Genomic DNA, 72,089 nt, shown 5'->3' with positions numbered 1-72,089 from the left:
ATAAACAGGATTTCTGGGCATAAAAATATTCTCTTTAAAAAGTACAAAATACAGTAGGCTGAATTATTCTGAATTATTCTCAAGAGTTGCATATATCTTATAAACACAGTTTCTTTAGTTTTGAATTTCTGTGGTCTCAGATATTGAAATTTCAGAGTAAAATGTATAGAAAGACTAAAGTGGTGACTACAGGTTGTTTATTAATTGCACTGAACAATTGTGACAACCAAATGCAATGGGCAGCTACTTCTAGACCAAGTTTCAATGAGTTTTAAATAATAGTCTAATGCAGAAGTCTTTCTCATTGTATCTCTTCTTGCCAAAAGAATCAACCTAAAACTAATTGCTCACTTTAGCACTGGCCTGGGATAAGCAGTTTTCTGCTATTTTCATTTGTACAGACGGCAATTCAATACAGTCATTTAAAAATGAATACTTAAGTCCATTCTCTACGTCTGTGTCCTTTTTTGTTTTTTGAAAAATTTTACTGGGATATAATTGCTTTACAATGGTGTGTTAGTTTCTGCTTTCTAACAAAGTGAATCAGCTATGCATATACATATGTACCCATAGCTCCTCCCTCTTGCGTCTCCCTCCCATACTCCCTCTCCCACCCTTCTAGGTGGTCACAAAGCACCGGGGAGCGGGAAGGGTAAGCTGGGACGAAGTGAGAGAGTACCATTGACACATATACACTACCAAATGTAAAATAGATAGTGGGAAGCAGCTGCATCACACGGGGAGATCAGCTGGGTGCTTTGTGACCACCTAGAGGAGTGGGATAGGGAGGGTGGGAGGGAGGCTCAAGAGGGAGGGGATATGGGGATATATGTATACATATAGCTGATTCACTATGTTATACAGCAGAAACTAACACAACGTTGTAAAGCAATTATACTCCAATAAAGATGTTAATAAAGAAAATAAATAAATAAATAAATAAATAAATAAATTTTTAAGTTAAAAAATGCATACTTATATATACTTAAGTGTATATATACTAATACATGCATACATACAAGTGTATTACATATGTACAGTTGACTCTTGAACAACATGGGTTTTGAACTTTACTACTCTACTTATACACAGATATTTTTCAATAGTAAATACTATAGTACTATACGGTCTGTGGTAGGTTGAATCTGCAGATGCAGAGGAACCACAGATAGAGAGGACCAGCTATAAATTATACGTGGATTAACCCCGATTTTATTCAAGGTTCAACTATATTATATATGTATTTAATTGGAAATATACATCTATATATCAATATATAGATATAAATATATAGGTAGATAGACATATAGATATATTTGGATATATATATCTGCATATATATATATATATATATATATATATATATATATATATATATCCCCCCAGTCAATAAGCTGTTGGGAAAGAAAACCAAGAAAGAAGATTTTGCATAGAAGAAAAGAATCAATAATTTGATTGCAGTGTTTATTAAATCTCATTTTAATACCTATAGTATTTACATTGAGGAAAACAAGCAATGTCATTAACAATAAATCTTGTTTTTCTTAAGATTTATCTAGATAAGTGAATGTAGGAGTCACAATGCACTTTGATTCTTATCTCCCTAACAACATTAATCTCCATACTTAAATGCCATTTTCTTTTTGGTAGCCCAATGATTACTAAGAATAAAAATGGTAAAAAAAAAAAAAAATGGTGCTGTGTTAGAGATGTGCTTGACAATAAGAAGTAAAATATAAAGAGCAACTCACTGCAGGGAGATCAGATCAAGATGGCGGAAGAGTAGGCTATGGAGCTCACCTTCTTCTCACAAATACATAAAAAATACATCCACATGTGGAATGACTCTCACAGAACATCTACTGAACACCGGCAGAAGACCTCAGACTTCCAAAAGGGCAAGAAAATTTCCACATAACTGGGTAGGGCAAAAGAAAAAAAAAAAAAAAAAAAGAGAGAGAGAGAGAGAAATGAATCTGTAAGGGACCTGTGCCCCTGGGAAGGATCTGTGAAGGAGGAAAAATTTCAGCATACTGAAAAGTCCCCTCACTGGTGGGGACAGAAAGGGAGCTTCAGAGCCTCAGAAGAGTGTGCAGCAACAGGTGTGCAGAGGGCAAAGCAGAGAGAGACCTGCACAGAGGGTCATAGCATACCAGCATTCCTCAGACTGAGACTTAGCAGAGACTAACACAGCATTGTAAAGCAATTATACTCCAATAAAAATTAATTAAAAAAATAGAATATTGGTGTCTGCAGCATGGATTTCATATACAGAAGGGCAAATGGAAGACAACGGATGACTTCTCTGAGGACAAGGTCTTCCAAAATTTATTCTGTGTTATGTGGGATATTTATAAGCTTTTAGTGAATTTACCAAAGACTATCTCAATATCTTTAATATGTTTATCCTTCTCATATCTCAAATTGGGGATACTAAAATACATTGGCCCAGGGTCACTTATTTTCCCCCAAGCAACTTGGGTCCATACATAAAGAAAATTATATTGTAATGATGATAATAACAGTACAATTTATTAGACATCTACTCTCTTACTAACTTTCTGCTAGGGAATTATGTAATTTCATTGAATGTAACCCTTAAAATAGTTCCATATAGTAGGCATGTAATATCTCTATTTAACAGTGAGAAACTGAAGCTTAAATAAAATTAAATGCACACAGTTAATGGCAAAAAAATAAAAAGAAACTCAATGAAGACATTCTCAACAAGCATGAGTTTCCTTATAGTTTTGTTCTGCAAAATTTATCACCTTTATTTTATCTGCTAATTCTTAAAAACCTATCCTTCACAAGGCATTGCACAAAATGACACATACGTAAAGATCATAAATTAAGAGCAAAATTAATTAGAACTAGCAATACACATTGAACAGATGGTCTCTGAAGCATATGTGAAAATGATGGTTTTCAAATGAAAATGAAAATTTTCAAAACAAATTTGTAACTCCTGAAATTATTTTCATGGGTCAGTTTTAAAATAATTCTCATATAAATAGTATTAATAATGGAAAAAGGTGAAAAAAGAAGTATGACTTAACAGTTCCTAACAGAAGTAAAACTGAAAATACTGTAAAAATATATAAGGCTTAGAATGATATAAGCCTTATATAATTTTTCAAAGCTATGTGTCTCACTCTGCTCAGGAACTCAAGAGAAGAATCCAGACTCTCATATATGTCTAATTAATCTATTAGACAAGCATTTAGAGTGTGGATACTATATGCCACACATGAAGAATACCTGCTGCAGCCCACTTTTTCTGGATAAGGTAGAGGGCAACATGCACAGTGGTTAAAAGTGTAAGCCTGGAGTCAAACACCCCCAGGTTTGATTTTCATTTCACCACTTGCTAGCTGTGTGATCCTGGGCACATTACTGTGCTTAACATTCCATTCCTTGGTTTAAATTCTGTGAAGCAGGTAATAATAGTGTCTACTGAGTCACATAGGAGGATCTCAATAAACATTTTCTGTTATTTTAAGTATTAAATATAATAATGACTGTACATTTATTATCCAATAGAGAGAGAACAGTAAATACAAGCTATAGGGACAGCCCTGTTCTTCCTGGTTTCAATTTTGTAAAGTAGAAAAATCTAGAGTAAGTTTGGCACAAAACTATAAAAAAACATAATTTGGACTTCTGAGAAGAAAAACGAAGAGTAAGAAGAGAAGCAGAGAGAGGGCAAAGTTGTCAAGAGAATATGGAATGACTTTCATTTAATTTAAGAGATTTGCAGAGTGAAAAAAGGTCACATGTTCTATAAATTCTTTCAGAAGAGATAGAAGGAGATTGGACATAGGGTGATTGTAAATATCTGTAGAAAATTTAAATATGCATACATACTGTTGATACTTATAGTACATTTGAACAGGAAGTTTCATGTGTATAACCAAAGTCATTTCAAGAGTACTTCCCGTCTTTACCAACATCAAATCAACTTAATCCAATATCCTGTACAAAATTTTAATCTGTCCCTTTCTCATCATTCTTTCTTCAGACAGCATTAATTCTCATCTGAACCATAGAATTATTATCTTTAATGATCTCTGGCCTACAATCCTACCCAACTCCAAGCCACCCTCCACAAATAAATCCTTATCACCTATAGAATAAGACTCCGAAGGAAAGAGAAGTGGTTCATCTTTTAGCCACTTATGACACACGGTCCATAATTGCATTACAACATGGCACAGCAGAGAAAATACCAAAACTATTACTATACCAAATCAAGTTTGCCATTTACCAAAGTGTACCAAGCTTGCCATTTACCAAGCTTGCCATATACCAAAATCAACTGGGTGATTTTGGAGAAAGGACTCTGCCACTGTGAGGCTCTTTCTACTCAACAAAATCTGAATAAGTCTGCCTTTGAAAGATTAATGTAATGATTTAAACAACCTATATAAATTACCCAGCATAATACATCTTTTTATTAAAGTCTCAATCAACTATGAGCATGAAGTTTATCCCCTGAAACTTCAACCCCATCCTTTCCTAAGCTAATCCTGACAATGACTGGAAGCATATTAGAAACTCTTAACTAAAGCATTGGTTCTGGATTGGGTTGGCATTCCAAACACTAGTATTATAGTAGTGTCCCTGAACACCCACATGCTCATAAGCTTTCACCTCCTTCATAAACAAAAAGGTACTTGTCAAGTCCATAGTCCTTGTCTTATAAACCACTTGTTTGGCTAAGAACTTTATAAGTTAGTCATTGCCAGCCCCTACCTCTCACAACCTTACCACATTCCCCAGTTAAGAACTTGGACCTTAAGCTCAGTTCCTAATATGTTGGAGGTGATCTGTTTTATACAGGACAAAGTCTCTGAACTGAGGTAGTAGAGTGCTATACTGGCAAATGTTTAAGAATTGGCTCTTTGGGGAGGAGACTGGCAGGCAGGGAGACAGAGAAAGATTTGTAGTGGTTGACAATTTCCATACTGTAAATACTCCCACTATGGTTAAAAGCTAAAAATATAACCTCAGTGAACATGGAGTTAAGAAGAGATGTTCATAATGAGCTTTTGCAAGTCAGCTCTGTCATTGGGCTTAACTACATTTGGCATAGCAAGCATGGAAACTCCTACCAGGAAACACCATCACAACCAGAGCTGCAGTCTAGTATCAAGTCCAGATTACACCTGAGCTATCTATCTCCCTTTAAGTGATTTCTTGGATTTGTAGTCTTCTGTTTAATTATTAACTCTCTTTTCTTAACGACTTTTCTTCATCTCTACTACTTCCCATCCTGCTGAATGAAGAGGTATAGCAGGCACTATGGCCATATCTTCACGGATTATAGCGGTAAGAGAATGGAAGACATGTAGTAATTCTCATTCCAGCAGAGATTTAAATTCTTAAGGCATAATCAACATTGTAGAAATTTATTTTGGCTAATTAAATGGCCTTTTTAACAGAAGAGTAAACCAATGTAAAATTAACCTTACTAATTAATTATTCTCCCCATATTGCATACATTATACAGAATTAGGTTATTAGATTGTGTTTATCTATTTTCTTTTTCTTTTTTTAAAATCATTATTGGAGTATAATTGCTTTACAATGTTGTATTAGTTTCTACTGTACAACAAACTGAATCAGTTGTGTGTATACATATATCCCCATATCCTCTCCCTCTTGAGCCTCCCTAACACACTCCATATCCCAACCCTCTAGGTGGTCACAAAGCACCAAGCTGATCTCCCTGTGCTATGCAGCTGCTTCCCATAAACTATCTATTTTACATTTGGTAGTATATATATGTCAATGCTACTCTCTCACTTCGTCCCAACTTACCCTTCCATCTCTCCGTGTCCTCAAGTCTATTCTCTGCATCTGCGTCTTTATTCCTGTCCTGCCCCTAGGTTCATCAGAACAATTTAAAAATATTTTTTATATTCCATATATATGTGTTAGCACATGGTATTTGTGTTTCTCTTTCTGACTTACTTCACTCAGTATGACAGAATCTAGGTCCATCCACCTCACTACAAACAGTTCAATTTTGTTTCTTTTTATGTCTGAGTAATATTCCATTGTATGTATGTGCCACATTTTCTTTATCCATTCACCTGTCAGTGGACACTTAGGTTGCTTCCATGTCCTGGTTATTGTAAATAGTGTTGCATTGAATATTGTGGTACCTGAGTCCTTTTGAATTATGGTTTTCTCAGGTTATATGCCCAGTAGTGGGATTGCTGGGTCATATGGTAGTTCTACTTTTAGTTTTGTAAGGAACCTCCATACTGTTCTCCATAGCGGCTGTATCAATTTACATCCCACCAACAGTGCAAGATGGTTCCTTTTTCTCCACACTCTCTCCAGCATTTATTGTTTGTAGATTTTTTGATGATGGTCATTCTGACCGGTGTGAGGTGATACCTCATTGTACTTTTAATTTGCATTTTTCTAATGATTAGTGATGTCAAACATCCTTTCATGTGTTTGTTGGCAATCTGTAAATCTTCTTTGGAGAAATGTCTATTTAGGTCTTCTGCCCATTTTTGGATTGGGTTATTTGCTTATTTGATATTGAGCTGCATGTGCTGCTTATATATTTGGGAGATTAAACCTTTCTCAGTTGCTTCATTTACAAATATTTTCTCTCATTCTGAGGGTTTTCTTTCTTCTTGTTTATGGTTTCCTTTACTGGGCAAAAGCTTTTAAGTTTCATTAGGTCCCATTTGTTTATATTTGATTTATTTCCATTTCTCTAGGAGGTGGGTCAAAAAGGATCTTGCTGTGAATTATGGCAGAGTGTTCTGCCTATGTTATCTCCTAAGAGTTTTATAATGTCAAGCCATACATTTAGATCTTTAATCCATTTGGAGTTTATTTTTGTATACGGTATTAGGGAGTCTTCTAATTTCATTCTTTTACATGTAGCTGTCCAGTTTTCCCAGCACAATTTATTGAAGAAGCTATCTTTTTTCTGTTGTATATTCTTGCCTCCTTTATCAAAAATAAGGTGACCATATGTGCATGGGTTTATCTCTGGGCTTTCTATCCTGTTCCATTGATCTATATTTCTATTTATGTGCCAGTATCATGTCTTGATTACTGTAGCTTTGTAGTGTAGTCTGAAGTCTGGGAGCCTGATTCCTCCAGCTCCGCTTTTCTTTCTCAAGATTTCTTTGGTTATTCAGGGTCTTTTGTATTCACATTAAAAAATTGTGAAATTTTTTGTTCTAGCTCTGTGAAAAATGTCATTGGTAGTGTGATAGGGATAGCATTGAATATGTTGATTGCTGTGGGTAGTAGAGTCATTTTCACAATGTTGATTCTTCCAATCCAAGAACATGGTATATCTCGCCATCTGTTTGTATCATCTTTAATTTCTTTCATCAGTGTCATATTATTTTCTGCATATAGGTCTTTGGCTCCTTAGGTAGGTTTATTCCTAGGTAGTTTATTCTTTTTGTTGCAATGGTAAATGGGAGTGTTTCCTTAATTTCTCTTTCAGATTGTTCACCATTAGTGTATAGGAATGCAAGAGATTTCTGTGCATTAATTTTGTATCCTGCTACTTTACCAAATTCATTGATTAGTGCTGGTAGTTTTCTGGTACCATCATTAGGATTCTCAGTGTATAGTATCATGTCATCTGCAAACACTGACAGCTTTACTTCTTTTCCAATTTGGATTCATTTTATTTCTTTTTCTTCTCTGATTGCTGTGGCTAAAACTTCCAAAACAATAGTGAATAATAGTGGTGAGAGTGGGCAACCTTGTCTTGTTCATGATCTTAGATGAAATGGTTTCAGTTTTTCACCATTGAGAACAATGTTGGCTGTGGGTTTGTCATATATGGCCTTTATTATGTTGAGGAAGATTGCTCTATGCCTACTTTCTGGAGAGTTTTTGTAATAAATCGGTGTTAAATTTTGTTAAAATCTTTTTCTGCATCTATTGAGTTTATCATATGGTTTTTATCCTTCAATTTGTTAATATGGTGCATCATGTTGATTGATTTACATATATTGAAGAATCCTTACTTTCCTGGAATAAACCCCACTTGATCATGGTGTATGATCCTTTTAATGTGTCATTGGATTCTGTTTGCTAGTATTTTGTTGAGGATTTTTGCATCTATGTTCATCAGTGATATTGACCTGTAGTTTTTTTGTTTTTGTTTTTGTTTTTTTTTTTTTGTGACATCTCTGTCTGGTTTTGGTGTCAGGATGAAGGTGGTCTTGCAGAATGAGTTTGAGAGTGTTCCTCCCTCTGCTATATTTTGGGAGAGTTTGAGAAGGATAAGTATTAGCTGTTCTCTAAATGTTTGATAGAATTTCCCTGTGAAGCCATCTGGTCCTGGGTTTTTGTTTGTCAGAAGATTTTCAATCACATTTTCAATTTCAGTGCTTGTGATTGGTCTGTTCATATTTTCTATTTCTTCATGGTTCAGTCTCAGAACGTTGTGCTTTTCTAAGAATTTGCCCATTTCTTCCAGGTTGTCCATTTTATTGGCATATAGTTTCTTGTAGTAATCTCTCATGATCTTTTGTATTTCTGCAGTCAGTTGTTACTTCTCCTTTTTCATTTCTAATTCTATTAATTTTGAGTCTTTTTCCTTTTATTCTTGATGAGTCTGGCTAATGGTTTATCAAGTTTGTTTATCTTCTCAAAGAACCAGCTTTTAGTTTTATTGATCTTTGCTATTGCTTCCTTCGTTTCTTCTCCATTTATTTCTGATCTGATCTTTATGATTTTTTTCCTTCTGCTAACTTTGGGGGGATTTTGCTCTTCTTTTTCTAATTGCTATTGGTGTAGGGTTAGGTTGTTTATTTGAGATTTTTCTTGTTTCTTGAGGTAGGATTGTGTTGCTATAAATTTCCCTCTTAGAACTGATTTTGCTGAATCCCATAGGTTTTAGGTCATCCTGTTTTCATTGTCATTTGTTTCTCGGTATTTTTTTATTTCTCTTTGATTTCTTTTGTGATCTCTTGGTTATACAGTAGCATATTGCTTAGCCTCCATGTGTTTCTATTTTTTACAGTTTTTTTTTCCCTGTAATTCATATCTAGTCTCATAGCATTGAGATCAGAAAAGATACTTGATATGATTTCAATTTTCTTAAATGTACCAAGGCTTGATTTCTGACCCAAAATATGATCTATCCTGGAGAATGTTCCATGAGCACTTGATAAGAAAGTGTATTCTGTTGTTTTTTGGTAGAATGCCCGGTCAATATCAATTAAGTCCATCTTGTTTAATGTGTCATTTAAATCTTGTGTTTTCATTTTTATTTTCATTTTGGATGATCTTTCCATTGGTGAATGTGGGGTGTTAAGTCCTTTACTATTATTGTGTTACTGTCGATTTACCCTTTTATGGCTCTTAGCATTTGCCTTATGTATTGAGGTGCTTCTATGTTGGGTGCATAAATATTTACAATTGTTATATCTTCTTCTCAATTTGATCCCTTGATCATTATGCAGTGTCCTTCTTCATCTCTTTGTCTCTTTATTTTAAAGGCAATTTTGTCTGATATGTGTAATGCTACTCCAACTTTCTTTTGATTTTCATTTGCATGAAATATCCTTTTTCCATCCCTTCACTTTCAGTCTGTGTGTGTCCCTAGGTATGAAGTGAGTCTCTTCAGGCAGTGTATATAGATGTTGTGTTTTTGCTTCCATTCAACCAATCTGTATCTTTTGGTTGGAGCATTTACTCCAATTACATTTAAGTTAATTATAAATATGTATGTTTCTATTTCCATTTTGTAATTGTTTTAGGTTTGTTTTTGTAGGTCTTTCTCTTCTCTTGTGTTTCCCACCTAGAGATGTTCCTTCAGTTTTGTTGTGAAACTCATTGGGTGGTGTTGAATTCTCTTAACTTTTGCTTGTATATAAAGCTTCTGATTTATCTATCAAATCTGAATTAGATCCTTGCTGGGTAGATTAATCTTGGTGGTGTTTTTTTTTTTTTTCCATTTCATCACTTTAAATATATCCTGCCTCTCCCTTCTGGCCTGCAGAGTTTCTGCTGAGAAACCAGCTGATAACCTTACTCAGATCCCCTTATATGTTATTTGTTGGTTTTCCTTGCTGCTTTTAATATTTTTATTTGTATTTAATTTTTGTTAGTTTGATTAATATGTGTCTTGGTGTGTCTCTTTTGGTTTATCCTGTATGGGACTCTCTGAGCTTCCTTGACTAGGGCGACTATTTTCTTTTCCATATTAGGGAAGTTTTTGACTATAATGTCTTCAAATATTTTCTCAGACACTTTCTCTTTCTCTTCTTCATCTGGGAACCCTATAATTCAAATGTTGGTGCATTTAATGTTACCCCAGATTTCTGTAAGACTGTCCTCATTTCTTTTCATTCTTTTTTCTTTATTCAGCTCCTGAGCAATTATTTCCACCTTTCTATCTTCAAGCTCACTTATGCATTTTTCTGCCTCACTTATTCTGCTATTGATTCCTTCTAGTGTATTTTTCATTTTCAGTTATTGTGTTGTTCATCACTGATTGTTTGTTCTTTAGTTCTTCTAGGTCCTTGTTAAACATTTATTGTATCTTCTCGATCTGTGCCTCTATTGCATTCCTGAGATCTTAGATCATTTTTCCTATTATTATTCTGAATTCTTTTTCAGGTATATTGTCTGTCTCCTCTTCATTTAGTTGTCCTTGTACTTACAGGCTAAAGATGCTGGAACCTAGATAGGCAGCAGAGACCTTGGCTTGAGGGATGGGCAATCCTGCTCAGATGGGTGCTCCTCCCAGTGCCCACAAAGGCTGAAGCTGGTGGGTGGGAATGGGGAATACAATGGCAGCCCCACCCCTTTTTCATCACTCAGAAATGACACTTTGTCTCTATGGTGTCCCACGCTTTTTCAGCAAACTTTCCTGGTTGTGGACCTCCATACTTCTGTCACTTCATCCTGTCTTTTTACAGCCAACAGCTGTCCCCTCCCTTGTTCCACACTCCAAACCCCACTTTCCAACACTCAGCCCCCCTCCCCAACAGGTGACACATGACTAAGCCCAGGGCACACAGGGTTTCAGCAAAAACCCTGTGTGCAGTACTTTGTCCTTCCTTCCAAAGACCATCTTCTGGGTGATCCTTTGATCCCCTGAAGGTGTCTTTCTGTCCCAGATGATTTCCCTGCTGTGTAGTTGGGGTGGTTTCTAAGTGCAGGAACCTCTCCTTACCTTCAACATCCAGCCAGGGTTGCTGGTCCCTTTTTTGATTCCTTTTTTCTTGTTTCCTCTCTTTATCCTAACAGTTTGTAAGGGGATTTTTCTTGTCCTTTTAGGTGTCCAAAGTCTTCCACTAATGTTCAGCAGGTGCTCTGTGAGAATTGTTCCACTTGTAGATGTATTCTTGAATTACTTGTGAGGAGGGACAAATTCTGCATCTTCCTATTCCACCATCTTGACTCCTCCTTCTCTTTGGGAAGAGGTTGTTGATGAATTTATCTTTGTTACCCCAGTTGAAATCATGTCAATAGAGAAAAACTACATTTTAAGAACCCTCAGTATGTTGGGGAGCTCAAGATGACATAGCAGAAAGACGTGTGCTCATCCCTTCTTACAAGAACCCCAAAATCACAGCCAACTGCTGAACAATCACTGACAATGAAAATGCTGTAACATACCAAAAATGATACCCTACATCCAAAGACAAAAAAAAGCCACAATGACATGGTAGGAGGGGTGCAATAGCAATAAAACCAAATCTCATGCCCAACAGGTGGGTGACCCACAAATTGGAAAACAATTATGCTACAGAAGTTTTCCCACTGGAGTGAAATTTCTGAGCCTCACTTCAAGCTTCCCAGCCTGGGGGTCTGGCAACAAGAGGATGAGACTCCAGAGAATCTGGCTTTGAAGACCAGTGGGGTTTGATAGAAGAAATTACACAGGACTGGGGGAAAGAGAAACTCCACCCTTGGAGAGCATGCACAAGGACACATGTACACCAGGACCAAAGGGAAAATAGCAGTGACATCAAAAGAGACTGGGCCAGACATAACTGCTGGTATTGGAGTGTCTCCTGCAAAGGTGAAGGGTGACTGTGGCTCACTGTGGGGACAAAGACACTAGCAGCAGCAGTTCTGGGAGTACTCATTGGCATGAACCCTCCTTGTGGCTGCCATTAGCACCTCTCAACATGCTGACTGCTCAATTGCTAGGAAGCCTCAAGCCAAACAACCAACAGGGCAGGAACAGAGCCCCACTCATAGGCAGAGAAGTGGCTTAAAGTCTTAAAGAGCATGACTCTGCCCACCAGATGGAAAAGAGCGATCTCCACCCACCATCAGCCCCTCCCATCAGGAAGCCTGCACAAACCTCTTAGATAGCTTCATCCACCAGAGGGCAGACAGCAGAAGCAAGAAGAACTACAATCTGGCAGCCTGTGGAACAGACCACAATCACAGAATGCTAGACAAAATGAAAGGGCAGAGGAATATGTCCCAGATAAAGGAATAAGAAAAAACCACAGAAGAACAACTAAGTGAACTGGAGATAGGCAGCCTTCCAGAAAAAGAATTTAGAATAATGATAGTGAAGATGATCAAGGATCTTAGAAAAAGAATGAAGGCAAGGATCAAGAAGATGCAAGAAATGTTTTTAAAAGACCTAGAAAAACTAAAGAACAAACAGAGACGAACAATACCATGTCTGAAATGAAAAATGCACCAGAAGGCACCAATAGTAGAATAACTGAGGCAGAACAGATAAGTTACCTGTAAGACAGAATGGTGGAAATCACTGCTGTGAAACAGAATACAGAAAAAAAGAATAAAAACAAAGGAAGACAGTCTAAGAGACTTCTGAGACAACATTAAACACACCAGCATTCATATTATAGAGGTCCAAGAAGGAGAAGAGAGAGAGAAAGGACCTAAGAAAATCTTTGAAGAGATAATAGCTGAAAATTTCCCTAACGTGGGAAAGGAAACAGTCTCTTAAGTCCAGGAAGCACAGAGAGTCCCAGATAGGATAAAACCAAGGAGGAAACCACATAGTAATCAAATAGACAAAAATTAAAGACAAAGAAAAAATATTAAAAGAAACAAGGGAAAAGCAACAAATAATATACAAGGTAACTCCCATAAGGTTATCAGCTGATTTCTCAGCAGAAACTCTGAAGGCCAGAAGCCAGTGGCATGATATATTTAAAGAGATGAAAGAGAAGAACCTGCAACAAAGTGCACTCTACCCAGCAAGGGTCTCATTCAGATTCGATGGAGAAATCAAAAGCTTTACAGACAAGCAAAAGCTGAAAGAATTCAGCACCACGAGACCAAATTTGCAAAAAATGCTAAAGGAGCTTCTTTATGTGGAAAAAAAAGATCGCAACTGGAAACAAGAAAATTATGAATGAAAAGCTCACCAGAAAGTCAAACACACAGTAAAGGTAGGAAGTCATCTACACACAAATATGATATCAAACCCAGCAACTGTGAGAAGGAAAGAACACAAATGCAGTATATTGAAAATGCATTTGAAAGAGAAAGACCAACAACGTAAAACAATCTTGTTTATATATGGACTGCTATATCAAATTCTCATGGTAATTGCAAACTGAAAATCTACAATAGATATGCATACAAAGAAGAAACAGCAACCCAAACGCAACATAAAATTAGTCATAAAATGACAAGAGAAGAGAACAAAAGAGGAAGGGAAGAAAAAGGACTTTCAAAAACAAATCTAAAACAATCAACAAAATGGCAATAAGTACAAATATACCTGAAATATAAATGGATTAAATGTTCAAAGCAAAACACATAGACTGGTTGAATGGATACAAAATAAGACCCATATAAATGCTGTCTAAAAGAGAACCACTTCAGACCTAGGAACACATACAGAATGAAAGTGAGGGGATGGAAAAAGTTCTTCCATGCAAATGGAAATCAAAAGACAGCTGGAGTAGAAAAACTCATATCAGACAAAATAGACTTTAAAATAAAGACTGTTAAAAGACACAAGGAAGGACACTACATAATGATCAGTGGATCAATCCAAGAAGAGGATATAAGAATTAGGAATATATATGCAACCAACATAGGAGTACCTCAGTGTATAAGGCCAATATTAGCAGCCATAAAAGGAGAAATTGACAGTAACACAAAATTAGTGGGGGATTTAGCACCACACTTACACCAAAGGACAGATTATCCAGACAGAAAGTTAATAATGAAACATAAGCCTTAAATGGCACATTAGACTAAATAGACTTATTGATATTTATAGGACATTCCATCCAAAAGCTCAAGAATACACTTTCTTCTCAAGTGCACATCAAACATTCTCCAAGTTAGACCACAACTTGGGTCACAAATTAAGCCTCAGTAAATTTAAGAAAACTGAAATCATATCAAGCATCTTTTCTGACCACAACACTATGTGATTAGAAATCAATTATGGGAAAAAGAAAAAACTGTAAAAAACACGAACACATGGAGGCTAAACAATAAGATACTAAATAACCGATGGTTTACTGAAGAAATCAAAGAGGAAATCAAAAAATACCTCAAGACAAATGACAATGAAAACATGATGATCCAAAACCTATGGGACATAGAAAAAGTAGTTCTAAGAGGGAGGTTTATAACAATACAATCTTACCCCAAGAAACAATAAAAATCTCAAATAAACAGCCTAATCTTACACCTACGGCAACTAGAGAAAGAAGAAAGAACAAAAGCAAAAGTTAGTTGAAGGAAAGAAATCAAAAAGATCAGAGGAGGAGATTGGTTCAAGATGGTGGAGTAGAAGGATGTACATACACTTCATCTTGTGAGGGCACCAGAATCACAAATATCTGCTGAACAATCAACAAAAGGAAGACTCTGGAACTCATTAAAAATGATACTGCACATCTAAATAAAAAGGAGAAGCTACAATGAGATGATAGGAGGGGTGCAATCACAATAAATCAAATCCCATAACCACTGGGTGACTCACAAGCTAGAGAACAATTATACCAAAGAAGTCCACCCACTGGAGTGAAGGTTCTGAGTCCCACATCAGGCTTCCTAACCTCGGGGCCCAGCAATGGGAGGAGGAATTCCCAGAGAATCAGACATTGAAAGCTAGTGGGATTTAACTGTAGGATTTCAAAAGGACTGGGGGTAACAGAGACTCCACTCTTGGAGGGCATGCACAAAGTAGTGTGTGCAACGGGACCCAGGGGGAAGGAGCCATGAGCCCATAGGATACTGAACCAGACCTACCTGCTAGGATTGGGGGTCTCCTGCAGAGGCAGGGGTGGCTGTGGCTCACTAAAGGAACAAGGATACTGGCACCAGAAGTTCTGGAAAGTACTCCTTGGTGTGAGCCCTCCTGGAGTCCACCATTAGCCCCACCAAACAGCCTGTAAGCTCCGGTGCTGGGTCACCTCAGGCCAAACAACAAACAGGGAGGGAACTCAGCCCACCCATCAGCAGACAAGTGGATTAAAGTTTTACTGAGATCTGCCCACCAGAGTAACACCCAGCTCTACCCACCACTGGTCCCTCCCATCAGGAAGATTGCACAAGCCTCTCAGATAGCTATCCACCAGGGGACAGATAGCAGAACTAGAAGAACTACAATCCTGCAGCCTATGGAACAAAAAAACACATTCATAGTAAGATAGACAAAATGAAAAGGCAGAGGACTATGTACTAGAGGAAGAAATAAGATAAAACCCCAGAAAAAAAAACTAAATAGAGATAGGCAGCCTTCCAGAAAAAGAATTCAGTATAATGATAATGAAGATGATCCAGGACCTTGGAAAAAGAATAGAGGCAAAGATCGAGAAGATGCAAGAAATGATTAACAAAGATTTAGAAGAATTAAAGAACAAACAAACAGAGATGAACAATGTGATAACTGAAACGAAAAATACACTAGAAGGAATCAATAGCAGAATAAGTGAGGCAGAAGAACGGATAAGTGACCTGGAAGACAGAATGGTGGAATTCACTGCTGTGGAACAGACTAAAGAAAAAAGAATGAAAAGAAATGAAGACAGCCTAAGAGACCTCTGGGACAACATTAAACGCAACAACATTCACATTATAGGGGTCCCAGAAGGAGAAGAGAGAGAGAAAGGAACAGAGAAAATATTTGAAGAGATTATATTTGAAAACTTCCCTAACATGGGAAAGGAAATAGCCACCCAAGTCCAGGAAGAAAAGAGAGTACCAGGCATGATAAACCCAAGGAGAACCACATTGAGACACATAGTAATCAAATTGACAAAAATTAGAGACAAAGAAAAATTATTAAAAGCAACAAGGGAAAAACAAAAAATAACATACAAGGGTACTTCCATGAGGTTAACAGCTGATTTCCCAGCAGAAACTCTACAGGTCAGAAGGAACTGGCATGCTATATTTAAAGTGATGAAAGGGAACCAGCCTAAAAGCAAGATTACTCTAGCTGGCAAAGATCTCATTCAGATTCGATGGACACATCAAAGTTTACAGACAAGCAAAAGCTAACAGAATTCAGTACTACCAAACCAGCTCTACAACAAATGCTAAAGGAACTTCTCTAGGTGGGAAACACAAAAGAAAAGGGCCTACAAAAACAAACCAAAAACAATTAAGTAAACGGTAATAGGGACATACATATTGATAATACCCTAAATGTGAATGGAGTAAATGCTATAAAAGAGGAAATTGACAGTAATGCAATACTAGTGGGGGACTTTAACACCTCACTTACACCAATGGACAGCTCATCCAGACAGAAAATTAATAAGGAAACAAAAGCTTAGAATGAAATGATAGACCAAATCGATTTAATTGATATTTATAGGACATTCCATCTGAAAACAGCAGATTACACATTCTTCTCAAGTGCACACGGATATTCTCCAGGAGAGAACATATTGTGGGTCACAAATCTAGCCTCAGTAGATTTAAGAAAAACTGAAGTCATATCAAGCATCTTTTCTGACCACAATGCTATGAGATTAGAAATAAATTACATGGAAAAAACGTAAAAAACACAAACACATGCAGGCTAAACAATACATTACTAAGTAACCAAGACATCTCTGAAGAAATCAGAAAACACCTAGAGACAAATGACAACAAAAACGCAATGACCCCAAATCTGTGGGATGCAGCAAAAGCAGTACTAAGAGGGAAGTTTATAGCAATACAATCCTCCCTCAAGAAACAAGAAAATTCTCAAATAAACAATCTAATGTTTCACCTAAAGCAACTAGAGAAAGAAGAACAAACAAAACCCAAACTTAGTAGAAGGAAAGAAATCATAAAGATCAGAGCAGAAAGAAATGAAATAGAAACAAAGACAAAGATAACAAAGATCAATAAAACTAAAAGCTGGTTCTTTGAGAAAATAAACAAAATCGATAAACCTTTATCCAGACTCATCAAGAAAAAGAGGGAGAAGACTCAAATCAATCAAATTAAAAATGAAAAAGGAGAAGTTAAAATGGACATCCAGAAATACAAAACATCATAAGAGACTACTACAAGCAACTATATGCCAATGAAGTGGACAACCTGGAAGAAATGGACAAATTCTTAGAAAGGTATAACCTTCCAAGACTGAACCAGGAAGAAATAGAAAATATGAACAGACCACTCACAAGCAATGAAATTGAAACTGTGATTAAAATTCTTCCAGCAAACAAAAGTCCAAGACCAGATGGCTTCACAGGTGAATTCCATCAAACACTTAGAGAAGAGCTAACACCACCCTTCTCAAACACTTCCAAAAAATTGCAAAAAAGGAACACTCTCATACTTATTGTACAAGGCCACCATCACTCTGATACCAAAACCCAACAAAGATACCACAAAAAACAAAATTACAGACCAATATCACAGATGAATATCAATGCAAAACTCCTCAACATAATACTAGCAAAGAGAATCCAACAACACATTAAAAGGATCATACACCATGATCAAGTGAGGTTAATCCCAGGAATGCAAGGATTCTTCAATATACACAAATCAATCAATGTGATAAACCATATTAACAAATTAAAGGAGAGAAACCATATGATCATCTCAATAGATGCAGAAAAAGCTTTCGACAAAATTCAACACCCATTTATTATAAAAACCCTCCAGAAAGTAGGCATAGAGGGAACCTACCTCAACATAATAAAGGCCATATATGACAAACGTCATTCACAATGGTGAAAAACTGAAAGCATTTTTGTCTAAGATCAGGAACAAGACAAAGAAGTCCACTCTCGCCACTATCATTCAACATAGTTTTGGAAGTCCTAGCCAGGGCAATCAGAGAATAAAAAGAAATAAAAGGAATCCATATTGGAAAAGAAGAATTAAAACTGTCACTGCTTGCCAATGACATGATACTATACATAGATAATCCTAAAGATTCTGCTACCAGAAAACTACTAGAACTAATCAATGAATTTGGTAAAATTGCAGGATACAAAATTAGTGCACAGAAATCTCTTTCATTCTTATACACTAACAATGAAAGATCAGAAAAAGAATTAAGGAAACAATCCCATTCACCATTGCAAAATAATAATAAAATGCTTAGGAATAAACCTACCTAAGGAAACAAAAGACCTGTACTCAGAAAAGGATAAGACAGGGATGAAAGAAATCAAAGATGACACAAACAGATGGAGAGACATACCATGTACTTTGATTGGAAAAATCAATAATGTGAAAATGATTATAATACCCAAAGGAATCTACAGATTCAATGCAACCCCTTTCATTTAACCAATTGCATTTTTTACGGAACTAGAACAAGAAATCTTAAAATTTGTTTGGAGACTCAAAAGACCCCTAATAACCAAATCAATCTTTAAGGGAAAAAACAGAGCTGGAAGAATCAGGCTCCCTTACTTCAGACTATACTACAAAGCTACAGTAACCAAGTCATTACTGTACTGGCACAAAAACAGAAATATAGATCAATGGAACAGGATAGAAAGCCCAGAGATAAACTCATGCACCTATGGTCAACTAATCTATGACAAAGGAAGCAAGGATACACAATGGTGAAAAGACAGTCTCTTCAATTAGTGGTGCTGGGAAAACTGGACAGCTATATGTAAAAGAATGAAATTAGAACACTCCCTAACACCATACACAAAAATAAACTCAAAATGGATTCAAGACCTAAATGTAAGACTGGACACTATAAAACTCTTAGAGGAAAACATAGGAAGAACACTCTTTGACAGAAGTCACAGCAAGGTCTTTTGACCCACCTCCTAGAGTAATGGAAATAAAAAGAAAAATAAAAAAATGGGACCTAATGAAACTTCAAAGCTTTAGCACAGCAAAGGAATCTCTAAACAAGATGAAAAGACAACCCTCAGAATGGGAGCAAATGTTTGCATATGAAACAATGAACAAAAGATTAATCTCCAAAATATATAAACAGCTCATGCATGCACCTGAATATTAAAAAAAAAAATCCATAAAAAAATGGGCAGAAGACCTAAATAGACATTTTTCCCAGAAGACATACAGATGTCCAGGAGACACATAAAAAGCTGCTCAACATCACTAAGTATTAGAGAAATGCAACTCAAAACTACTATGAGGTATAACCTCACACTGGTTAGAATGGGCATCATCAGAAAATCTACAAATGACAAATACTGGAGAGGGTGTGGAGAAAGGGAACCCACTTACAGTCTTGGGGGGAATGTAAATTGATACAGCCACTATGGAGAACACTATGGAGTTTCCTTAAAAAACTAAAAATAGAATTACCATATTGCCCAGCGATCCCACTACTGGGCATATACCCAGAGAAAATCATAATTCAAAAAGACTCATGCACCCAATGTTCATTGCAACACTATTTACAATAGCCAGGTCATGGAAGCAACCTAAATGTCCATTGCTGGCCAGAGGATAAAGAAGATGTGGTACATATATACAATGGAATATTACTCAGCCATAAAATGGAATGAAATTGGGTCATTTGTAGAGATGTAGTTGGACCTAGAGACAGCCATACAGAGTGAAGTAAGTCAGAAAGAGAAAAACAAATATCATATATTAACACATATATGTGGAATCTAGAAAAATGGCACAGATGAACTGGTTTGCAAGGCAGAAATAGAGACACAGATGTAGAGAACAAATGTATGGACACCAAGGGGGGCAAGCGGGGGGTGGGTGGTAAGATGAATTGGGAGATTGGGATTTATATATGTACACTAATTTGTGTAAAATAGATAACTAATAAGGACTTGTTTTATAAATAAAATAAATTTGAAAACACAAAAAAAAACAAAAAAATTACATAGTCGAAGTCATTGAAGTTCAGGTTCTTTATCTTTCCAATTACTATGCTTCATTGTTCATTTTGAAAAAGAAATAAAAAGGAACAGAGCAGAAGTAAATGAAATAGAGACAAAGAAATAAAAACAATAGCAAAGATGAATGAAACTAAAAGCTGGTTCTTTGCGAAGATAAAGAAAATTGATAACCCTTTTGTGAGAATCATCAAGATAAAAAGGAGAGGACTCAAATTAATAAAATTTGAAATGTAAAAGAAATTACAATGGAAACCACAGAAATACAAAGACTCGTCAGAGACTACTGCAAGGGAATATACAACAATAAAATGGACAACCTGGAAGAAATGGACAAAATCTTGCGAAGGTACAATCTCTCAAGAATGAACCAGCAAGAAATGAAAAGTGTAAGCAGACCAATCAGAAGTACTGAAAATGAAAGTGTAATTAAAGAACTCACAACAAACAGAAGTCTGCTAACAGATGGCATCACAGGTGAATTCTATCAATCATTTGAGAAGAGTTAACACTCATTCTTCTGAAACTATTCAAAAACAAAATTTCAGAGGAAAGAATATCTCCAAATTCATTGTACGAGGAACTCATTCTACAAAAAAAACAAGTCACAGAATGGGAGAAGATACTTGCATATGATGTGACCAACATTGGGTTAGTTTCCAAAATTTATAATCAGCTCATGTGGCTCAATACCATAAAAACAAACAACACAATCAGAAAATGGGCAGAAAACTTAAGTAGCCATTTCTCCAAAGAAGACATATAGATGCTCAAGAGGCACATGAAAATATGTTCAATATTCTAATTATTAGAGAAATGTTAATCAAAACTATAATGAGATATCACCTCATGCCAGTCAGAATGGCCATCATCAAACATCTAAAAACAATAAATGTTGGAGAGCATGTGGATAAAAGGGAACTCTCTTACACTGTTAGTGGGAATGTAAATTGGTACAGCCACTGTGGAGAACAGTTTGGAAGTCACTAAAAAAATTAAAAATAGAGCTAACATATGATCCAGCAATCCCACTCCTGGGCATATATCCAGAGAAAAGCTTGGTTCGAAATTTTACATGCACCCCAATGTTCATTGCAACACTGTTTACAGTAGCTAAGACGTGGAAGGAATTTAAATGTCCATTGACAGATGAATTGATAAAGAAGGTGTGGCACATATATTCAATGGAATATTACTCAGCCATTAAAAAGAATGAAATAATGCCATTTGCAGCAACATGGAGATACCTGGAGATTATCATCCTAAGTGAAGTAAGTAAAACAGAGAAAGACAAATATCATAGAATATCGCTTATATGCAAAATCTAAAAAATAATGATACAAATGAACGTATTTACAAAACAGAAACAGACTCACGGACTTAGAGAATAAAGTTATGGTTACCAGGGTAGAAGGGTGCAGGAGAGGGATAGATTAGGAATTTGGGATTGACATGTACACACTTCTATATTTAAAACTGATAACCAACAAGGACCTACTTACTGTATAGCACAGGGAACTCTGCTCAATATTCTGTAATAACCTAAATGGGAAAATAATTTGAAAAAGAATAGGTACATGTATATATATATAACTGAATCACTTTGCTATACACCTGAAACTAATACAACATTGTTAATCAACTATATTCTAATATAATACAATTTTTTTTAATTGAAATAAAATAAAATTTAAAAAAAAGAAAAAATCCTCAGTGTAAAAAAATCTGGTATTATGGAACAGGTGAATTAAGAGGCTATTTCTCTCTTTAAGTTTATATGTAATTCCATGGAGGTTTTTCTATTTCAAATTAGAAAAGTTGGGCCCATGTGTACTTGATATACATCTATTTTACCATAAACAATATATGAATTATTATAAAACATTTAAATCTGTATTTGTTTTTGATCAAGCTACAGTTTCATGTAACCATGTTTATTATTGAAGACAGAAAAGTCATGGGGCTGGGAGAGTGACAACAAATTTTAAATTACTCATGGATATATACACCTTTAAACAAATTTGAAATATTTATTTACACATATATATATATATAATAATTTACTGTTGGAGCTATTATTGTCTTGAATATTTTTGAGAAATTTTCTTGAAGATAAGATTGAAGAATCTTGAATTTTCTTACTGAAGGTGAAAGGTGTACATGTAGAAATTAGTCACAGCTCCTGACAATTTTGGTTTCCAGTGAAGTATTTATGTGAAAACCACTTTCATAGTAGAGGGTAATAGTATGATTGTATATAGTTGGATTGTACTATTGCCAAAGTAATGGTACTTCTGGTAAACATAAGTGCAAATCTCTGTAGAGGGAAGCTCATCAAACTAGTAGAAAGAGATGTGAAATATATACAAATGTATACCCTGTTGTCACTCAAATCCAGACAAATGATGACCAAATAGGAAAAAAATTAATTTAACATCTTTTGTAAAGCAGCACAAATAGCTAAATGCCAAGATTTTGTGATGACCCAAACACAGTATTTGGTCATAAAATAGTTTGCTTTTTAGTGCTTAATATTGTGTAACTAGCTGTGGCAGCCTGGTATTAGGTCCTTTTGGGGACACGGAGCTAAATGACACTCCCCAGTCTCCCTAGAGTTAGCTGGAGCCATGTGATGGAATAGTGGCAAAGAGAATGTGGGTAGATGTGAGAGATGCCTGACCTGGTCCCTAAACCCCCTTTTGAGAAGGTCCATGCTCTTCCTCTCTTTTGCCTTGAAGCCAAAGGTAGAGAGGACTTTCCTGCTGCCCTACACTCAACTGTGACCTAGGTGAGAAATAGACCTTTATTATGTTGATCATTGAGATCTGTGGTACAGCAGTTAGCCTACCCTAATTTAAGTGTCGAAGTTCAACTCAAAAATAAAATGATATAGGATCTATTAGGAATACCTAATATTAAAAGCCAAAATCATGCTATGATTACTCTGCATAAATAGCATTTACCTTATTTTCATTTCCTTAAAGTGTTTGTAATGAAAGCAAACAGCAGGAATTAGTTTTGGTATTATTTTATCACACCAAAAACACAGAGAGAGAGATCAGTGGAGTCTAGAGCTTCTACGTGTTTTCACCTTTATTACACTTTTAGACATCCTCTCACCCTATCTTCAGTCTTACCTTTAAGTCATCTTACTCTTCCATTCACCTCTCATATCTCTCTTACTCTGAGAAGTGGCCTTTGGTACCCTCTAGAATATGGTGGCTGAGAGCACAAGGATGAACATTCCCAACCAACGTACACTCCGTTTTCACGTGAGGAGATCAAGTATTTCATTAGACAGTACACTGCACGTATTGATTAACTCATTTTTTCCAATCAATGAAGCTAAGAGTACTGCTGTGTGTCTTGTGGTTGATCCCAAATTGGAACATAAAAGTTAAAATCAAGAAATAGTGAGCTAGCTCAGCATTTTTCCCAAGCTATGTCAAAGGGAGAACATACCTTTTTGTAGCAATTGAAAGCAGGATGTTTTTGCAAGGAATTTCATGTGAGATCAAAAATATTTTCCTGTCTTTCCTAAGAAGCACCAATAGTGATTCCTCCCTTCCTCCTGTATAAGTGCATATAGGGGGTTGCAGAATATGAGGTGTGAAGCATGCTAAACATAAAAAAAAGAATTGCTATGAGGAAAGACAGGAAGAATATATATACAGGATAGCTCTCATAACTTATGTTTTGCCACTTCCAGGCAACCCACAACAAGTAAACCCTTGGCAAAAAATGTAGGCTTTCTATGTCTAGGTTTTTTCATATTGTACACAGGAGAGCAAAATTATTTTTCCCTTTGCCTTCCACCTTTTCTACAGGAAACAATCAGTTTTCCGCAAGAGTACTCTGACATCATTTTTTGAGAAACCTCTCTAGAGCATTACTAAAACAAGCCAAATAGATCAACAAGAAAACACCTGCAAATTGCTAAATGCAGTTACATCAGTCATGATATTTTCATTGTATTTTTAATGAAACAGAAAACCATGACAGCACAGAATCTGGAGAAGCGACCCAACCACTAAAGAGGTCACAGAATTTAAGAACCCTTGAAATCCTCTTAAGTAATCAGTGTCACTGGCCTGTTTTCCAATTTCATTGAAAAAAAATTAAAGTTCCTCTCAATATGTGCCTCATTGGAAGTCAAAATTCAACTCCGTTAGCTATAAAGACAAATGATACAAATATTTGAAATGTAAAATAGCCTATGCTAAGGTTAATATCTTTATAATAAATACCAAATATTAAATTGAAATATATGCATATCTTTACTCACTTTGCATATTCTCTTTACTTCTCAGAAAAGAGATAGCATAAAGGGAGCAGACAGTAGATTGGGCTAATATGTGGATAGCAAACAGGTTTCATATTGCAGCCCAGCAGATCTAACTGATAGTGAGTTCTGGGAATACCATATGCAGAAGGATTTTGAAAACTTTTCCGGGGTCAAGGGCAGGAATGGATAATTATTGATTTCCTGAGTACCAGAATTGCATAGTAACAGGTAAGCAATGCTCTGTACCTGACATCTCTGAGCTAATGGAAAGTTAATATACAGAAAACTGGCATTCTGGTTGTGGTGGGATGGTGTATAGTCATGGGCAAAAGTGTTCCAGTGCTCTGGTCTTCCTTGTTACCCAAAGCCTGATAGCCACCTCAGAAATGTAGCTTCTTATGGATACCCTACAGCTAGAAACAGGTCTGCCACAGGTTTTTGTCCATAAAAGTGCTATGTTGATTATTTCCCACCTCATCTTTGGGTTCCCATGCATTCTATAAATTGCTAATATCACGTAACACATACTTATTTGCATTTACATATGTGTAAATGCATATAATGCCTTTACCTGTCTCTTTTAACTTAATATTTTTGACACTATTATGTTAGAGTAGTCATATATAATACAAATCAGAGTATTTTGGAAATAAAAGGAGCTAATATTATTAATTATATGGGACAATAGTAGATAAAAAAGGGAAAATTCCTGGAAAACTGGATATAGTCCCAATTTACAAATCGAATTAATTTTTCCAATTACGTAAACTCTTAACAAAAAAAGAATAAAAAAGTTATTTTCTGTAAGTACTATGACTCAAAACAGGATTATATTTATCTATCTATATATCAGAATAGATGCTCATACAAATATAAAATTAGAATCCGTGTCAGAAAAAATGAATTCCTAAGGTCTACAGTTTAACAAAGAAGTGGAAAAAATGGAAAAAGAAAAAGCAAGTTCAGATGATCTACTTAATAGTATCCTAACTGGAATACTTGTTATTTAAAAAAAAAATTTTTTTAATGAAATATATTTGATTTACAATGTTGTGTTGTTTTCAGGTGTATAGCAAAGTGATTCCGTTATACATATATATGTATATGTGTCGATATATATATATATATATCCTTTTACAGATTGTTTTCCCTTACAGGTTATTACAAAATATTGAGAATAGCTCCCTGTGCTATACAGTTGGTCCTTGTTGCTTATTTATTTTATATACAGTAGTGTGTATATGTTAATCCCAACCTCATAATTTATCCCTCCCCCCACCTTTCCACTTTGGTAACCATGAGTTTGTTTTCTATGTCTGTGAGTCTCCTCTGTTTTGTAAATACCTTCATTTGTACCTCTTTAGATTCCACAATTAAACCATATCATGTGATATTTGTCATTCTCTGTCTGGCTTACTTCACTTAGTATGATAATCCCTAGGTCAATTTATGTTGCTCCAGATAGAATTATTTCATTCATTTTTATGGCTGAGTAATATTCCATTGTATATATGTACCACATCTTCTTTATCCATTCATCTATCAGTGGACATTTAGGTGGCTTCCATGTATTGACGATTGTAAATAGTGTTGCTATGAAATTACGGTGCATGTGTCTTTTTGAGTTATGGTTTTCTCTGGATATAGGCTCAGGAGTAGAATTACGGGATCATATGGTAGCCCTATTTTTTTAGTTTTTTTAAGGAACCTCCATACCGTTCTCCATGATGGCTGTACCAGTTTATATTACCACCAACAGTGTAAGAGGGTTCCTTTGTCTCCAGACCCTCTCCGGCATTTGTAGACTTTTTGATGATGGCCATTCTGACTGGCATGAAGTGATACTCATTGAAGTTTTGCTTTGCATTTCTGTAATAATTAGTGATGTTCAGCACCTTTTCATGTGTCTCTTGGTCATCTGTATGTCTTCTCTGGAGAAATGTCTTTTTAGATCTCTGCACATTTTTTGATTGGGTTGTTTGACTTTTTGATATTGAACTGTATGAGCTGTTTGTAATTCATTGTTGGTTGCATTGGTTGCAAATATATTCTCCCATTCTGTAGGTTGAACTTTGTTTTATTTATGGTTTCCTTTGCTGTGCAAAAGCTTCTGAGTTTAATTAAGTCCAATTTGTTTATTTTTGTTTTTATTTCTATTCCTCTTGGAGACAGATCCAAAAAGATATTGCTGTGATTTATGTCAAAGTGTGTTCTGCTTATGTTTTCCTTTAAGAATTTTATAGTATCCAGTCTTATATTTAGGTCATTAATCTATTTTGAGTTTATTTTGTGTATGGTTTTAAAGAGTGGTCTAATTTCATTGTTTTACATGTAGCTGTCCAGTTTTCCCAGCACCATTTATTGAAATGACTGTCTTTTCTCTATTGTATAGTCTTGCTTCCTTTGTTGAAGATGAATTGAACATAGGTGTGTGGGTTTATTTCTGGGCTTTCTATCCTGTTCCATTGATCTATATTTTTGTTTTTGTTCCAGTACCAAAGCTTTGTAGGTTTGTAGTATAGTCTGAAGTCAGGAAGCCTGATTCCTCCAGCTTCCTTTTTCTTCCTCAAGATTTCTTTGGCTATTTCAGGTCTTTTGTGTTTCCATACAAATGTAAAAATTTACTCTTCTAGTAGTGTGAAAAATGGTATTGTTAATTTGATAGGTATTACATTGAATTTGTAGATTGCTTTGGGTAGTATAATCATTTTTACAATATTGATTCTTCCAATCCAAGAACATGGTATATGTTTCCATGTGTTTGTGTCATCTTTGATTTCTTTCATCAGTGTCTTACAGTTTTCAAAGTACAGGTCTTTTTGTCTCCTTAGGTGGTTTTTTCCTGGGTATTTTATTCTTTTTGATCCAATGGTAAATGGGGTTATTTCTTTAATTTCTTTTTCTGATTTTTCATTGTTAGTGTATAGAAATGGAACAATTTCTTTGTATTAATTTTGTATACTGCCACTTTACCGAATTCATTGATGAGCTTTAGTATTTTTCTGGTAGCATCTTTAGGAATTTCTATGTATAGAATCATGTCATCTGCAAACAGCAAAATATTTACCTATTCTTTGCCAATTTAGATTCTTTTTACTTCTTTTTCTTCTCTGATAGCTGTCTCTAGGACTTCCAAAAATATGTTGAATAAAAGTGGTGAGAGTGGACATCCTTGTCTTCTTCCTGATCTTAGAGGAAATTCTTTCAGGTTTTCACCATTGAGTATGATGTTAGCTGTGGGTTTGTCCTGTATAGGCTTTATTATGTTGAGGTATGTTCCTGGAGAGTTTTTATCATAAATGGTTTTTGAATTTTATCAAAAGCTTTTTCTGCATTTACTGAGATTATCATCTGGTTTTTGGTTTTCAATTTGTTGATGTGGTTTATCATAGTGACTGATTTGTGGACATTGAAAAAGTCTTGCATCCCTGGGATAAATCCCACTTGATCATGGATTATGATCCTTTTCATGTGTTGTTGGATTCAGTTTCCTAGTATTTTGTTGAGAATTTTTGCATCTATGTTCATAAGTGATATTGGTCTATATTATTTTTTTGTGGTATCTGTATGGTTTTGGTATCAGGGTTATGATGGCCTCATAGAATAAGTTTGGGAGTGTTCCTTCCTCTGCAATTTTTTGGAATAGTTTCAAAAGATGGTATTAACTATTCTTTAAATGTTTGGTAGAATTCACCTCTGAAGCCATCTTGTCCTGGACTTTTGTTGTTTGGGAGTTTTTTAGTCACAGATTCAATTTCAGTACTTGTAATTGATCTGTTCATATTTTCCATTTCTTCCTGGTTCAACATTGGGAGATTGTACTTTTCTAAGAATTCGTCCATTTCTTCAGGGTTGTCCATTTTATTTGCATATAGTTGCTTGTAATATTCTTTTATGGTCCTTTGTATTTGTGTCATACCTCTTGATTTCTAATTTTATTGATTTGGGCCCTCTTCCTTTTTTTCTTGATTAGTCTCATTAAAGGTTAATCAATTTTCTTTATCTTTTCAAAGAACTGGCTGTTAGTTTTGTGGATCTTTTCTATTGTTTTCTTTGTCTTTATTTCATTTACTTCTGCTCTGATCTTTATGACTTTTCTTTGTACTAACTTTGGGTTTTGTTTGTTCTTCTTCCTCTTGTTGTTTTAGGTGTAAGGTTAGGTTGTTTATTTGATATTTTTCTTATTTCCTGAGGTAAGATTTCATTACTATAAACTTCCCTCTTTCAACTGGTTTTGCTGCATCGCATAGGTTTTGGGTCATTTTGTTTTGGTTGTCATTTGTCTCAAGATACTTTTTGACTTCCTCTTTGATTTCTTCAGTGAATCATTGGTTATTTAGTAACATATTGTTTAGCTTCCATGTGTTTGGTTTTTTTTACAGTTTTATTTTTTGGTTGTAGGTTCTTCCCTTTCATCACTTTAAATATATTGTGCCACTGTCTTGTGGTTACAGAGTTTCTGCTGAAAAATCAGCTGATAACCTTATGGGGGTTCCCTTGTATGTTATTTGTTTGTTTTCCCTTGTTGCTCTTCATATTTTCTCATTATTTTTAATTTTTGTCAACTTGATTACTATATATTTTGGCATGTTTCTTCTTACGTTAATCCTATATTGAACTCTGCACTTCCTGGACTTGGGTGACTGTTTCCTTTCCCATGCTAGGGAAGTTTTCATCTATCATCTCTTCAAATATTTTCTCAGGCTTTTTTTCTCTCTGCTCTCCTTCTGTAACCTGTATAATGGAAATGTTGGTGTGTTTGATGTGGCAGAATGACAAAATTAGAGTCAATCTAATAGTGAGGGAAAAACTTTCCAGAAAGAAGTAGAAGCAAGTGTAAAGCTTTGAAATTTTATGACAGACCAGTTCATCTATTTCACTGTGAATAAAAGGAAAATTTATAGGAAATGAAGTCAGTCTATATAGAACTTTGAATTTCATTTGAAGAGTGTTTAGATTTAAGTCTAATTGTAATGGGAAGCTACTAAGGGGTTAGAAATAGAAAAGTGAAGTCATCTAATTTATACTTTTAAAAGATTACCATTCTTTTCTATTTAGAGTAGAATATCAGTGCAAAAGTAGAAGCAAGAAAACTAATTAGGAAGTTATACCAAAGTCCAAATGACCTAAGGCAGTAATTGCACAAATGGAGAAAAACAACAAATCTGTGGTGTATTTTAGAGAGAGAAACAACTGAAAATGCTGATAAATTGACTGCACAGGGAACATTTTAGTCTTATTTACTATTGTATACTCAGTAATTACCAGAGTGCCCAGCCAACTGTGCATGATGGCACTAAAAGTGGAGAAGACATGGAAACTACAAACATCATTCAAAGTCAGAATCCTCATTGCAAAACAGGGGTAATTCACACTATTGCAGAGAAAGATATAAAACAAGCCTTGGAATATTTATCAAATATTTTCCATAGAGAGATAGAAGAATGTACCACTGACAAATTCCTTCCATCATATAACAGAGATGGGTGGTCATACAATAATGATGTCATATAACATGAGAGAACAATATATCCTCAAAAGGATTGGGATGACTAATATGCAAAGCATGATAATATTGGAATGTTATATTTCACGAGGGAATGAAATATGTCTACTTTTGTCTTCCTTACAGTCTACTACATAGTAGGTAAGCAATGAATATTTGATGATTAAATTAATAAATAAAATAACAGTCAGAGAGTCATCAACAAGAAAACAGCAGCCTTAAATGAAGCATTAAATCAGATATAGTTGACGGACGTATGCAGAACATTTCATCCAAAGGTGACAGAATACACATTCTTCTCAAGTGAACATTGAACATTCTCAGGAATAGGCCATATGGTGGGACATAAAACAAGTAAATAAATTTAGGGGGACTGAAGTAACATTAAGCACCTTTTCCAAACACAATGATAAAAAACTAGAAATCAAACACAAAAAGAAATCTGAAAAATTACAAATATGGAGAGATTGAACAACATGCTACTGAACAACTATTGGGTCAATGAAGAAATCAAAGAGGAAATCAAAAAATACCTGGAGACAAATGAAAATGAAAATAGGACATATCACAATCTATGGGATGCAGCAGAAGCAGTACTAACGGGGAAGTTTATAGCAATACAGGCCTACCTCAAGAAATAAGAAAAATCTCAAATAAGCAAACTAAAGTTACAGCTAAAAGACATAGAAAAAAAAAAAAAAGAGCAAATGAAACCCAAAGTCAGTAGAAGGAAGGGAATAAGAAGTTCAGAATGGAAATAAATGAAATAGCGACTAAAAAGACAATAGAAAATATCAAAAAAACTGAGTTGGTTCTTTGTAAAGGTAAATAAAACTGACAAACCGTTAGCTAGACTCACAGAGAAAAAAGACAGATAGCTCAGACAAATATAATTAGAAATAAAAGAGGAAAAATTATAATGGACACCACAGAATACAAAAGAGAATATGATGAAAAGTTCTAAACCAACAAACTGTACAATCTAGAAGAACTGGATATATTCTTAGAATTATACATTTTTTTCAAGACTCAATCATGTAGAAATAGAATATCCAAATAGACTAATCACTAGAAAAAGATTGAAACAGTAATTAAAAACCCCCCAAACAAAAGTCCAGTATCAGATGGCTTCACAGTTGAAGTCTACCAAACATTCAAAGATGATTTAACACCTAACCTTCTCAAACACTTGCAAAAATTTAGAGTAGGAAAGAATTTCTCCTAACTCATTTTATGAAGCCAACATTACCCTGATAACAAAACTAGACAAGGACAACACAAAAGATCAAAATTATAAGCCGATATCTCTCATAAATATACCTGCAAAAATCCTCAACAAAATATTAGCAAACCAAATACAGCAATACATTATAAGTGTCATAGGAGATTTTCAAGATGGCAGAGGATTAAGATGTGGAGATCACCTTTCTCCCCACAAATACATCAGAAATACATCTACATGTGGAACAACTCCTACAGAACACCTACTGAACGCTGGAAGAAGACCTCAGACTTCCCAAAAGGCAAGAAACTCCCCATATACCTGGGTAGGGCAAAAGAAAAAAGAAAAAAACAGAGACAAAAGAATAGGGATGGGACCTGCATCTCTGGGAGGGAGCTGTGAAGGAGGAAATGTTTCCACACACTAAGAAGTCCCTTCACTGGTGGAGACAGGGGTTGGTGGGGGGAAGCTTCAGAGCCACAGAGGAGAGCACAGCAACATGGGTGCAGAGGGCAAAGTGGAGAGATTCCCGCACAGAGGACCAGCACTCACCAGCCTGAGAGGCTTGTCAGCTAACCGGCCGGGATGGGTGGGGGCTGGGAGCTGAGGTTCCGGCTTCAGAGTTCAGATTCCAGAGAAAGGACTGGGGTTGGCTGTGTGAACAAAGCCTGAAAGGGGTTAGTGCACCAGATCTATCTGGGAGGGAGTCCGAGAAAAAGTCTGGAACTGCTAAGAGGCAAGAGTCCATTTTTTGGGGGTGCGCGAGGAGAGGGGATTCAGAGCATTGCCTAAATGAGCTCCAGAGATGGGCGCAAGCCGCAGCTATCAGCGCAGACACAAGAAATGGGCATGAGATGCTAAGGCTGCTGATTCAGCCACCAAGAAGCCTGTGTACAAGCACAGGTCACTATTCATACCTCCTGTCCCAGAAGCCTGTGCAACCCACCACTGCCAGGGTTCAGTGATCCCGGGACAAATTCCCCGGGAGAACACACGGTGCACCTCAGGCTGTTGCAACGTCACACTGGCCTCTGCCGCTACAGACTCACTCCTCATTTTGTACCCCACCCTCCCCCCAGCCTGAGTGAGTCAGAGCCCTGTAATCAGCTGCTACTTTAACTCTGTCCTGTCTGAGAGAAGAACAGAGGCCCCCAGGTGACCTACATGCAGAGGCGAGTCCAAATCCAATGCTGAACCCCAGGAGCTATGCAAACAATGAGGAGAAAGGAAAATTTCCCCCAGCAGCCTCAGGAGCAGCAGATTAAATATCCACAATCAAATTGATCTCTGGAATAACTGAATAGACAATGAAACATCCCAAAATTGAAGTGGTGAACTTTGTATGATTTTCTCTGTATAGCTTTGTTTTTACCATTTGTCCTAGGGTTCTGCCTGTCCATTTTTTTTTTTTTTTTTTTTTTTTAAAGATTTATTTTTTTTTTTTATTGATTAATTGATTGATTGATTGATTGCTATGTTGGGTCTTCGTTTCTGTGCTAGGGCTTTCTCTAGTTGTGGCAAGTGGGGGCCACTCTTCATCGCGGTGCGGGGACCGCTCTTCATCGCGGTGCGTGGGCCTTTCACTATCGCGGCCCCTCCCGTTGCGGGGCACAGGCTCCAGACGCGCAGGCTCAGTAATTGTGGCTCACGGGCCCAGCCGCTCTGCGGCATGTGGGATCTTCCCAGACCAGGGCTCGAACCCGTGTCCCCTGCATTATTGGCAGGCAGATTCTCAACCACTGCGCCACCAGGGAAGCCCTGTCCATTTTTTTTTAAATATAGTTTTTAGCACTTGTTATCATTGGGAATTTGTTTTTTGCTTTGGTTTTTCTCTTTCTTTCTTTCATTCTTTTTATTAATTTTATTTTTTTATATTTTTAATAACTGTATTATTTTATTAATTTCTTTCTTTCTTTCTGTTTTTCTCTCAGCCATACCCTGTGGCTGACAGGGTATTGGTGCTCCGGCCAGGTGATAGGCCTGTGACTCTGAGGTGGGAGAGCCGAGTTCAGGACATTGGTCCAACAGAGACTTTCTAGCTCATTGTAATGTCAAATGGTGAAAGCTCTCCCAGAGATCTCCATCCCAATGCTAAGATCCAGCTCCACTCAATGAGCAGCAGGTGTACAGTGTTGGACACCCTATGCTAAACAACTAGCAAACAGGAACACAACCCCGGCCAATAGCAGAGAGACTGCCTAAAATCATAATAAGGTCAGAGACACCCCAAAACACGCCACTAGATGCACTCCTGCCAAGAAGAAAGACAAGATTCAGCCTCATCCACCAGAACACAGGCACCAGTCACCTTCACCAGGAAGCATACAGAAGCCACTGAACCAATGTTAGCCAGTGGGAGCAGACACCAAAAACAATGGGAACTATGAACCTGCAGCCTGAGAAAAGGAGACCCCAAACAAAGTAAGTTAAGCAACATGAGAAGACAGAGAAACACACAGCAGATGAAGGACCAAGGTAAAAACCCACCAAACCAAACAAATGAAGAAAAAATAGGCAGTATACATGAAAAATAATTCAGGGTAATGAAAGTAAAGATGATCCAAAATCTTGGAAATAGAATGGACAAAATAAAGAAACATTTAATAAGGACCTAGAAGAACTAAAGAGGAAACAAACAATGATGAACAACACAATAAATGAAATAAAAAATTATCTGGAAGGAATCAGTAGCAGAATAACTGAGGCAGAAATATGGATCAGTGACCTGGAAGATAAAATAGTGGAAATAACTACTGCAGAGCAGAATTTTAAAAAAAAAAAGAAAGAAAAAAATTGAAGGCAGTCTCATAGAGCTCTGGGACAACATTAAATGCACCAACATTCGAATTATAGGGGTCTCTGAAGAAGACGAGAAAAAGAAAGGGACTGAGAAAATATTGGAAGAGATTATAGTTGAAAATTTACCTAACATGGGGAAGGAAATAGACAATCAAGTCCAGGAGGCATCGAGAGTCCCATACAGGATAAATCCAAGGAGAAACACATCAAGACACATATTAATCAAACTATCAAAAATTAAACACACACAAAAAATATTAAAAGCAGCAAGGGAAAAACAACAAATAACATATAAGGGAATACCCATAAGGTTAACAGCTGATCTTTCAGCAGAAATTCTGCAAGCCAGAAGGGAGTGGCAGGACATATTTAAAGGGATGAAAGGGAAAAACCTACAAACAAGATTACTCTACCCAGCAAGGATCTCATTCATATTGAGCAGAGAAATTAAAAGCTTTACAGACAAGCAAAAGCTAAGAGAATTCAGCACCACCAAACCAGCTTTAAAACAAATGCTAAGGGAACTTCTCTAGGAAGAAAACACAAGAGAAGGAAAAGACCTAAAATAACAAACCCAAAACAATTAAGAAAATGGTTATAGGAACATACATATTGATAATTACCTTAAATGAAAATGGATTAAATGTTCCAACCAAAAGACATAGACTGGCTGAATGGATTCAAAAACAAGACCTGTATATATGCTGTCTACAAGAGACCCACTTCAGACCTAGGGACACATATAGACTGAAAGTGAGGGAATGGAAAAATATATTCCATGCAAATGGATATCAAAAGAAAGCTGGAGGAGCAATTCTCATATCAGAAAAATAGACATTATAACAAAGATTACTACAAGAGACAAAGAAGGACACTACATAATGATCAAGGGATCAATCCAAGAAGAAGATATAACAATTGTAAATATTTATGCACCCAACATAGGAGCACCTTAATACATAAGGCAAATGCTAACAGACATAAAAGGGGAAATCGACAGTAACACAATCATAGTAGGGGACTTTAACACCCTACATTCACCAATGGACAGATAATCCAAAATGAAAATAATAAGGAAACATAAGCTTTAAATGATACATTAAACAAGATGGAATTAATACATATTTATAGGACATTCCATCCAAAAACAACAGAGTACATTTTCTTCTCAAGTGCTCATGGACCATTCACCAGGATAGATCATATCTTGGTTCACAAATCAAACTTTGGTAAATTTAAGAAAATTGAAATCGTATCAAGTATCATTTCTGATGACAATGCTAGGAGATTGGTGTCAGTTACAGAAAAAGTTCTGTAAAATTACAAAAACGTGGAGCCTAAACAATACACTACTAAATAACCAAGACATCATTGAAGAAGTAAAAAATATCTAGAAACAAATGACAATGAAAACATGACGACCCAAAACCTATGGGATGCAGCAAAAGCAGTTACAAGAGGGAAGTTTATAGCAATGCAATCCTACCTCAAGAAACAAGAAAAATCTCAAATAAAAAAAATCTAACCTTACACCTAAAGGAACTAGAGAAAGAAGAATACAGAAAACCTAAAATTAGTAGACAGAAAGAAATCATAAAAAGCAGATCAGAAATAAATGAAATAGAAACAAAGAAAATAATAGCAAAGATCAGCAAAACTAAAAGCTGGTTCTTCGAGAAGTTAAAAAAATTGATAAAACATTAGCCAGCCTAATCAAGAAAAAAAAGGAGAAATCTCAAATCAATAGAATTAGAAACGAAAAAGAATAAGTAACAACTGACTGCAGAAATACAAACGATCATGAGAGATTACTACAAGCAACTTTTTCCAATAAAATAGACAACCTGGAAGAAATGGACAAATTCTTCGAAAAGCACAACCTTCCGAGCCCGAACCAGGAAGAAATAGAAAATATAAACAGACCAATCACAAGCACTGAAATTGAGGCTGTGATTAAACTTCTTCCAACAAACAAAAGCCCAGGACTAGATGGCTTCATAGGTGAATTCTATCAAATATTTAGAGAAGAGCTAACAGCTATCCTTCTCAAACTCTTCCAAAATATAGCAGAGGGTGGAACACACCCAAACTCATGCTACAAGGCCTCTATCACCTTGATACCAAAACCAGACAAAGATATCAAAAAAAAAGAACTACAGGCCAATATCACTGATGAACATAGATACAAATATCCTCAACAAAATACTAGCAAACAGAATCCAATGGCACTTTAAAAGGATCATACACCATGATCAAGAAGGGTTTATCCCAGGAATGCAAGGATTCTTCAATATATGCAAATCAATCAATATGATAAACCATATTAACACTGAAGGAGAGAAACCATATGATCATCTCAATAGATGCAGAAAAAGCTTTTGAAAAAAAATCAACATCCATGTATGATAAAAACCCTTCAGAAAGTAGGCATAGAGGGAACTTACCTCAACATAATAAAGGCCATATGTGACAAACCGACAGCCACCATCATTCTAAATGGTGACAAACTGAAACCATTTCCACTAAGATCAGGAACAAGACAAGGTTGTCCACTCTCACCACTATTATTCAACATAGTTTTGGAAGTTTTATCCACAGTAATCAGAGAAGGAAAAGAAATAAAAAGATTCCAAATTGGAAAAGAAGAAGTAGATCTGTCACTGTTTGCCGATGACATGATATGATACATAGAGAATACTAAAGATGCTATGAGAAAACTACTGGAGCTAATTTGGTAAAGTAGCAGGATACAAAATTAATGCACAGAAATCTTTGCATTTCTATACACTAAGGATGAAAAATCTGAAAGGGAAATTAAGGAAATACTCCCATTTACCATTGCAATCAAAAAAATAAAATACCTAGGAATAAACCGACCTAAGGAGACAAATACCTTTATGCAGAAATCTATAAGACACTGATGAAAGAAATTAAAGATGATACAAACAGATGGAGAGATATACCATGTTCTTGGATTGGAAGAATCAGCCTTGTGAAAATGACTATACTACCCTAAGCAATCTACAGGTTCAGTGCAATCCCTATCACACTACCAATGACACTTTTCAGAGAACTGGAACAAACAATTGCACAATTTGTATGGAAACACAAAAGACCCTGAATAGCCAAAGCAATCTTGAGAAAGAAAAACGGAGCTGGAGGAATCAGACTCCCTGACTTCAGACTATACTACAAAGCTACAGTAATCAAGACAGTATGGTACTCGCACTGAAACAGATTTAAAGCTCAATGGAAGAGGATAGAAAGCCCAGGGATAAACCCTTACACATATGGTCACCTTATTTTTGATAAAGTAGGCAAGAATATACAATGGAGAAAAGACAGCCTCTTCAATAAGTGGTTTTGGAAAAACTGGACAGCTACATGTAAAAGAATGAAATTAGAACACTACCTAACGCCATAGACAAAAATAAACTCAAAATAGTTTGAAGACCTAAATGTAAGGTCAGACACTGTAAAACTCTTAGAGGAAAACATAGGCAGATTTATGTCACTCTATGACATAAAGCACAGCAAGATCCTTTTTGACCCACCTCCTGGAAAGTGGAAATAAAAACAAAAATAAACAAATGGGACCTAATGAAACTTAAAAGCTTTTGCACAGCAAAGGAAAATGTAAACAAGACGAAAAGGCACCCCTCAGAATGGGAGAAAATATTTGAAAATTATACAAATGGCAAAGGATTAAACTCCAAAAGTTACAATCAGCTCATTCATGTCAATATCAAAAAAAAAAAAAAAGCAACCCAATCCAAAAATGGATCTACAACCTAAACAGAGATTTCTCCAAAGAAGATAGACAGATCACCAACAACACATGAAAAGATGCTCAACATCACTAATCATTAGAGAAATTCAAATCAAAACTACAGTGAGGTATTCTCTCACACCAGTCAGTATGGCCATCATGATAAAATCTACAAACAATAAATGCTGGAGATGGTGTGGTGAAAAGGGAACCATTTTGCACTGTTGGTGGGAATGTAAATTACTGCAGCCACTATGGAGAACAGAATGGAGGTTCCTTCAAAAACTAAAAATAGAACTACCATACGACCCAGCAATCCCACTACTGGGCATATACCCTGAGAAAACCATAGTTCAAAAAGAATCATGTACCAAAATGTTCATTGCAGCTCTACTTACAATAGCCAGGACATAGAAGCAACCTAAGTGTCCATCATCGGATGAATGGATAAAGAAGTGTGGCACATATATACAATGGAATATTACTCAGCCATAAAAAGAAATGAAATTGAGTTATTTGTAGTGAGGTAGATGGACCTAGAGTCTGTCATACAGAGTTAAGTAAGTCAGAAAGAGAAAAACAAATACTGTATGCTAAAACATATATATGTAATTAAAAAAAAAAAAAAACGGTTCTGAATAACCTAGGGACAGGACAGGAATAAAGACGTAGACATAGAGAATGGGCTTGAGGACACAGACGGGGGAATGGTAAGCTGGGAAGAAGTGAGAGGATGGCATGGACATATATGCACTACCAAATGTAAAATAGATAGCTAGTGGGAAGCAGTCACAGAGCACAGGGAGATCAACTCAGTGCTTTGTGACCATCTAGAGGGGTGGATAGGGAGTGTGGGAGGGATACACAAGAGGGAGGAGATATGAGGATATATGTATATGTATAGCTGATTCACTTTGTTATAAAGCAGAAACTAACACACCATTGTAAAGCAATTATACGCCAATAAAGATGTTAAAAATAAAAAAGTGTCCTACACCATGATTAAGTGGGATTTATTCCAGAGAGTCAAGTATGGTTTTACATCTGCAAATCAATTAATGTAATATAGCACATTAAAAAAACAAAGGATAAAAACCATATGTATATATATAACTGATTTGTTTTGCTCTACACTTGAAACTAACAGAACATTGTAAATCAACTATACTCCAATAAAATTTTCTTTAAAAATTAAAATTAAAAAATATGGTCATTTGAATAGATGCAGAAAAATCATTTGACAAAATTTGACACCCATTTACAATAAAAACTTAATAAAATGTGTATAGAATGAATAAACCTCAACATAATAAAACCCATACATCAGAAACCCACATCTAACATCATACTCAATGGTGAAAAACTCACAGCTATCCCTCTAAGATAAGAAAAAAGACAACAATGCTCATTTTCATCATTCTTATTCCACGTAGTAATGAAATTCCTGGCCAGGGCAATTAGGCAAGAAATAGAAATAAAAGACATCCAAACTGGAAAGGAAGAAGTAAAACTGTCCCTATTTGCAGATGACATGATGTTACATATGAAACCTTAAAGACTCCACCAAAAAAAATATTAGAAATAATAAAAAAAATAGTTAATTTACAGGGCACAAAATCAATATACAAAAAAGTGTCTCTACACATTAAGAATCAGCTAGCAGAAAGAGAAATTAACAAAACAATTCCACTTACACTTGCAAAACTAGAATAAAATACCTAAGAATAAATTTAACCAAGAAGGTGAAAAACCTGTACTTTGAAAACTATGACATTGTTGAAATAAATAGAAGACACAAAGAAGTGGAAAAATATTCCATGCCCATGGATTAGAAGAATTAACATTATTAATATGTGCCTATTACCTACAGCCATCTACAGATTCAATGCAATTCCTATCAACATCCCAAAGACATTTTTTACAGATACAGAACAAGAAATCTTAAAGCTTAAATGGAACCACAAAAGATCCCAAAACAATTCTGAAAAAACAAAACAAAACAAAAACACCAAAAAGCAAAGCTGGAGGTACAACTATCCCCAATTTTAAATTACACTTAGAAGTTATAGTCAACAAAACAGCATAGTATTGGCAGAAGAAAATAGACACAGACCAATAAAACTGAATTGAGAGCCCAGAGATAAACCCAGACATTCATGGACAATTAATTACAAAAAAAGGAGCAAAGAGCATACAATGGAGAGAGGATAGTCTCTTCAATAAATGGTGTTTGGGGCTTCCCTGGTGGCGCAGTGGTTAGAAATCCGCCTGCCAATGCAGGGGACACGGGTTCGTGCCCCGGTCCGGGAAGATCCCACATGCCGCGGAGCGGCTAGGCCCGTGAGCTACAATTACTGAGCCTGCGCGTCTGGAGCCTGTGCTCCGCAACGGGAGAGGCCGCGACAGTGAGAGGCCCGCGCACCGCGATGAAGAGTGGCCCCCGCTCGCCGCAACTGGAGAAAGCCCTCGCACAGAAACTAAGACCCAACACATCCAAAAATAAATAAATAAATAAATTTATAAAAAAAAAAATAAATGGTGTTTGGAAAGTTGGACAGCCACATGGAAAAGGATGAAAATAGACCACTATCTTACACCACACAGAAAAATCAACTGAAAATGAATTAAAGACTTGAATGTAATACCTGAAATCATAAAACTCCTAGAAGGAAACATAGGCAGTATGCTCTTTGACATTGGTCTTACTAATATATCTCTGTATACGTCACCTCAGGCAAGGGAAACAAAAGCAAAAATAACAAATGTGACAACATCAAACTAAAAAACTTTTAAAAACATGGTTCTAGATGGTAGGAAGAAATAAAGTAATTTGGCATAATTTATGACTCAATGAAAATGATTTGGGGGCTAAAGAAAAGAAAACAATGATAAGAACAACCATTAACATTTACAGAATATTTAAATGAGAATTCTGCATACATATATCTTTTAGTCCCTGCAGCCATCCTATGAGGTATACTAATATTATTCTATTTTGGAAGGTGGAGAAATGGAGGTTCACAGAGTTTAAATGGCTTCCAAAGTAACATAACTTATAACTGGTAAATCAAGACCCAGTTTCTACTAGCTGGAAAGTCCTTACTTTCAACCCTTATTCCATAGTACCTTCCTGAAGAAAAAATTATTTACTTAATCTTGCAATGAACTTCATAGTTCTCTTTCCTGGATATACCTGTATGTTTCCATTCATATTAACTTATGGTTGTTATGACAATGCAAATAAATGAAGTGATTTACAGAAGATGACCAACACACAAAGATATTCACTAAAAATGTCAGTCCCTATTCCCTGTTCCTTTAAGAAGCTTATAATCTATGATAAAATTCATAACATTGAGGGTTATGAAACAAGTTAGCAGCTCTTGATGTTAATAGATCAATGATTACTGGAAGATTCTGTAGGGAGTGTTACCCTATATGGATTGGAAAGGGTTAGAAGCTGCTACATGGATGAAGAAAGGATGAAGAAGTCAAGGAATATAATAGCCCATAGGATTGAATTCTCCAAGTTACAACCTTCTGATTCCATTCACACTTGAAAATTTCTAAAATTTTAATGGATTTTTATTTATTTTTATCCTGGTATACCCATATTTTAAAAGTATATCTTCAAACTATTTAGACATGCAATCATTTGCACACACAATTTTGTTGCATGAGGGAAATATATTATTCTGACTATAAATTAAAAATTGTAACTGAACTAAGATAATTAAAGTTACAGCTGCCAATTTTTTTCTTGTTCATTTACTTTTACAGTGTAGCCAGAGAATTTGTTTTATATTTTTAAAGTGCAACACAGTCTACAAATATTCAATAGTTCCAAACGTCAAAACTCATGACAAGCCATTGATTCACTATATGATCATCATTAATCATTAGCATGGTTATTTAGAGTTCTAATAACAGTATTTGGATTTACAATTGATTTGCTGTATACAAAAGTGTATGTAAAGCTACAATTTTTATTGCTATTATAAAAAGATTTGGTAACAGAATAGTAAAATGCTACCTATGTTTTTAATCTGTCCTTCTTCTTCCACAACTAACTAGGTGCAATGTTTTTGTTGTTGTTGTCATTCAATGTTGACCTTTGGTAATGCTCCTTTGTGAAAGACATGGGTTTTTGCACATGGGGTTTGAAGTGTAGGTGCCCATATGTATAAATGATGAGGAAAAAGGCAAGATATGATAAATGAATAAAAGAGATTGAACAAGTCAGGAAGAATGCTCAGCAAAAGATGCTCAAAGGGAAGCCAGATGGGGGAGGAGAGCCTTGGTAAAACAGTCCTAAATATATTTCCTGCCTTGTAAAGAAAGTGTCAAAAGTGCCTAGAAGCCACTGAGCATAGACATATTATTGAAAAATACAAATTTCATGAATTGAACAATTTTATGTAGGTCACATTGTTTATAATCTTTGTGAATGATACTGATTTACCATAAAGAATGTACTTATACTAGTCAGCCCAGTCATTTCCTTGAATGTTTATTTTCATTCCAATTTATTTTCTGAGTTTAGCCAGAAAATTAACCCATATGTTTTTAATAGGAAACCAATTATAAAATTAATAAACTTATATTCAGATTGATCAAACCATGACAGAAAACACAAATTACCAATAGCAAGGATGAAAGTAGGAAATATATTAGAGAGAGTAAAAGAAATATGAAGTAATATTAAGAATAAATTATGACAAAAAATTTAATAACTTGGATGAAATTGAGAGAGTCCTTGAAAAAAACCCGACACAAGATCAAGTACAAAATATAAATAATGTATATTGGAAATGATTAATTTTAATTATCAAAAATATTCCCACCAAAAAAATTCCAAGAATTGATAATTTCACTGATACATTTAATCAGATATTTCATAAAGAAGTCACACAAATATCTCAAAAAAAGATACTATATTTCCAGAAAATAAATGAACAAACTTCCTAACTCATTTCATGAGATTAGGATATCAAAATATGACAGATATTATTTTTAAAAATAAAATTATAGACCAGTTTATCTCATGAATATAGGCTATAGAAACCTTATAAAATATTAACAAATTAAATTTAGTAAAACACGAAAAGGATACCACATCATAACAAAGCAGATTTTAATTCAAGAATACGAGTTTGATTTAACATTGGAAAAATCAATCAATATAATTATCATAGTAGCACAATAAAGGAAAATAAACACACGATTATCTCAATAGATATAGTAATGGCATTTGATAATACCTACTTATGATAAGATCATTCAGAAAACTTAGGATAAAATGGAACTACTTCTTTCTAATATTGGTCATCTATTAAAAAGAAATTACAGCGAATGCTACATTTACTGATGAAACACTGAGAATAAGACAAGGTCTCCACTCTCTACAATACTATTCAACATTGCACCCTTTCAGTACAGAATGAAAAATAAATACAAGCATAAAGACTGAGGAAAAATGTAAAATGTTTCTATTTATAGATGCCATGATACCTACATGAAAACAATAACAATCACAAAAAAAATTTACTAGACCTAACAAGTGAATTCAGGTTAGTGGAGAGAATGGACTTCTATTCTCACTTAGCAGTAATGATGAACTTCTCCTCCCCACTGGAGTAGTCTACAGTAGTAGTGTAGTAGAGTTAAGAATTAATCATAGTCAGCAGTAAATAAGTCATGCTCCCTGTGTGTCAGTGGTGCCCCCTGGGGAGAATAATGAAGCAATATTACAGCACTTTCAGCCAGAGAGGTATAAATGAGGATCTATTAGAGAGCCCAAATCCCCACCCTCTCCCAGCAATAATGAAGGACTCATTCCCTTGGTTGTTAATGGAGGCTAAGTGGGAAAACTGGACTTCTACTCCCAGTAAAGAGGTAGCTATTCTCTTCCCCTGCTTGAGTGATGCCAGCTAAATAGAACATTTAAATTAGATTGAGAGCCTCATAACATAAGACCCAAACTATTCAGATTGCAATCTAAACCAATTCATACCAAGGACCAGAAAGATATCAAAATGAGTAATATATATAATTAATAGATATCAGTGAAAAGATGACAGAGATGTTAGAATTATTTGACAAGTATTTTTTTATTATTTTTTTAACATCTTTATTGGAGTATAATTGCTTTATGTTGGTTTGTTATTTTCTGCTTTATAACAAAGTGAATCAGCTATACATATACATATATCCTCATATCTCCTCCCTCTTGTGTCTCCCTCCCACCTTCCCTATCCCACCCCTCTAGGTAGTCACAAAGCACTGAGCTGAACTCCCTGTGCTATGTGGCTGCTTCTCACTAGCTATCTATTTTACATTTTGTAGGGTATATATGTCCATTCCACTCTTTCTATTCATCTCAGCTTACCCTTCCCCATCCCTGTGTCCTCAAGTCCATTCTCTATGTCTGCATCTTTATTCCTGTCCTGTCCCTAGGTTCGTAAGAACCTTTTTTTTTTTATTTTTTAGATTTCATATATATGTGTTAGCATACGGTATTTGTTTTCCTCTTTCTGACTTACTTCACTCTGTATGACAGACTATAGGTCCATCCACCTCACTAGAAATAACTCAATTTCATTTCTTTTTATGGCTGAGTAATATTCCATTGTGTGTATATATATATATATATATATATATATATATATATATATATATATGTTACATCTTCTTTATCCATTCATCTGTCAATGGACACTTAGGTTGCTTCCATGTCCTGGCTATTGTAAATAGAGCTGAAATGAACATTGTGGTACATGACTCTTTGAATTATGGTTTTCTCAGGGAATATGCCCAGTAGTAGGTTTGCTGGGTCATATGGTAGTTCTATTTTTAGTTTTAAGGAATTTCCATAGTGGCTGTATCAATTTACATTCACAAAAACAGTGCCAGATGGTTCCCTTTCCTCCCCACCCTCTACAGCATTTACTGTTTGTAGATTTTATCATGATGGCCATTCTGACTGGTGTGAGGTGATACCTCAATGTAGTTTTGATTTGCATTTCTCTAATGATTAGTGATGTTGAGCAACCTTTCATGAGTTTGTTGGCAATCTGTATATCTTCTTTGGAGAAATATTTGAAAAGTATTTTAAAGCAGTGATCTTTTTTTAAAAAATGTTTCAATTAGCAATTATGAATAACATTGAAAAAAATTTAAAAAGCAAGTCTCAGAAAAAAAAAATAGCAAATATAAAGGATAAAATGAAATTTTTAGATTGAAAAATATAGTAATCTACATAAAATAAGTGCTTCCACAGTAGAATAGATGGAACAGCGGAAAGAATCAATGAATAAGAAGGTAGAACAAAAAAAATTCCTCATCTGAACAAAAGGGAAACAATAGATTTTTTTTAAAAATGGGCAGTGCTTTTTAGTACTACTACAAAATATTTAACATTTCTGTCATTGGAGTCCCAAAAAGAGATGAGACATACGTCAGGATTGAAAACATACCCCCCCCCAAAAAATGGTTAAACTTTTACAAATTTGGCAAGAGACAATATACTGCCTACATACATCAATTAAAGGAAACCAATTGGTAGAATAGATTAAAAACATGACCCAACTATATGCTGTTTATAAGAAACACAGTTCAAATATAACAATACACTTATCCATCAACTGGCAAGATGGAATGGGTATTTATAGAACACCACACACAACAATATAATAGGCATTCTTTTCAAGTGCCAACAAGACATTTACTAAAATAGACTATATCCTAGATCATAAAACAAACGTCAATAAATTTAAAAGAATTAAAATAATACATAGTGTGTTCTCCAACCACAGTGGTATCAATCTAGAAATCTATAATGCAAATAGAACAGGGAAATATTCAAACGTTTGGAACCTATGTGAATCTAAATAACTCACTGGTCTAAGAGTAAGTCTCATGAGAAATAAAAACATATAGATTAAAATGAATGAAATGAAAATACATAGATAATACAGTACTGACAGTAATATTATAGCATTAAATGCATCCATAAAAAGGGAGGAAATGTCTGAAATCAATAAACTGTGCTGCTGGGGCAGACTCTCAGGTGCTCTAGATTTGTGATGAGTTGCAGCAGGGATAGGGGAAGATGGGGCATCAGCTGCTTCTTCTAGATGCTAGGGAATGCAGCTGGCCTTGGATCCAAAGCAGATTTTAAATATCAATCAGGCATGGAAGACAACGCCCGGATGGAGGACTGAGTGGAACACGGAAGTTTAGTCATCCTGTGCCTTTGAATTGGAGAATTTAACCTATTTACATGTAGGCCGTGGAGCTGACAGGGTCTTGGTGCTCCAGCCAGGTGTCAGGTCTGAACCTCTTAGGTGAGAGAGCTGAGTTCAGGACATGGGATAACCAGAGACCTCCTGGCCCCACGTAATATCAATCAGTGAGAGCTCTCCCAGAGATCTCAGTCTCAATGCTAAGACCCAGTTCCACTCAACAACCAGCAAGCTACAGTGCTTGACACCCCATGCCAAACAACTACCAAGACAGGAACACAACCCCACCCATTAGCAGAGAGGCTGTCTAAAATCATAATAATTTCATAGACACCCCAACACCCACCAATGGATGTGGTCTTGCCCACCAGAAAGACAAGATACAGTTTCATCCACCAGAACACAGGCACCAGTATCATTTACCAGGAAGCCTACAAAACACACTGAAATAACCTTACCCACTGGGGGCAGACACCAAATACAATGGGAACTACGAACCTGCAGCCTGAGAAAAGGAGACCCCAAACACAATAAGTTAATCAAAATGAGAAGACAGAGAAATATGCAGCAGATGAAGAAGCCAAGTAAAAATCCACCAGGCCAAACAAATGAAGAGGAAATAGGCAGTATATCTGAAAAAGAATTCAGAGTAAAGATAGTAAAGATGGTACAAAATCACGGAAATACAATAGAGAAAACACAAGAAATGTTTAAAAAGGAACAAAGGAACTAAAGAGAAAACAAATGATGAAAACATGATAGATGAAATTAAAAACTGTCTAGAAGGTATAAATAGCCAAAAAATTGAGACAGAAGAACGGGTAAGTGACCTCAAAGACAAAACAGTGGAAATCCTACCACAGAGCAGAATAAAGAAAAAAGAATGAAAAGAATTGAGGACAGTCTCAGAGACTTCTGGGACAACATTAAACACACAAATATTCGAATTATAGGGGTCCCAGAAGAAGAAGAGAAAAAGAAAGGGACTGAGAAAATATTTGAAGAGATTATAGTTGAAAACTCCCCTAATGTGGGAAAGGAAATAGTCAACCAAGTCCAGGAAATGTAGACAGTACCACACAGGATAAATCCAAGGAGAAACACACGTGAAGACACATATTAATCAAACTATCAAAAATTAAATACAAAGAAAAAATATTAAAAGCATCAAGGGAAAAGCAACAAATAACATACAAGGGAATCCTCATAAGGTTAACAGCTAATCTTTCAGCAGAAACTCTGCAAGCCAGAAGGGAGTGACAGGACGTATTTAAAGTGATGAAAGGGAAAAACATACAACCAAGATTACTCTACCCAGCAAAGATTTCTCTCAGATTCGATGGAGAAATTAAAATCTTTACAGAGAAGCAAAAACTAAGAGAATTCAACACCTCCAAACCAGCTTCACCACAAATGCTAAAGGAACTTCTCTAGGCAGGAAACACAAGAGAAGGAAAAGACCTACAACAACAAACCCAAAACAATTAAGCAAATGGTAATAGGAACATACATATCCATAACTACCTTATGTAAATGGATTAAATGCTCCAACCAAAAGACATAGACTGGCTGAATGGATACAAAAACAAGACCTGTATATATGCTGTCTACAAGAGACCCACTTCAGACCTAGAAACATACAGACGAAAAGTGAGGGGATGGAAAAAGATATTCCATGCAAATGGAAATCAAAAGAAAGCTGTAGTAGTACTTGTCATATCAGACAAAATAGATTTTAAAATAAACACTATTACAAGAGACAAAGAAGGACCCTACCTAATGATCAAGGGATCAATCCAAGAAGAAGATATAACAATTGTAAATATATATGAACCCAACATAGGAGCCCTTAAATACATAACACAAATGTTAACAACCATAAAAAGGGAAATTGACAGTACCACAATAATAATAGGGGATTTTAACACCCCACTTTCACCAATGGAAAGATCATCTAAAATGAAAATAAATAAGGAAACACAAATTTTAAATGACACATTAAACAAGATGGACTTAATTGATATTTATAGGACATTCCTTCCAAAAACAACAAAATACACGTTTTTCTCAAGTGCTCATGGAACATTCTCCAGGATAGATCATATCATGGGTCACAAATCAAACCTTGGTAAATTTAAGAAAATTGAAATCATATCAAATATCTTTTCAAAACACAATTCTATGAGACTAGATATCAATTACAGGAAAAATAAAACTGTAAAAAATTGAAACACACGGAGGCTAAACAACACGCTACTAAATAACCAAGAGATCACCAAAGAAATCAAAACTACCTAGAAACAAATGACAGTGCAAACATGACGACCCAAAATCTATGGGATGCAGTAAAAGCAGTTGCAAGAGGGAAGTTTACAGCAATACAATCCTACCTGAAGAAATAAGAAACATCTCAAATAAACAACCTAACCTTACATTTTAAGCAATTAGAGAAAGAAGAACAAAGAAAACCCAAAGTTAGCAGAAGGAAAGAAATCATAAATATCAGAACTGAAGAAAATGAAAAAGAGATGAAGGAAACAATAGCAAAGATCAATAAAGCTAAAAACTGGTTCTTTGAGAAAATAAAAAAAAATTGATAAACAATTAGCCAGACTTATCAAGAAAAAAAGGGAAATGACTCCAGTCAACAGAATTAGAAATGAAAAAGGAGAAGAAACAACTGACACTGCAGAAATACAAAGGATCATGACAGATTACTACAACCAACTATATGCCAATAAAATGGACAACTTGGAAGAAATGGACAAATTCATAGACAATCACAACCTTGTGAAACTGAACCAGAAAGAAATATAAAATATAAACAGACAAATCACAAGCACTGAAATTGAAACTGTGATTAAAATTCTTACAACAAACAAAAGTCCAGGGCCAGATGGCTTCACAGGTGAATTCTATCAAACATTTAGAGAAGTGCTAACACCTAACTTTCTCCAACTATTCAAAAATATAGCAGAGGGAGGAACGCTTCCAACCTCATCCTACAAGGACATCATCACCCTGATATAAAAACCAGAAAAAGATATCACAAAAAAGAAAACTACAGGCCCTAACACTCATGAACATAGATGCAAAAATCCTCAACAAAATAGTAGCAAACAGAATCCAACAGCACATTAACAGGATCATGCACCATGATCAAGTGAAGTTTATCCCAGGAATACAAGGATTCTTCAGTATATGCAAATCAATCAATGTGATACACCATATTAATAAGTTGAAGGATAAAAACCATATGATAATCTCAATAGGTGCAGAAAGAGCTTTCAACACAATTCAACACACATTTTTGATAAAAATTCTCCAGGAAGTAGGTATAGAGGGAACTTACCTCAACATAATAAAGGCCATATATGAAAAAAAACACAACTAACATCATTCTCAGTGGTAAAAAACTGAAACCATTTAACTATGATCAGGAAGAAGACAAGGTTGCCCACTCTCACCACTATTATTCAACATAGTTTTGGAAGTTATAGACCCAGCAATCAGAGAAGAAAAAGAAATAAAAGGAATTCAAATCGGAAAGAAGAATTAAAACTGTTATTGTTTGCAGATGACATGATATTATACATAGAGAATCCTAAAGATGCTACCAGAAAACTACTAGAGCTAATAAATTGAATTTGGTAAAGTAGCAGGATACAAAATTAATTCACAGAAATCCCTTGCATTCCTATACACTAAGGATGAAAAATCTGAAAGAGAATTTAAGGAAACACTCCCACTTACCATTGCAACAAAAGAACAAAATACCTAGAAATAAACTTACTTAAGGAGAAACAAGACCTGTATGCAGAAAACTATAAGACACTGATGAAAGAAATTTAAGATGATACAAACAGATGTACCATGTTCTTGGATTGGAAGAATCAATATTGTGAAAATGACTATACTACCCAAAGTAATCGACAGATTCAAAGCAATCTGTGTCACACTACCAATGGCATTTTCCAAAGAACTAGAACAAACAATGGCAAAATTTGTGTGGAAACACAAAAGACCCCGAATAGCCAAAGCAATCTTGAAAAAGGAAAACAAATCTGGAGGAATAGGCTCACTGATTTCAGACTATACTACAAAGCTACAGTAATCAAGACCGTATGGTACTGGCACAAAAACCAAAATATAGATCAATGGAACAGGATAGAAAGCCCAGAGATAATCCAACGCACATATGGTCACCTTATTTTTGATAAAGGAGGCAAGAATATACAATGGAGAAATGACAGCCTCTTCAATAAATGGTGCTGGGAAAACTGGACATCTATACGTAAAAGAATGAAATTAGAACACTCCTTAACACCATACATAAAAATAAACTCAAAATGGATTATTAAATACCTAAGTGTAAGTCCAGACACTATAAAACTCTTAGAGGAAAACATCGGCAGAACACTCTATGACATAAATGATAGCAAGATCCTTTTTGACCCACCTCTGAGAGAAACAGAAATAAAAAGGGAAATAGACAAATGAGATCTAGTGAAACTTAAAAGTTTTTGCACAGCAAAGGAAACCATAAACAAGATGAAAAGGCAACCCTCAGAATCGGAGAAAATATTTGCAAATGAAGCAACTGACAAAAGATTAATCAACAAATTATACAAGAAGCTTATGCAGCTGAATATAAAAAAAAAAAAAAAAAAACAACCCAATGCAAAAATGGGCAGAAGACCTAAGCAGACATTTTTCCAAAAAAGATATACAGATTGCCAGCAAACACATGAAGGGATGCTCAACATCACTAATCATTAGAGAAATGCAAATAAAAACCACAATGAGGTATCACCTCACACCAGTCAGCATGGCCATCATCAAAAAATCTACAAACAGTAAATGCTGTAGAGGGTGGGGAGGAAAGGGAACCCACTTGCATTATTGGCGGGAATGTAAATTGATACAGCCACTATGGAGAACAATATGGAAGTTCCTTAAAAGACTAAAAATAGAACTATCATATGACCCAGCAATCCAACTCGTGGGCATATACCCTGAGAAAACCATAATTCAAAATGAGACATGTATTGCAATGTTCATTGCAGCAGTATTTACAATAGCCAGGACATGGAAGCAACCTAAGTGTCCATCAAGAGATGAATGGATAAAGAGGTGTGGCACACATATACAATGGAATATTACTCAGCCATAAAAAGAAATGAAACTGAGTTATTTGTAGTGAGGTGGATTGAACTAGAGTCTGTCATACAGGGTGAAGTAAATCAGAAAGAGTAAAACAAATACCGTATGCTAACACATATATATGGAATCTAAAAAAAAAAAAAAGGTTCTTACGAACCTAGGGGCAGGACAGGAATAAAGATGCTGACATAGAGAATGGACTTGAGGACATAGGGAAGGGGAAGAGTAAGCTGAGACAAAGTGAGAGAGTGGTATGGACATATATACACTACCAAATGTAAAATAGATAGCCAGTGGGAAGAAGCTGCATAGCACAGGGAGATCAGCTCGGTGCTTTTTGACCACCTAGATATGTGGGATAGGGAGAGTGAGAGGGAGATGCAAGAGAGATGGGATATGGGGATATACGTATACATATAGCTGATTCACTTTGTTATACAGCAGAAACTAACACATCATTTTAAAGCAATTATATTTCAATAAAAAACGTTTAAAAAAGAAATAAACTAAGCTTCCACTTCAAAGATCTAGAAAAAGAAGAGCAAAAACAAAGCAAAACAATTCCTCAAAACAAGCAAATTGAATGAAATAATAAAAAGCAAAAATCAATGAAATTAGCAATAGAAAAAAAAATAGAGAAAAAAATGAAATGAAGAGTTGCTTTTTTGAAAAGATAATACTGGCAAATCTCTAGAAAGATTGGAAAAGCAAAAAAACCAAAAGAAAAAATGGAGAAATAATAAACTAGCAACATCAGGAATGAAACAGAAGATATCATTACAGACTCTGTAGACTTCTAAAATATAGTAAGGGGATACTGGCAATCACCTTACACACATACATCTGAAAAGTTACATGATATTGACCAATTCTTTGACAAACACAGCTGCAAGTTATTTAATATAAAATAGATCACTTGAATAACCCTGTAACTATTAAGGAAATTGAATTCATAATTTAAAAACTCTTCCCCCCCACTTAAAGATTTTCAGACCAAGATATTTTTACTGGAGAATTCTACCAGAGGTTTAAATAAAATTTAACACCAGTTCTACACAATCCCTTCCAGATAATAGAAGACAAAATACTTCCTAATTCATTTTATGAAGCTAGTGTTATTCTGTAACTAAAACTAGAGAGAGTTCAAAGAAAAATGAAGCTAGAGAACAATACTCTTCATGAATATGCAAAAATCCTTAAAACATTAACAAATAGTAGTCTGAAATCTATGAAAAGATTTATACACTATTATCAAGTGGGGTTTAATCCACAGATGCAAGGATGGTTCACTATTCAAAAATCACTATTCAATCAATGTGATCCACCATATTAAAAGGCTAAAGAGGGCTTCCCTGGTGGTGCAGTGGTTGAGAATCTGCCTGCCAATGCAGGGGACACGGGTTCGAGCCCTGGTCTGGGAAGATCCCACATGCCGTGGAGCAACTGGCCTGTGAGCCACAACTACTGAGCCTGCGCATCTGGAGCCTGTGCTCTGCAACAAGAGAGGCTGCGATGGTGAGAGGCCCACGCACCGTGATGAAGAGTGGTCCCCACTTGCCGCAACTAGAGAAAGCCCTCGCAGAGAAACAAAGACCCAACACAGTCATAAATAAATAAATAAATAAATAAATAAATAAATAAATAAACGTGAATTTCTTTAAAAAAAACAAAAAGACTAAAGAAAAAATAGGGGAGTGACATGACCAAGATGGCATCAGAGGCCATTCCCAACTTCAGTATCCCTCACAAGAACAACTAGCAATTACCCATAGATAAGACACCACTGTGAAAATACCACAATCCTGGGGTAAATTTGAAGCTTTTCCCTTGACAATAGAGACCATGAAGGACCATACTAGAAGGGTAAGAGAAGTGACTGAAATCTGACTGCATTACTCCTCCCCTAGGCCAACACAGTGCCATAGGGAGAGGGTTTCTCGGGTCCTAAGGTCTCTCTCGTGGGAAAAAGAATACCTAAGTTAGACATTCAGCTCCCCTAACATTACAGGACTCTTCCTGGGAAACCCACTTGGGTCTCACCTCATGGGGACTAATGGAATATGTGGGGTTTGACCATTGGGGATCAGATAGAGATGAAGAAGAGAGGTAGTGCTTAGAGCAACCAATGCTCACATCTTAGCAGACTGCATTCCTGCCTGCAGTGGTGCCTGGGCAGAGATCATAGCCAGTGACTCTGCCCATCATCAACACTGAGCTGGTAACCCCATCTGGACAGAAGTACCTTGGAAGTTCTGCCTGAATTGGGTACCCAGCCAATAAGCCTTACCAGGGGTAGAGCCCACTCTTCTGCCTCATCCTGGCAGAAAAGCAAATCCACAGCCTTGCCCAACTACTGAGCTTAGCCTCCAGTCCAACCTGATCAGGAAACTGGCCAGAGAACCCAGGCAGCCACAGAGCCCATTCTACAGCCACACTTGGGCAAGGAGCCAAGCCAGCAGCCCTGCCCAACTGTTAAGTGTAGCTTTTGGCCAAGTATAACCAGGGAGCCTGAACAGTAACCCTGGACAGCCTTGAAACCAAGCCTCTGGTATTGACTAACCACAGCAAAGGATAACCCACGGGGGGCGGAGTCAAGATGGGGTACAAGGAGGACATGGAATTCATGTCTCCACACAACTAGGGCACCTACCAGGCACCGGTGGGGGACCACGGACACCTAAGTGGACAGGACAAACTCCCAGTGACTGGGTAAGACGTGGGGCACGGGGGGGAGTAAAAGGGGAGGAGAAGTGTAGGTGGGACAGGACTGGAGCCCCTGAGGGGTGGCTGGGGGAAGGGAAGGGATCCCACATCCAAAGGGGGAAATTGGAGAACCATTGGGAAGGCAGAGGATCAAAACAGAGCGTGAGCAGGTTTCCCTGACCACTTGGGCTCCCAGGAATCTGCTGAGATCCTGGGCCTGATCCTCTGCCCACCTAGACCCCTCCAGCTGCTTGGGTCCTGAGACAGTGGGAGGGAGGAAAGGGGGAGCAGAAGTACAGGCCGGACAGCCAGGAGTGACACCTCTGAAGGGTGAATGGAGGAGGGGAGGAATTCCTAAACCCAGTGGAACCCACCCATGGTTAGAGGTCCAGCGGCAATGGGGGAGACCCTGGGGGAGATGGTGGGTGGCATGATGGAATGGAAGGGAACACAGCTAGTGCTTTCCCTGTCCATTTAGGCAGGGGGGAGCCTGTTGGGCTCCCAGGCCTAATCCTCTGCCCTCAGAACTTCCTTCCTGCTGTGCAGAACACAAGCACCCCAACACCCCACTCAGGGCCCTACCTTTACACTTGGAGACCCCAACTGAGACCTCCTCCAACTGTGCTGAGCCTAAACCTCACCCACACATCCTCACCCAGGGCCTTACCTCCAAACTCCAGAACTCCACACTCAGGAGGCACCCCTTTGAGCATGCTTCCTCTCCCCTTCCATGCAGGTCCTAAACACAGTCCCTGCCCCATGCTTGAACGTCTCCCTGACTAAGCCCCTATCCCAGGGCCTTTTCCGGCTACATGGGTCCTGAGACTAGGCCCCACCGTACACTCAAACGTTACCCTACCCACACGCCTAGGTCCCACCCCACCCTAAACCCACCCCTGCCTAAGTTCCACCCCCACCTAAACTCTTCGCCAATAGGAGAGGCTTTTTATTTTTTTCCCTCTTTTATATTGGGGTTTATTTTACCTTGTTGATTTGTTGTTGACTCTTTTATATATTTACTTTTCCTAATAAATCATTTATTTTTCTAATTTTATTTTATTCTTTATACTTTGTTATTGTTAACTCCTTTTGGCTTATTTCCACCACCACCACCCCCTTTTTTTTTTTTTTTTTTCTGTTGAGGTTTTATTTTACCTTGTTTCAATTCTTTCAATTATAGTTTTATTTTTCCTAATATATTTTTACCTTTCTAATTCTATTTTCTTTTTTATTCTTTGATACTGTACTGCTGCTTTTTTTCCTTTCTTTATTATTATTATTATTTTTACCAGGCCATGAAGCTTGTGGGATCTTGGTTCCCAGGCCACAGGTTTGGCCCAATCACCTATGGGGGGAGCTCCGAGTCCAAACCACTGGACTAACAGAGAACCTCAAACCCCAGGGAATATTAATCAGAGTGAGGCTTCCTGGAGGTCCTCATCTCAACACCAGGACCCAGCTGTATCCAACTGCCTGAAAACTCCAGTGTGGATGTATCAGGACAAACACCAGTAAGACAGGAATACAGCATCACCCATCAAAAAAATAAATAAATGAAATGACAAAAAAATGTTACAAGGAGCAAGGTAAAAACCTAAAAGACCAAATAAATGAAGACAGAATAGGCAACTTACATGAAAAAGTATTCACAGTAATGATAGTAAAGATAACTCAAAATCTCAGCAAGAAAATAGAGAAAATACAAGAAACATTTAACAAGGATCTGGAAGAACTAAAGAGAAAACAAACAGTGATAAACAATGCAATTACTAATATTAAAAATACTCTAGAAGGAATCAATAGGAGAATAACCGAGGCAGAAAAACGGATAAGTGAGTTGGATGATAAACTGGTGGAAATAACTTCCAGGGATCAGAAAAAAGGATGAAAAGAATTGAAGACAGTCTAAGAGACTTCTAGGACAATATTCAATGAAGCCATATTCAAATTAGAGGGATCCCAGAAGAAGAAGAGAAAAAGAAAGGGCCTGAGAAAATATTTGAAGAGACAATAATCGAAAACTTCCCTAAGCTGGGGAAGGAAATAGTCAATCAAGTCCAGGAAGCACAGAGAGTACCATACAGGATAAACCGAAAGAGAAACATGCCATGACACATATTAATTAAACTATCAAAAATTAAATACAAAGAACAAATATTAAAAACAGCAAGGGAAAAACAACAAATATCACACAAGGGAACCCCCATAAGGTTAACAGCTGATCTTTCAGCAGAAACTCTGTAAGCCAGAAGGAAGTGGTAGGTAATATTTAAAGTGATGAAAGATAAAAAAACTACAAGCAAGATTACTCTACCCAGCAAGGATCTAATTCAGATTCGATGGAGAAATTAAAACCTTTAGAGACAAGAAAAAACTAAGAGAATTCAGCACCACCAACCAGCTTTACAACAAATGCTAAAGGAATTTCTCTAGGCAGGAAACACAAGAGAAGGAAAAAACCTACAATAACAAACCCGAAACAAGAAAATGGTTATAGGAACATACATATTGATAATTAACTTAAATGTAAATGGACTAAATGTTCCAACCAAAAGGCATAGACTGGCAGAATGGACACAAAAACAAGACCTGTATATATGCTGTCTACAAGAGACCCACTTCAGACGTAGGGACACATACAGACTGAAAGTGAAGGCATAGAAAAAGATATTCCATGCAAATGGAAATCAAAAGAAGGTTGAAGTAGCAATTCTCATATCAGACAAAATAAACTTTAAAATAAAGACTATTACAAGAGACAAAAAAGAACACTACACAATGATAAAGGGATCAATCCAAGAAGAAGGTATAACAATTGTAAATATTTATACACCAAACATAGGAGCACCTAAATGCATAAGGCAAATGCTAACAGCCATAAAAGAGGAAATCGACAGTAACACAAAAATAGTAGGAAACTTTAACACCCCACTTTCACCAATGGAAAGGTCATCCAAAATGAAAATAAATACGGAAACACAAACTTTAAATGATACATTAAACAAGATGGACTTAATTGATGTTTATAGGACATTCAATCCAAGAAACCACAGAATACACTTTCTTCTCAAGTGCTCATGGAACATTCTTGGGGATAGACCATTTCTTGGTTCACAAATCAAGCCTTGGTAAATTTAGGAAAATTGAAATTGTATCAGTTATGTTCTTCAACCACAACACTATGAGACTAGATATCAATTACAGGGAAAAAAATGTAAAAGACACAAACACATGGAGGCTAAACAACATGCTACTAAATAACCAAGAGATCACTGAAGAAATCAAAGAGGAACTCAAAAAATACTTAGAAATATATGACAATGAAAACAGGATGACCCACAACATATGGGATGCAGCAAAAGCAGTTCTAAGAGGGAAGGTTACAGCAATACAATCCTACCTCAAGAAAAAAGAAACATCTCAAATAAACAAACTAAACTTACACCTAAAGCAATTAGAGAAAGAAGAACAAAAAACCCCAAAGTTAGCAGAAAGAAAGAAATCTTAAAGATCAGATCATAAATAAATGAAAAAGAAATAAAGGTAACAATTGCAAAGATCAATAAAACTAAAAGCTGGTTATTTGAGAAGATAAACAAACTTGATAAACCATTAGCCAGACTCATCAAGAATAAAAGGAAAAAGACTCAAAATTAATAGAATTAGAAATGAAAAAGGAGAAGTAACAACTGACACTGCAGAAATACAAAGGATCATGAGAGATTACTGCAAGAAACTATATGCCAATAAAATGGACAACCTGGAAGAAATGGACAAATTCTTAGATAAGCACAAGCTTACAAGACTGAACCAAGAAGAAATAGAAAATATAAACAGACCAATCACAAGCACTGAAATTGAAACTCTGATTAAAAATTTTCCAACAGGGCTTCCCTGGTGGCGCAGTGGTTGAGAATCTGCCTGCCAATGCAGGGGACATGGGTTCGAGCCCTGGTCTGGGAAGATCCCACATGCCATGGAGCAACTGGGCCCGTGAGCCACAATTACTGAGCCTGCGCATCTGGAGCCTGTGCTGTGCAACAAGAGAGGCCACGATGGTGAGAGGCCCACGCACCGTGATGAAGAGTGGTCCCCACTTGCTGCAACTAGAGAAAGCCCTTGCACAGAAACGAAGACTCAACACAGTCATAAATAAATAAATAAAAGAACGTGAATTTCTTTAAAAAAAAAAAAAAAGCAAACTGGGCTATTCATTTCAGTAACAGTCAAGTGGTCGTAGTTTCCATTAAAAAAAAAAAAAATATTCCGACAAACAAAAACCCAGAACCAGATAGCATCACAGGTGAATTCTATCTAACATTTAGAGAAGAGCTAACACCTATCATTCTCAAACTCTTCCAAAGTATGGCAGAGGGAGGAACACTCCCAAACTTTTTCTACGAGGCCACCATCACCCTGGTACCAAACTGAAGTTGTCACAAAAAAAGAAAACTACAGACCAATATCACTGAGGAACATAGATGCAAAAAACCTCAGCAAAATACTAGCAAACAGAATCCAACAGCACTTTAAAAGGATCATACACTGTGATCAAGTGGGTTTTATCCCAGGAATGAAAGGATTCTTCAATATATGTAAATCAATCAATGTGATAAACCATACTAACAAATTGAAGGACGAAGACCATATGATAATCTCAATAGATGCAGAAAAAAATTTCAACAAAATTCAACATCCATTTATGATAAAAACCTTCCAGAAAGTAGACAGAGAGAACCTACCTCAACATAATAAAAGCCATATATGACAAACCCACAGCAAACCTCACTCTCAATGGTGAAAAACTGAAAGCATTTCCTCTAAGATCAGGAACAAGACAAAGAAGTCCACTTACACCACTATTACTCAACATAGTTTTGGAAGTCCTAACCAGGGCAATCAGAGAATAAAAAGAAATAAAAGGAATCCAAATTGGAAAAGAACAAGTAAAACTGTCAGTGTTTGCAGATGACATGATACTATACATAAAGAATCCTAAGGATGCTATCAGAAAACTACTACAAGGGGCTTCCCTGGTGGCGCAGTGGTTGAGAATCCGCCTGCCAATGCAGGGGACACGGGTTCGAGCCCTGGTCTGGGAAGATCCCACATGCCACGGAGCAACTAGGCCCGTGAGCCACAACTACTGAGCCCGCGCGTCTGGAGCTTGTGCTCCTCAACAAGAGAGGCCGCGACAGTGAGAGGCCTGTGCACCGTGATGAAGAGTGGCCCCCACTTGCCACAACTTGAGAAAGCCCACGCACAGAAACGAAGACCCAACACAGCCAAAAATAAATAAATAAATAAATAAATAATTTAAAAAAAAAGAAAACTACTACAGCAAATCAATGTATTTGGTAAAGTAGCAGGATACAAAATTAATGCCCAGAAATCTCTTGCATTTCTATACAGTAAAGATGAAAAATCTGAAAGAGAAATTAAGGAAACACTCCCAATTACCATTGCAACAAAAAGAATAAAATACCTAGGAATAAACTTACATAAGGAGACAAAATAACTGTATGCAGAAAACTATAAGACAATGGTGAAAGAAATCATAGGTGATACAAACAGATGGAGAGATACACCATGTCCTTGGATTGGAAGAATAAACATTGTGAAAATGACTATACTACCCAAAGCAATCTACAGATTCAGTGCAATCCCTATCACACTACCAATGACATTTTTCACAGAACTAGAACAAACAATTGCACAATTTGTACGGAAACACAAAAGACCCCAAATAGCCAAAACAATCTTGAGGGAAAAAAACGGAGCAGGAGGAATCAGGATCACAGACACTAGACTGTACTACAAAGCTACAGTAATCAAGAGAGTATGGTACTATCACAAAAACAGACATATAGATCAATGGAACAGGATAGAAAACCCAGAGATAAACCCATGCACATATGATCACCTTATTTTTGATAAAGGAGGCAAGAATAAACAATATAGGAAAAACAGCCTCTTCAATAAGTGGTGCTGGAAAAACTGGACAGCTATGTGTAAAAGAATGAAATTAGAACTCTGCTAACACCATAGACAAAGAGAATCTCAAAATGGATTAAAGACCTAAATGTAAGGCCAGACACTATAAAACTCTTAGAGGAAAACATAGGCAGAACATTCTATGACATAAATCACAGCAAAATCCTTTTTGACCCACCTCCTAGAGAAATGGAGATAAAAACAAAAATAAACAAATGACACCTAATGAAACTAAAAAACTTTTCTACAGCAAATGAAACCCTAAACAAGTTGACAAGACAACCCTCAGAATGGGAGAAAATATTTGCAAAGGAAGCAACTGACATAGGAGTAATCTCCAAAACATACAAGCAACTCATGCAGCTGAATATCAAAGAAAACCCAACCCAATCCAAAAATGTGCAGAAGACCTAAACAGATATTTCTCCAAAGAAGATATACAGATTGCCAACAAACACATGAAAATATGCTCAACATCAGTAATCATTAGAAATCATATCAAAACTACAATGAGTTATCACCTCATACTGGTCAGAATGGCCATCATCAAAAAATCTACAAACAGTAAATGTTGGAGAGGGTGTGGAGAAAAGGGAACTCTCTTCCACTGTTGGTGGAAATGTAAATTGATACAGCCACTATGGAGAACAGTATGGAGGTTCCTTAATATCCAAAAATAGAACTACCATATGACCCAGCAATCCCACTACCAGGCATATACCCTGAGAAAACCATAATTCAAAAAGAGTCTGGTGCCACAATGTTCATTACAGCTCTATTTTCAATGGCCAGGACATGGAAGCAACCTAAGTGTCCTTTGGCAGATGAATGGATAAAGTAAATGTCGCACATATATACAATGGAATATTACTGAGCCATAAAACGAAATGAAATTGATTTATTTGTTGTGAGGTGCATGGACCTAGTCTGTCATACAGAGTGAAGTAAGTCAGAAAGACAAAAACAAATACCATATGCTAACACATATATATGGAATCAAAAAAAAAAAATGTTGTGATGAACCTAGGGATGCGAGAGTAATAAAGACACAGATGTAGGGAAAGGACTTGAGGACATGGGGAGGGGGAAGGAATAGTGTAACAATGACATATATACACTACCAAATGTAAAATAGATAACTTGTGAGAAGCAGCTGCATAGCACAGGGAGATCAACTTGGTGCTTTGTGACCACCTAGAATGGAGGGATAAGGAGGGTGGGAGGGAGGCGCAGAAGAAAGGCATATGGGGATATACGTATGCATATAGCTGATTCACTTTGTTATACAGCAGAAATTGACACACCATTGTAAGGCAGTTATACTCCAATAAAGACTTAAAAAAAAAATTTTAAAGTATAGCCCACAGCCCTGCCTAATAGCTGAACACTGCCTGTGGTCTTTTCCAGGAACGGAGTCCAGTAAGTGACTCTGCCCAATTTCTGGGCGTAAACTGTGGCCATACCTCATGAGAAAACCAAGACAGCAACCCCATCTAACCATGGTGCACAGTCTCTAGGCCCACACAACTGCAGGATACAATGAGATGTCCCTCCCAACCAGCGAGAATGTTGAGTGACATTGTCCGCAATTCAAAACAGCCAGAAGCACCTTATAATGAACCTTACCTTGTAGTCCCACTCAACTTTGTGGTACAGCCTGTAATTCTGCCTGATTTCAGGGCACAGCCTGAGTTCTTGTCCAACTGCAATGTCCTGCCTGTGACCTTCTATGAACACAGACTTCAGCCAACCACTGAGTAGAAGAGCACAACTTGAAACACCTCCCAAACAAGTAGATTTAGGAGTATATCCTATAGCTCTGCCTAATCATGGAATTCAACAAGTAGTACCACCCTGCCAGGAAACACAGCCTGCAATCTTGCTGAAAAAAAAGTGATTGTAGACACCAACTAGTGGCCCCATCTGGCCATGGAACAAAGCCTGCATCCCTGCCTTATCATAGAGCCCACCCAGGGACCTTGTTTGAATATGGAGCCTAGGAAACTTCATGTCCCCTCCCCTTAAAACACAGAGCATGGAAAATGATCTCACCCAACTAGAGACCCTGAAAGCAAGTCCCACCTGAATATGGATGCTACCTGATGACCATTCCAGTATCCCAAGATGAACTGTCTTTCCCTGCCAAAGCAAACTGTAAAGAAAGAAAGAGGAGAACTTGAGTCAAAGAATTAAAAATCACAATGAGTCTCGTTAACATGACATCTAAAAAGGAAACTAATAAAGCTATATTAACTGACTTTAAAGAAGTGGAAATCTATGAACTAAAAAGAATTTTCTTAATAATAATATTCTCAGAATAACCCTCTTAATGAAGTTTGGTGAACTACAAGAACACAGACAACTAAATGAAATTACGAAAGTAATACATGAACAAAATAAGAAAGTCAAAGAAATATCAACCATCAAAACAAAACAAAACAAAAGAAAGAGGTGGAAAGAAAGAAAGAAAGAAAGAAAGAAAGAAAGAAAGAAAGCAAAATAATTCAATAGAGAGCTTCAATTAAAAAAAAAAAAAAAAAAACTCAACTAAACCAAGTAAAGAATAAATAAACTAGAAGGGAGTTCATTTGAAATTATCCAGAGGAGAATTAAGAAAAAACAATGAAAAAGTAATGAAAACCTACTGGACATATAGCACACCATCAAAAACAAAACAAAACAGTAATGACAACAACAACAAAATCAATATAAGTATTATAGAAATCACATACAAGAAAAAGTTTTAAGTGTATTTAAAGCAATAATGGCTGAAAACTTCTCAAACTTAGAGAGAGAAATGAACATCCAGGTTCATGAGGCCAAAAGGATCCCAAAGAGGTTGAACCTTAAAAGGGTTACACTGAACCACATTATAAATAAATTATCAAAAATCAAAGATGAAAGGAATTTTGAATATATTAAGAGAAAAGCAACTTGTTATATATGAGTGCACTCCCATAAGACTGAGTACAATTCTCAGCAGAAACTTTGTAGGCAAGGAGAGAGTGGGGTGACATATTCAAAATATTGAAAGATAAAACCTGTCAATCAAGAATTCTATACCAGTCCAAGCTGTCCTGAAGAAATGAGAGATAAAAATATTCCTGACCAAATAAAATCTGATGGAGTTCATTGCACTAGATCTGCTTTACAAAACAAGCAGAAATATAAGGACAATAATTAATACCATAAAAACATATAAATGTGTAAAGCTCCCAGGTAATGGTAAAAATATATCAAAGTCATATTCTCTAATACTGTAATAGTATTGTGTAATTTACTTACAACTATGATTTTAAAATTAAAAATCATGATTATCTCATTGGGTACAAAGTATTTGACAAAATTTAATAAGTATTTATGGTAGAAAGTCTCAACAAATTAGATACAGAAGAAAAGTATCTCAACATAATAAAGGCCATATATCACAAGCACACAACTAACATCATATTCAATGGTTTTCAATTAGATTTTTGCTTCTAAGATCAGTAACAACACAAGAATTCCCCCATCACCACTCATATTCAACATAGTACGGACAGTCCTAGCCAGACCAATTAAGCAGGAAAAAAGAAATAAAAAAGAATGCAAATTGAAAAGAAAGAAGTAAAATTGTCTCTGTTTGCAAAAGCCATGATCATATATACTAAAAATCCTGTGGACTCCACACACATACAAAAGAAAACAAAAAACATAAAACAAAATTCACAACACCTGTTGGAACGAATCAACAAACTCAGGAAGTTGCAAGATACAAAAATCAGGTGTGCTTCTATAAACTAACAGTAAATTATCTGAAAAAGAAATAAAGAAACAATACAATAGCATCAAAAATAAGAAAACACTTAGAAATAAATTTAACAAAGTAACAGAAACATCTGTATGCTGAAAATTATAAGAATTTGAAGAAACACAAATAAATGGAAAATATCCCATGTTAATGGATTTGAAGACTTAATATTGTTAAAATATCCATACTACCCAAAGCCATCTATAGGTTCAATGCAATTCCTATCAAGGTTCCAATGGCATTTTTTACAGACATATAGAAATAATCCTAGTATGGTGATGAAAATGGTGGAGCAGGAGGACATGGAAATCAAATCCCCTCACAAACACATCAAAAATACATCTACATGGGGAACAATTATCATGGAAATCTAACTGGAAATAGAAGAACTATATTTAAAACCTGCAAGAAAGATCTCCATGTAACAGGGTAGGACAGGAAAAAGGAATTGGGTCAGGAACTGCATCCCTCTGAGGAATCTGAAAGGAAGAGAAGGACCACATGGGCAGAATGTTGCCCTGGGGAGTAAGCAGGTTGAACCACAATCTGGGCATCCTGTTTCTGGGGTTCTGCATGGAGGAGACAAGCCCCTTTGGCTGCTGGGACAGACAGAAGGGCTGGAGAAGCCTACATTTTACTGGCAAGGAGTGCACACATGCTGGCTTGTCAATAATCAGAGTGGAAAGAAACTTGCAATGGCAGCTGCCTCCTGGTCAAACTCCCCACCAAACAGGGAAAACACCCTGGCCCTGTTCACTCCACACTACAATTTGGTATGAGATCTGGGCCAACTGACCCTGGAAGAGGACTTGATCTAGCTATGTACAGATTGCCTAGGGGGCCTGGGTTGTGGTCCAGGTTGGGCAGTGGCAGCCACTGTCAGTGCAGGCTCCAGTGGCCACAGGAGCACAGAGCAGTTCATTTCCCAGTGAGAGCATCCCAGCCCTGTATACACCACATGACAGCTTAGCACTGGTTCTGGGTTAGACAAGTTCTGGGAGAAGACTGCCACAGGGGCAGCCCAGATCTCTGGCATCAGTACAGCCACCTTAATTCCTAAGGCTACAACTCTCTGACTCCCAGTCCCAGCCTACTCAGCATCATGACCTTGCACTAGATCTGGAATGAACACATAGAAGAAGGGTCACAAACTTGGCGTGCATGTGAGCAGAGCCACAGAGGCCTGCAAAGGTGGCACATAGGTCCTCTGTAAGTGCACAGGCTTCACTGCTTCATCAATCACCTCTTATTGGGCAGGGTTAAGCCTGACCCTCAGGACTTCTGTTCCATTAACTGGGGAGCAGACCCACCAACAGAGTGGCAACAGCCACACAGCAGAGAGAAAGTCCCCTCACACACACCCTGCACACACTATAGATCCTCCAGTACAAACCATATAACATATCAAGGGGATAAAGGCCAGCACTCCCTGAGGAAAATAGCTGGCATCCATATCGAAACCTGCCCTTGTACAAAAGACAGATACACACAGTCTACACAGAGTTTCTCCCACATGAAAACAGTCCTTTAAGACCAAAGTAGATAACTGTTCCTCCTAAATTCACAGAGACAGAGAAAGTTAAGTAAAATAAAGGAACTGCTCCCAGTTAAAAGATCAAGAGAAATCCCCTGAAAGAACAAATAATAAAACAGAGCTCACCAGCCTACGAGACCCAAATTTCAAAAAAGTGGTAATAAAATTGTTAAAGGAATTAAGAAATATTATAGATAGAAATGCAGCTGACTAAACAAGAAACTAGAACCTATAAAGATGAACACATCAAAAAGATATAATTTAATTAATTGCTGAGCTAAAAAGCAATCTAGAAGCAATGAATAGCTGACTAAATGACACAGAAGAATGAAAAGAATGAATAAGTGGTCTGGAAGATAGAATAATGGAAATCACCCAATCAGAATAGCAGACAAATGCAAAAGAAAAAAAAAAAGAAAAAAAAAAAAAAAAAAAACAACATACAAGATTTACAGGATAATATAAAACATGACAACCTATGCATAACAGGGGTTCCAGAAGGAGAAGAGAGAGAGAAGGGGATCCAAAAAATATTTGAAGAAATTATGGCTGAAAACTTCCCAAACCTAAAGGAGGAAACAGATATCCAGGTACAGGAAGCACAGAGGGTCCCAAACAAGATGAATCCAAACAGACCCACACAAAGATATATCATAATTAAAATGGCAGAAATGAAAGATAAAGAGAGATATCTAAAGGCTGAAAGAAAAAAGAAAACTAGTCAGTTACAAAGGAACCCCATAAGGTTATCAGCTGATTACTCTGTGGAAATGTTGCAGGCCATAAGAAAGTGGCATGATATATTCAAGGTCCTGAAAGGGAAAAACCTGCAATTTGAATACTTGCCCGGCAATATTATCATTTATAATAGAAGGAGAGAAAAAGAATTTATGAGATAAGTAAAAACTGAAAGAATTCAGCAATATTAAACCTATCATAAAAGAAATATTGAAGGGTCTTCTACTAATAGAAAAGAACCAAGAATCTGTAGGAAAGGGAAAATCACAATAAAAAAGGTAAATGTATAGTAAGGATTGGAGATCACAAAAATAAGCCAATATGTAATTTTTTTAAAAAAGTAAAAAATGGAAAATCAATTAGAACCACAATAAAGAGGAAAAAAGAAGGATGAAGATGTAAAATAGGACATCAAAATCACAAAATGTGGGGGAGGGGAGTATAAAATTGTACATCATTTAGTATATGTTTGAACTTGAATGATTATCAGCTTAAAACAAGTAGATATAGTTATGGGTCAACATACGTGAACTCCATGGTAACCACAAATAAAAAACAAACAATAGATTCACAAAAACATAAATGAAAGAACTCAAGCACACTACAAAAGAAAATCATCAAATCACAGTAGGGAAAAACAAAAAGAAGAAGAAATTTTAAAACACTACAAAAACAACCAGAAAACAAGGATGAAAATGGCTATAAATACATATATATGAATAATTAAATAAGAAGCTGGAATATGCTGCCAGGAAGAAACTCATTTCAGGGTGAAAGACACATACAGACCAAAACTGAGGAGATTACAAAAGATATTTCATGCATCTGGAAATGGCAAGAAATGGGAGTAGCAATACTCATATCAGATAAAATAGACTTTAAGACAAAGGCTATAAATAAGGACAAAGAAGGACAGTATATAATGATAAAACTACCAATACAAGAAGAGGATATTAAACTCATTAATGTATACACACTCAATAGAGGAGCACCTAAATATATAAAACAAATAGACATAATGGGAGAAATTGACAATAATACAGTGAAAGTAGAGACTTAACACTTCACTGACATCAATGGACAGATCATCCAGACAGAAAATCAATAAGGCAACGGATGTCCTAAATGACACATTAGACCAGTTGGACTTAATTGATATCTACAGGCAATACATCAAAAAACAAAAAAAAAATTACACATTCTTATTAAGTGCTATGAAACATTCTCTAAGTTAGAGAACATACTAGGTCACAAAATAAGCCTCAACAAATATAAGAGGATAGAAATTATTTGAAGCATTTTTTCTGACCACAACAGAATGAAACTAGAAGTCAACTATAGAAGGAAAGATGAGAAAAGAATAAACATTTGGAGACTAAACAACAAGTTACTAAAAAAACCAATGGGTCAATGATAAAAATCAAAGAATAAATCAGAAAATACCTCTAGAGAAATGAAAATGAAAACACAACTTTACAAAATCTATGGGATGCAGCAAAAGCTGTTCTAAGAAGGATGTTCATAGTGATACAGACATTCCTCAAGAAACAAGAAAAATCACAAATTAATAACCTAAACTACTATCTAAAAGAATTAGAAAAAGAACAAACAAAACTCAAAGACAGCAGAAGGAAGAAAATAATGAAGATCAGAGAGGAAATACAGTGGAGGTAAAAAAAAATAGTAAAGATCAACAAAATCAAGAGCTGTTTCTGGAAAAGATAAACAAAATAGACAAACCTCTAGCCAGGCTCACCAAGAAGAAAAGGGAGAGGACCCAAATAAACAAAATAAGAAATGAAAGAGAAGAAATAAAAATCAATGCCACAGAAATACAAAAAAACCGTATGTGAATACCAATAGTTATATGCCCAACAAATAGACAACCAAGAAGAAATGGACAAGTTCCTAGAAACATATCACCTGCCAAGACTAAGTCAAGAAGAAACAGATAATTTGAACAAATTTAACACTAGAAGTGAAATAGAATCTGAAAACAAAAACAAAAACTCCCTGCAAACAGAGGTCCAGGTCCAGATTGCTTCACTGAGCTAGTCTATCAAACATACAAAAAAAGTATACTTATCATTCTCAAATTATTCCAAAAAATTGAAGAGAAGGGAACACTCCCAAATTCATTTTATGAAGACACAATCACCCTGATACCAAAACTAAGCAAAGATACAACAGCAAAAAATAAAATTACAGCTCAGTATATTTGATGAATATGGATGCAAAAATCCTTAACAAAGTGTTAGCAAACCAAATCCAACAAGACATAAAAATGATCATGCACCATGATGAAGTTGTAGTCATTCCAGGGTCACAAGGATGTTTCAACATACACAAATCAATCAATATGATACACCATATTTTAAAAAAAATTAAAATGGAAAGACAAAAACCACAGAAAAAGCAATTTACAAGATTCAACATCCATTCATGATAAAAAAAAAAAAAAAAAAAAACTCTCACCAAAGTGGGAATAGAGGGAACAAATCCCAACATAATAAACGTGATTTATGACAAAGCCATGGACAACATAATACTCAACAGTGAAAAGATGTAAGCCTTCCTGATAAAATCAGAAAGAAGACAAGGATGCCCACTCTCACTTCTTCTATTCAATATAGTGTTAAAAGTCTTAATCACAGCAATCAGACAAGAAAAAGAAATAAAAGTTATCCAAATTGGAAGGGAAGAGGGAAAACTGTCACTATTTGCAGATGACATGATACTCTATGTAGAGAACCCTAAAATCTCCACACAAAAACTATTAGAACTAATAAATGAATTCAGCAAGATACAAGATGAATACACAGAAATGTGCTGTGTTTCTTTACACTAATAATCAAATATCAGAAAGAAAAAGTAAAAAAAAAAATCCTGTTTATCGAAATATAAAATAAAATGCCTAGGAATAAATCTAAGCAAGAAAGTAAAAGACCAATATGCTGAAAACCATAAAATATTGATAAAGAAAATTGAAAATGATTGAAAGAAATGGAAAGATATTTCATGCTTTTGGAATGGAAAAAATAATATTGTTAAAATGGCCATACTATTCAAGGCAATCTACAGATTTAATGCAATCCTTATCAAATACCCATGACATTTTCTGCAGAACTAGAACAAATAATCCTAAAATTTATATGGAACCATAAAAGGCCCAGAACTGCCAAAACAATTATGAGAACAAAGAAACAAACCTGGAGATATAACCCTCCAAGATTTCAGCCTGTACTACAAATTTACAGTAATCAAAACAGCACTGGCACAAAAACAGATATATAGATTATTGGACTAGAATAGGGAGCCAAGATATAAACCAATGCACCTATGGCTAATTTATCTATGACAAAGGAGACAAGAATATACAATCAAGGAAAGACAGTCTCTTCAAAAACTAGTGTTGGGAAAGCTGGACAGCTACATGTAAATCAGTGAAGTTAGAATATTCTCTCACACCATATACAAAAATAAGCTTGAACTAATTTAAAGACTTAAATGTAAAATGTGACATCATAAAATTCCTAGAAGTGAACATTCGTGAACCATTCTTTGACATAAATTGTAGCAATATTTTCTTAGCTCAGTCTCCCAAGACAAAAGAAATAAAATCAAAATAAACAAACGTGGCCTAATCAAACTTAATTTGTTTTTTGTACAGCCAGGGAACCATCAACAAATTGAAAAGACAACCCAAGGAATGGGAGAAAATATTTGTGACCAACAAGGGGTTAACATTTAAAATATACAAATGGCTCTTAAAACTTAATAACCAAAAACCAAACAACCCAATCAAAAAATCTGAAGAAGACCTAAATAGACATTTTTCTAAAGAAGACATACATATGGTGAACAGACACATGTAAGGATGCTCAACATTACTAATTGTTAGAGAAATGTAAATCAAACCACAATGAGTTAGATAGCCTCAACCACCAGAGGGCAGACAGCAGAAGCAAGAAAAACTACAATCCTGCAGCCTGTGGACCAAAAACCACAGTTACAGAAAGATAGACAAGATGAAAAGGCAGAGGGCTATGTACCAGATGAAGGAACAAGAAAAAACCCCAGAAAAACAACTAAATGAAGTGGAGATAGGCAACCTTCCAGAAAAAGAATTCAGAATAATGATAGTGAAGATGATCCAGGACCTCGGAATAAGAATGGAGGCAAAGATTGAGAAGATGCAAGAAATGATTAACAAAGACCTAGAAGAATTAAAGAACAAACAAACAGAGATGACCAATACAATAACTGAAATGAAAACTACACTAGAAGGAATCAATAGCAGAATAACTGAGGCAGAAGAACGGATAAGTGACCTGGAAGGCAGAATGGTGGAATTCACTGCTGCAGAACAGACTAAAGAAAAAAGAATGAAAAGAAATGAAGACAGCCTAAGAGACCTCTGGGACAACATTAAACGCAACAACATTCGCATTATAGGGGTCCCAGAAGGAGAAGAGAGAGAGAAAGGACCAGAGAAAATGTTTGAAGAGATTATAGTCGAAAACTTCCTGAACATGGGAAAGGAAATAGCCACCCAAGTCCAGGAAGCGCAGAGAGTCCCATACAGGATAAACCCAAGGAGAAACACGCCGAGACACATAGTAATCAAAGTGGAAAAATTAAAGACAAAGAAAAATTATTGAAAGCAGCAAGGGAAAAACGACAAATAACATACAAGGGAACTCCCATAAGGTTAACAGCTGATTTCTCAGCAGAAATTCTGCAAGCCAGAAGGGAGTGGCATGATATACTTAAAGTGATGAAAGGGAAGAACCTACAACCAAGATTACTCTACCCAGCAAGGATCTCATTTAGATTTGATGGAGAAATCAAAAGCTTTACAGACAAGCAAAAGCTACGAGAATTCAGCACCACCAAACCAGCTCTACAACAAATGCTAAAGGAATTTCTCTAAGTGGCAAACACAAGAGAAGAAAAGGACCTACAAAAACAAACCCAAAACAATTAAGAAAATGGTCATAGGAACATACATATCGATAATTACCTTAAACGTGAATGGATTAAATGCCCCAACCAAAAGACATAGACTGGCTGAATGGATACAAAAACAAGACCCATATATATGCTGTCTACAAGAGACCCACTTTAGACCTAGGGACACATACAGACTGAAAGTGAGGGGATGGAAAAAGATATTCCATGCAAATGGAAATCAAAAGAAAGCTGGAGTAGCTATACTCATATCAGATAAAATAGACTTTAAAATAAAGAATGTTACAAGAGACAAGGAAGGACACTACATAATGATCAAGGGATCAATCCAAGAAGAAGATATAACAATTATAAATATATATGCACCCAACATAGGAGCACCTCAATACATAAGGCAACTGCTAACAGCTATAAAAGAGGAAATTGACAGTAACACAATAATACTGTTGGACTTTAACACCTCACTTACACCAATGGACAGATCATCCAAAATGAAAATAAATAAGGAAACAGAAGCTTTAAATGACACAATAGACCAGTTAGATTTAATTGATATATATAGGACATTCCATCCAAAAACAGCAGATTACACGTTCTTCTCAAGTGTGCACGGAACATTCTCCAGGATAGATCACATCTTGGGTCACAAATCAAGCCTCAGGAAATTTAAGAAAATTGAAATCATATCAAGCATCTTTTCTGAACACAACGCTATGAGATTAGAAATCAATTACAGGGAAAAAAATGTAAAAAGACAAACACATGGAGGCTAAACAATACGTTACTAAATAACCAAGAGATCACTGAAGAAATCAAAGATGAAATAAAAAAATACCTAGAGACAAATGACAATGAAAACATGACGACCCAAAACCTATGGGATGCAGCAAAAGCAGTTCTAAGAGGGAAGTTTATAGCTATAAAAGCCTACCTAAAGAAACAAGAAAAATCTCACGTACACAATCTAACCTTACACCTAAAGAAACTAGAGAAAGAAGAACAAACAAACCCAAAGTTAGCAGAAGGAAAGAAATCATAAAGATCAGAGCAGAAATAAATGAAATAGAAACAAAGAAAACAATAGCAAAGATCAATAAAA

Source organism: Balaenoptera acutorostrata, chromosome 17, assembly GCF_949987535.1.
Source record: "Balaenoptera acutorostrata chromosome 17, mBalAcu1.1, whole genome shotgun sequence".
Lineage (NCBI taxonomy): Eukaryota > Metazoa > Chordata > Mammalia > Artiodactyla > Balaenopteridae > Balaenoptera > Balaenoptera acutorostrata.
This window is presented reverse-complemented; position numbering follows the sequence as displayed.